A 72,089-nucleotide genomic window follows, 5' to 3' on the forward strand; every position below is an offset into this window, starting at 1 on the left:
CACACCACACGGTCGTGTGTCATTTTAATTTTAGGTGCAGATTGGTTCACATAGTCACAGAGAGTTACACGACCTGGCAACACAGCTGTGTGACCTCATTAAGATGTTTGTATGAACATATTCACACCAAAATTAAGCTATGTTTCTAAGCCCATTTCTTTTACCCAAAAAAAAAGATTAATATGTTAAGTCATAATTGATCATCCACTTATGTATAACATATTAGTAAATAATAATTTTTTATCAAAATTAATGATATAAACACAAAAATAGTAATAAATAAATTACAATGCAAGTGAACAATATTTGCATAAAATAATAAATGATGCATAACATGAAAAATTGATACCAAAAGATAATTGTAAATTTTATAATTACAATTGTAATATCTATATAACTTATTAGCTAACAAAGATTATACATTTATAAAACTAATTAGAAAAAAATATTTATACCAAACATTAAAATTTAAAAATTAACTTATAATTAAACAAAGTTTCATTATAAAATATTATAATATTTAGATTTTAAATGATTTACTTGTAAATGAATATAAAAATTAAAATATAGAAAGATTACATATTTATTTTAGGGTAAACTACACCCAACATTACTAAATTATTAGTAAATTTATGTTTTAATTTTAAAAAGTTGTAAAATGGTTATTGAACTATTCGAAAGTTTTTCATTTAAGTAATTAGATTGTTAAATTTGTTGTTGTGTGGCCTTCTTTGTTCGCATTACCTTCATCAATCGAAAACTCTCATTCCTCTTCTCTTCTACAGTTCAACAATTTTTTTTATGAAACAACTTTAAACTTCATGATTCTGCAAACCAAAATTCAAACAATTTTCTTTAAACTTCATGATTCTGCAAACCAAAATTCAAACAATTTTCTTCTTTGTTCTCTGACATTGACCATTAGATCGTCTTGGATTTAAGGTATGTTTTTCTAGTCGTCGATGGGTACTGATCCATTGTATCGATCATTGAATCGTTTCTTAGAGCTTGCTAGCCGGAGTTTTGCTTTTAAAAAGCTTAACAGACTAGTGACTTAAATAAAAAAACTTTCGAATAATTTAGTGATCATTTTGTAACTTTTTGAACTTGAGTGACCAAAATGTAAACATACTAATAGTTTAGTGATTTTGGGTGAATTTTACCCTTATTTTTATTGATGTTACGCTTTAAATTTTTATTATATTTATTAATGTTTTTAATTAAACTTAAAATTTATACTTACCTAATATAACTACGGCTACTGTTATTAAACGTATACTATGATTTGATAATATCAGTTGTGTAACTTAAAACAATGGTTAAATTACTTGAGAGCTCCCTATATTATAGGGACTAGATCAAATTAGTCCATCAATTATTAAATAGATTAATTTAGTTCCTATACTATTAAAAAACTAAATAAGTCTAAATTGTAACAAAGTTAACATTCGCTGCATAAAAATATTTGAAAAAATATTTTATTTTAATTACTTTTCAATTCCTAACAAAAGATTTTCATATACGAAACATAAAAACTTTAAAATATTTGCTTTATTAAAAATAATATTATTTTTAAATAAAATGTTGAATTTATTTTAATTTGGATTTTAATAAAATAACAACTATTTAATGAGAGTAGGATTAATTTAGTATATGTATTTACACAAAAAAAAAAAAACTAGTATATATATGTTGATGTAAGACGGTGAAGAGTTGTTAATTCTATCAGGTAAACCAACCAACTAAAACCCTTCTCGAGTTCTACTCAAAAACTCAAAGATCCCATGGAAAGTAAAACACTACCTTTTTTTTGTTTGACAACAGTGGAGAATTAACAGTCAAAAGTTAGAGCAGCAGGAAAAAAGATAGTTATGGAGTCTGCTATCAATGGAGCTCAAGAGCAAGAAACACATGAAATGAAACTGTTTGCACATGAAGCTGCTTTCGCCATCTTTAATTCCAGACGAAAGTCCCATTGCTTTCTTTTTTCCTCACTTGAATGAATTGATCAAGATGTCTGCAAAAAATGAGTTGCACTGGATTTGATGACCAGCAGAGATATGCATATAAAAAGACCTGAAAATGTCAAGAACAAATACACCTTACCTTCCATATTGGATTGGGCCATCAATGTCAAAGCCTTTGACCTTAAATCGCTTTCAAGATTCGTATCATTTCGTAGGTTGTTTGAATTCAAGTTCATTACTGCATTTATCCTTCTTGTGCTTACTCCCCTGCCTCTTGCCCTTGGGACCAAAAGCACCCCAACTTGTTTAAGATAAACTAACACTAGTGATTCCATAACTGAAGTAGCCAAAATTCGGGTTCTTCACTGTCATTTCAGCAACAAAACTCATGCTGAATGAAGGGTTGTGAGAGGTGCTATAGTTGAGAGCGCAACCGCAATGGACCGCACTTGAAACTTGGGATGTTTGGTGGTAAATACCAGTACTGAAAATACTATAATCAGTACGATAAAGACCAATGAGGCAGCAAGTATAGCCAGATTCTTTGGTTGAGCTCGAATGATGGTTTGGTGGTAGAGTCTTCCGATTCTTGAGGTTGCTCCTCCAGGTCTGACTCTTTGGACTGCACCAAGGCTGACTCCTCATTTTCCTTAGCTTGTGTGGAATTGATTTGAGCCATGGGAAACTGGAAAATTAGGCTAATTGATTGACTGATTCTATCTGACTAAAATTAGCAAATTAGCTTTTCAAGAGCAGAAAAGATAAGAATGGGAATGGTGAGAAGCTAGCATCCTAATTGGGGTGTGTATAAATCATGGTCGTCGTGGTGACAAATGAACAATTTGTGGTTGTGACATGCTCTTTCTTTCATCTTTTTTTATCGAACACCACCGTTGAAAGGATTTAAATTAGGGTTCTTTAATTTAATCTGCAGCCTATTCTGCAAAGACTTTATTTTGTTGGAACTTGGAAGACTTGTTCCTTACCATGCATGGCTGCTGCACCTCTTCTTTACCGCGGTGCTATTTTAGGCAACTTTCTCCGTTCTGTATTGTTTTTTTATAAGAATCCATTTTCGAGAAATAATTGTATAAAATTGTGATTTCACGTTATCTCTATCCATTTTCAATAAAAAGATGACAAATCAAATTTTTCCTATTGATTTTTAATTTTTTTCTCACATGAAATTATAGTTTCATACAATCCCTTCTTCTTTTATAGCAGGTAGAAAACCATAAGATTCATTTTTTAAGCAATTTCGTAATAATAATAATATTTTAAAAAACTTTCAGTTTTATATCACTTTTTCTAAAAAGAAAATTTTCTAACGTTATTTATAATTTTATATGTGTTAATAAATTTTCACTTAATTCAAAATTTTGAAAAAAACATGAATTTAATGTTAAAAAGATTAAGTTGATTTAATTTTAAAAACTATGTTAAATATAAATTATCTATTCATTTTGTTTAAAAATGAACATTCAAATTATAATATTTATTATTAAAATAATATAAAATATTATATAAATAAGATAAAATTATAAAAAAATTAATTTTCAAAAAAATATTATTAAACAATATAATTATATTTCATACTTAATTTTTAAATTTTATAATGTAAATTCAACACTTATAAAATTTTATATTAAAATTTCAATTCTTAATTTTTCAGTTTACAAAACACCACCATTAAAAATGTTATTTAAGCTTAGTTATAAATTATTTTATATTATTGTGAATAGTGGCAAATAAAAAGAACAATAATAATACCACCTATTTGTAGTTTGCTCAAGCCAAGCCCAATCTCAGTTTAAATGAATGAGCTAAGAGGATGGTACAAAGATGGCAACAGCCAAGTCCAAATGGTTCTAAACAACCAGGTCCCTACCCTTCTTCTTTTTGAATAAAAGACCATAAGATCAACCTCAATTAATTGTATTGAACATTACAAGATCATGGATATCCGACGGATAATCCAAGTTAAAAATCCAATTACACAGCATAGTTACAAATGAAGTCGGCCACATTGTTACTGCTCCGATTTGTCCAAACAATTTTGACCGACTCAAAAATTTCCATTTGTTCGCGTACGACATTAATGCGGCTTCCTAATATGGTGGTATCTTTCTCCGACTTTATTTACTCCTGGTTCAAAAATATTCATCAAAATAATTTGAAATAGATAGTAAATTTGGGTTTTAAGAACCTAATGGCGGGCACCACCTTATATTTTGGTCCCATCATTACTTTATGATTGTGTCAGGCTTTAAAAAAATAATTTTTTTGAGTTTGGGAACCCAATGGCCGGCACCAGAGTTTTTTTTTTTAAATCGTATCATACTAGTACACAAAAATACCAGTATTTAAAAAAATTTTGGTTTTGGCTATGTAATAGCCGGCACCAGAGACATTTAAAAAAAAATTTGGTACTGGCCAGTAGATAGCCAACACCATGTACATTTTTCAGATCCCAAGGCATTTTTTTATTTTGGGACACTAATGGATAGCACCAGTGTCATTTAAAAAAAATTGGTGCTGGCCAATAGATGGTCGGCACCAAGTATATTTTTCGACTCCTAAGGCATTTTTTTTTACTTTGGGACACTGATGGCCGGCACCAATGTCATTTAAAAAATTTTTTGTGCTGGCAAGTAGATGGCTGGCACCAAGTACATTTTTCGGCTCCCAATGCGTTTTTTTTTTTACTTTGGGACACTGATGGTTGGCACCACCTTTTTCGGGTCTTGAATTTTATTTTTTTTTGCTTTGGGACACCGATGACCGGCACCAACTTTATCACATTAAAAAAATTATTCTTTCTTATTTTGGAAAACTGATGGCCGGCACCAAGTATTAAAAATTAGTTTTCTTAATTTTGGGAATCAAATGGCCAACACCTAATTTATCAGATATATATATATAGGTGTTTTGTCTTCCATTTAAGTTTTTGTTTGCTTTTTTGTTTGCTTTATTAGTTGAAAATCGAGATTAAAAATATTAGTTTTTTTTTCTTTATTGAGAAGGAAGCAAAAAAATTTTAAGATGAGTTCTCAAATTTTGTTTGTTTATGTTCATTTCAATGGAGAAATGATAAATATAACTGAAGAAGGTTGTGTATTTCCAAGTAGGATAAAAATAGGAATGGGATTCAACAAGCGTGTTTCGCTAGCAGATTTAAAACGAAAAATCAATACAAAGATAGCAACCCGTTCCAAAAAGCAAATGTTGAGACTGTTTTACAAATTTCTGGTTTCAACAAATCTGTTCAAGTTCTCAGAAATGGAGTTAGAAGATGATGATGATCTAGTGACAATGATAGCAATTTATTGCCCCCTAAGATAGAAAATCTCAACTTGGTTGAGTTGTTCACAGAGATAGCTGAATCGGATCCCATTCAAGTTGTAATTCCAGCAAGCCAGCGCTCTGAAATTGATTTTGACCTTAACGTCTCCTGGGAAGATCAGTCGGGTTGTGGACAGTCAATGCCAAATCCCGAAATTCCAAACACCGGTGGATGTTCGTATAACATCCTAAACTCGTGTACTCGTCTAGAGATCCATCTAGAGGTGTTGGCCACCATAGAAGATGGTGATGAAGGGTCTGATAATAATGATCAGTCCCACCGTGATCCCAATGATGATTTCAGTGACCCCGATTTGGATGACATCCCTGAAGACATAGCCGATTTCTACTGTTTTCTCAGCAACATTCTATAGATTGGCCACATTGATGCCTAGGATGGGGTTGAGACAAGCTAAGCAGATCGAGGCCGGGCACGTGTACGCTGAGGCCGTCCGAAAGGCCATGGTGGTAAATAGTCGAAGGGCACAAACAATGAACGTAGAATTGTATTCGCGTGACTTGGAGACTTTTCGAGTTCAAGAGTACATTGGCCATCGTTCGGGTCTTCCACCTAAGTCGTACGCAGTTGATCTGCGAAACAGGCGTTGCGAGTGCAGGATATTTCATGCAGCGTGTGCGAGATCAAACTTAAATGTTGAACAATTCATAGACGAGATCTACACGTTGCAACGCACATTGCGTATATGGGGGAACAAAATTCCTGTAATCCTCGATGTCTCAAACTAGGAAGTTCCACCACCTGCTTTCGAGATAGTGCCTGGCCGTAGTCTCCGTAGACATCCTAAAGGTCGACTACAATCGATGAGAATTCGAAATGACATGGACGTCAGGGAGAAAGACGAACCCAAACTATGCACTGTGTGTCGAACATCTGGATACAACCGATCAACTTGCCCACATCGTGTCTATGTTTCCGGTCAATTGTCTCGTAATGGCAGACTCGAAGATGACAAATGAGATATTATTGAGCGTATGTTCTTGTAAAAACATTGTAAAAATATGAAAATTTATACAAATGATATACTTTATTCGAATTATGCAATTGATTAAATATAATTATTAATGCATATTTTTTCTTATTCCTAATTTAAAACACCTTAAATTATAATACAATATACATGCATATTTAATTTAAAGCACATTAAATTATAATACAATATACATACATATTTAATTTAAAACACATTAAATGAAATAAATTACAATAAGAGAAAAATTAATATGAAAGAAACGTAAATTAAAATGGAAAGAAAGATAATTTAAATGAAACGAGGAAAAAATTAAATTTAAATGAAAAAAAGATAATTTAAATGAAATGGAAATGGAAATGAAAATGAAATGAAATGGAAATAGAAATGAAATGAAAAAAAAGTTGAAAGGATAGGTCAGGCCTGTGTCTGGCCAGCGGCAAGCCCCTGGCAAATGGGCTTTCAGTGGCCGACACCAGTAGACGGCCTGCAGGCACTAGGCCTACTATGATGTGACCCAACAGGTCAGGCCTAAAAAACCCCCCAAAAAATGAATGAGAAAATTTTTGAATTTAAATGAAATTTAAAATTTTGAAATGGAATGATATTTAAATTGAGAAAAATTTTAAATAAAATATGAAAAATTTTAAATAAAATGTAATTGAGACTACTTCTAATTAATATGAAAAAAATATGAAATGAATTGAAAAGAAAAATTTGAATTGAAAAAAGATAAATTGAAATGAGACTATTTGTGATTAATATGAATTTTTTTTTGTATATTAGGAAAAAATAAATTTAAATAGAAATTAAATAAATTTAAATGGAAATCAAATGAAATGGAAATGGAAATGAAAATGAAATGAAATGAGAAAAAAAAGTTGAAAGGACAGGGCCTGTGTCAGGCCTGCATCAGCGTCAGAGGGCCCATTTGGCCTTTTATTGGCCGGCACCAGCAGCTCTGGTGCGACGCGACCTAACGGGTCAGTACCTGAAACAATTTTTTTTCCAATTTTACCCCTGCTCAGCCACTATGGCCCCCCACTATATATGGGGTACTTCAACCTAAAACCCGATCACCATCGCCGATAACTGCCGCTCATCATCGACTGCCACCGTTAACTGCTGACCACCATTATCCTCCGTCGATCGACGACCACCGATCACCTCCAAACACCTCCGACAACCGTCGTTCACCGTCGACCACCGCCGATCACTCGATGGATTCTAATCCTAATATTATTTTAAATGACAACCACCATATTGTTAAAAATGTGAATAAGGTAAACGAGAAGAAAGATGTCCCACTTAATTTTAAATATTCATTTAAATTTTTTTTAAACGAGAAATATAACATTCTATATTTACTATAAATGCAGGATCAATATCAAATTGTGAGACTCTAGTTGCAAGATCCCGATTATTTTCCCGATCGAAGAGTTTTACTATATTTGAACATCGCAGGTTTTGAAGTAGCCGTGTACATTCAGATATCTGAGCTACAGGTGGATTTAATATTGACCTTATTTGAAAGATGGTGCAGGGAGACACATATGTTCCACCTCTCGTGTGGGCAGGTAACTATTACACTGCAAGATGTAGTAGTCCAACTGGGGATGTATATAAACGGCGAAGCAGTGATCGAGCTTAGAAAAGTGCTCAATCTGTTAGGCACTTACGAGTGGTTAGTTGGAAGAGTGCCTCCCAACGATGAGGAAGGACGATTAACCTATATTAAATTTACTTGGTTAAGAGAAAACTTTCAACATCTTCCGAGCAGTCCAACGCAGATGAACTTTATCTACGCTACAAGAGCGTTCATTCTGCAACTTATAGGTGGGATACTATTGCCGGACGTCAATCAAAATAAAGTCCACATCAGGTATCTAGTTAGGGCCATGCAATATTGGCATGCTTATACTACGAGTTTTGTCAAGCAACAAAGCCGTCTACGAAAACAATGGGAGGTTTCTGCCTTCTACTGCAGTCTTGGGCGTTATACCGAATGTCATTTCTGGCATCAGTGAGCCACCAACCGTATGTGTGGCCACTCGTGAACAGGTAAATATATAGTTCAAATTTGTCATCTGTTTTTTAATTGTATAGTTTAGTATTGTCATTTTTGCATGAAAAAATAATCTAATAATTTATTCATTTTTTTAGATGGGCAACTGTACCGAGAATCCAGAGATCGTTCACCGTACCTATGTACGGTATGATGATAGATATTCATTCTAAGGATGGCGTAAAATACGCTTCTGAATCTTTCTTTTTTAAATATAATAATTGCACAAAAAAATTAACTAATAATGTGTTGTCTATATTATGTAGTTTCTATGGATACCATATGTCGAGGAAGGGATCGCAGCGCTCATGCCATCATGGGTTATCGAGTAGCAACAACTTTTCGTGGCAAATATTCCATTGATTCATTTCCATATGGTGGAGTGGGACGATGAAGGTTAAGTATTGAGGCAGTTTGGTTGCGCACAACCTATCCCGAACCCTCCCGTTAACATCAAAGAAGTGCACGGAATGGACAAAATGGGTTTGGGTTGGGACGTTTTAAATTGGACTGAAAAATATGAACCGTATATCTTTCTGTGGAATGATCGACATTCGAGGCGTCTTCCCTTGTATTCTTAGAGGGAGGGTTATCTCCTACGTGTGAGTATGCAAAATGGTATATGGCACACGGGAAGCCCTTTATATTCCAAGGTCGTTATATGCTTATCCCGGAAGACGCGTAACTGAAATCTTCCCAATGGAAATAGAGGAACGCACGACTGTGTCGTAACCGAGTTCCGTAATTTGAGAACATCGAAACTAATTCTGCCTCGAACCCTGATCTTGAGCCCCAATATGAAGCATTCGACTCGTCATCATACCACTTGGAGCTCGATCGAGAAGCACGTACACCTACTACTGAGGATATTTTTCCATCGACACCTCCAGTCACGCAATACCCCTCAACTCCCAATTATGGTGTATATGATTATGCTACTTTTCTAAGTACACCGAACGGGACACTGGAGGCTGGACCGAGCAACTATCAAACACCTCAGTAAGGAGCACATCATTGCCGACGGAGGCAGTCGGACCGTTACACGCTAGCGCCGAGAACGTGCCGAGATCACGACAATTTTAATTTTTATCTGTAAATATTTACTTTATTTTGTAATTATTATGTTTTTAGTACTAATTTAATTTCTCTAAAATAATTATTTGTTTGAATAAATGACTTCGAAATATTTAATAAAAATATATAATTCGAATAAGTAATAGTACACAACAAATTAAATTTGAGATACAATAAAATACAAACATTCTAGAATATTAATACACAAAATATAAAATTCAAACAAAAATAATACGCACTAAATTAAATTTAAACACCAACAAAATACAAACAGATGGGTAAAATTAATACACGAAAATTCTAAATTCAAATTACATATAATACGGACTAAATTAAATTTAAACACCCAATAAACTACAAACAGATGGATAAAATTAGTGCACAAAATTTTTAAATTCAAACTATATATAACACACACTAAATTAAATTTAAACACCCAACAAACTACAAACAGATAGGTAAAATTAATACTCGAAAATTTTAAATTCACACTACATATAATACGGACTAAATTAAATTTCTGAGATATAAAAATACAAACATTCTAAGAAATTAATACATGAAAATATAAAATGAAACCTTAAATCTTAAACAACTACATTAAATTTACAGATATAAAAAAATACAAACATTCTAAAGAAATAATACAATTATTTTGAATGGTAATTTCTTCACAATTAGTCGTCTTCTGCTTGAATCAAGTCTACGTTGCATCAGTACCCCACTTATAAGTTGCAGAATAAACGCTCTTGCACCATAGATAATGTCCATCTGCGTTGGAAATCTCGGTTAGCCATCTATGGCGCGGAAAGTCATCCTACCCTTAAAGGCATAACCTTTAAGGTTGACATGACAGTATATAATTCAACTCCGTTAAAACATGATAGTATATAATTCAACCCCGAAATTCGGTTGTACACTACAAAAAACTCTTATCTACAATCTACTACAAAAAACTCATTTGAGGATACACTACAAAATACTCTCATTTTGATGGCTTTCTCAAAAAAAAATTTCTCATCCATTTATACTATCAAAACCCAAACCACCCACTATATATAGAGTGAGGGTTTGGTGTTGGTCATCTGATTCCCAAAATTAAGAAAACTAATTTTTTTAATACTTGGTGGCGGCCATCAGTGTTCCAAAGTAAGAAAAAATATTTTTTTTAATGTGATAAAGTTGGTGCTAGCCATCGATGTCTCAAAAAAAAAAAATTCGAGACCCGAAAAAGGTGGTGTCAGCCATCAGTGTCTTAAAGTAAAAAAAATGCATTGAGAGCCGAAAAATGTACTTGTGCCGGCCATCTACTTGTCAGCACCCAAGTTTTTTTTTAAATGACATTGGTGTCGGCCATCAGTGTCCCAAAGTAAAAAAAAAACACCTTGGGAGCCGAAAAATGTACTTGGTGCCGACCATCTATTGTCCAGCACCCAAAATTTTTTTTAAATGACACTGGTGCCTACCATCAGTGTCCCAAAGTAAAAAAAAAGTGTCTGGGGACCCAAAAAATATACCTGGTGCCGGCCATCTACTGGCCACCACGCAAAAATTTTTTTTTGAATGTATTTGGTGCCGGCCATTACATGGCTAGAACCAATTTTTTTTTCAAATACTGGTATTTTTGTATATCAGTATGATACGATTTAAAAAAAATAGCCTGGTGCCGGCCATTGGGTTCCCAAACTTAAAAAATTCATTTTTTAAAGCCTGACACAATCATCAGGTAATGATGGGGCCAAAACACAATGTGGTGCCAACCATTGGGTTCCTAAAACCCAAATTTATTGTTTATTTCAGGTCATTTGGGTGAATATTTTTGAACTAGGGTCATTTTTGTAAATATTAAATTTTTTTGGGTTAGATGGGTAAAATAGCCCTTTATTTACCAAACTAGTACAATCAGATTCGAAAATTACATTCGACACTTTTAATCTGGTAGCCATCTTCAATCTTTCATCAAACGTTTCCATTTCAGTCCATTCTGCATACATTATTTTTTCTTTAGAGCCACCGCTACTACCGACAATGAAATCGTCCGAATCTCTTACGATAACACTAAAGCTCACCTTACCATTGGAGACTGAGGCATCAAAATTGATTTTAATGTAATCATTCAGGGGCTTAGTCCAAGTTTTACAAATAGGGGTAGTTGGAATCGCTGGTAGCTCAACTAGGTTATGGATTCTAAAATCTTGACTGAGATTCTTAGCCCTTTCCCACACCACACATGCATCATCTTCTCTACCTTTAAAGATAAAATTATTCCTGTTGTTCCTACTATTCTAGAGTAACGTGAAGAAATCAACAGCAACCTTCAACTCCATCACACACAACACGTCTTTCAGCTAGTCAATGCAACGAGAGCAGTTCCCCTAAATCAATTGATTGTCAAGGCCTCTGAAAGTCAGAATGGCACGAGCCGAGGGGCAGTCCTTTAGTGCGTGTATGAGAGTTTCCTACTTGGCCTCACACCTTGGACACTTCTTCACAAAATTTTGCCGAATGAGCGATATTTTATCATAGGTTGAAAGGATATCATGGCCCACCCTCCAGTTGAACACCTGAATCTACGGGAGCATCTTCAACTTCCATATGATTCGCCAATAAGCTCTATGTGGACCGAAGCGAATCTTCTTAAGGAGAAGCTAGGAGTAAGCCGATTTAAAAGTATAAAACCCATGAGGGTTATGAATCCAAACCCTTCTGTCATTTATGCCATTATCTGAAATGGGTAAATTACAAATCTGGTCTCCCACCATCCTTCTAAAAAGCTCGATAACCCTCTTCTTATTCCAATCTGATCGGTTGTGGTTCCACAAGTCTTTAACCACTCTTTCATTATCGGATAGTAGTGAGTGGTGAAGGGAATCCCCATTTAGTCCCTCGAACCCCCAATTATCATTCTGAATATCAATAATTTTGCCATCCCCTACAAGCCAAACAAAACCATTCTCAAGAGCTTTTGCTGCCTTAGAAATACTTGACCATGTGTACGAGGGCTTGTCAACCTATTTGGGCCGAAAGATGTTCCCATTTAGAAAATATTTAGAGTTAAGAACCCTGTAACATAAAGTGTCTTTGAATTGAGTAAGTCTCCACACTTGCCGACCGAGAAGAGCCATGATGAAAAGGTGCAAGTCGCAGAAGCCAAGCCCTCCCACACTATAATACCATATGTGTGCATCAAACAAACAAATCATAAGTTATATATTGACATAAACACATCACATTTTGCTATAAACTCATTATTAATCACATCTCACAACACACAAGCACTATTTGCAAGGTAAAACAAGATCGAGTAAGAAGGCTTACACTCAGAACTTAGGACAGGATTTTAGGCTAACCTAAGCTCTTGATTAACTCTATGAATCATGTTTACATGCAACACTCCAGATCACTCACCGATTTAGCTTTCGCTCGATTGCCGAAAGCTTAAACGAGCTTCTCCTTACCTTTCGCATACAAATTAAAAACAAGGTAAACTAATTATTAGCATATGTTACTTAAACACGATTCTAAACATCTCATATATCATATTATAATATATAAAAATATATTTTAAACACCTACGAACTTATATTTCAATTTTCCGAAAAAATCGTCACATATGAGCATTCAAAAGGGAAAATCATCAATTTTCTAAAATCAGTTAATGATATGTTAAATTGAATTTAAAACCTTTTAATCACATCAAAATAAGATGAAAATCATTTAGAAAAAATATTTAACTTAGAAATCTAAATTTCACCATTTTCAAGCTCATTTTCGACTTAAAACTTTAAATCCATAGAAATCTTATTACAAATGATCAAATCTTGATTTGCAAAAGCAACATACATAAAAATATCATCAAGAATCAGAATCTAACCTTGATTGAAGAGGAAAAACGAATTGAAGCTTTAATTGCTTGAAAAACGCTTGGAGAAGAATGAGGAAATTAAGTAAGAATTTGAGCGTTTTCTTTAAAATTGAGAGAAAATCTAGTGTTTGGGAGGTGAGAAAATCATAATGATCTGTTTGTTTAGAGAGAAAATGCTTAGATTGGTGTTTGGAAAAAACGCAAATGAGAAAATGAATGAGGGAATAAAACGTGAATGGGTTTTATAGTTGCATAAAAAAATTGATTTTTAAAACTTGGATTAATTTCTTTTGGGCACCTCTCAAGTTTGAACCTTCTACAAATTAGTCTCTTTTAATTAAAACATCTTTTCTTAATTCTTTTTAAACCTAATTTTATTTTTAAAAAATCATGTTAAAGTAATCATTTTCCAGACGCTTAGTTCTAAATTGCTTAACCTAATTTTAGACCACTATTATTATATTTTTATTTTTATTTTTATTTTTATTCCACAAAATTAATTCTTGGACCCAAATCGGCTACTCATTCCACTAACCCGAACCTACTAGACGGAGTTTTTTGGATGTGACAAAATATTTGTGCATTACTACAATTTTTATAAGAAGAAATTGTAACGACCCGATAGTCAGGGATATCAAAAAGAGCATTCTCAAGACTCCTTTCTCGTAAATCGAATTAAAAATATTTATGAAACTAGTTGTATAGTTAATTAGGGTTTGGTTAAGTAAATTTGCATGAATTAAGAGTAATTAGGTATAAGGACTAGATTGCATATAGCGTGAAAGTTGAATTATAGATTAAAGAAAAATTAAAAGAATTAAAGAAGCAATTATGCCATTGTTTTTAGTAAGGTGGCATAAGATGTGAATTTATTATATATATTATAATAACTAAAGTTAAAATATATATTATAATATGTGTACTTAATATTTAAGTATATATATTATATAATAAAACAAATGAATAAGTAAAAGAAATAAAGAAAAAGAAAGAGAGAAAGTAAAATGAAACAGAAAGGAAGCAAAGAAAAAGAAAAAGAGAAAGAAGAAAGAAACAGACGCAAAGGCTTTGGGGTTTTAAAGTTTCAAGTTCAACTGGTTAGTCAATTTAATCCCCTTTTTCTTGTAATTTTTATGTTTTTGGAATTCTGGTGTTTAGTACTACCCGACCAATGTCGAAACTTTAGCAATTATTGAGTTTTTAATGTTGTTAATGTTGAATAATTTTAGTATTAGGGATTAAATTGATAGATTTAAAAGTTAGAAACGAAAAATCATTGAATTGTAAAATAAATTGTAAATTTTGAGTAATAGGGACTAAATTATGAAAATATCAAAATTTAAGGATTTAAATGAAAATAAGGAGTTAAATTTAGTTTAAAGTGGAATTTACACGAAAATAAAGAATTAAATGTGAAGAATAAAAATTAGTCTCGGTTTAGGGACTAAATTGAAAATTAGGCAAATATTGAGTAAAAATTGAAATATTTAATATGAAATTGAATTGTGTTGTATTGATAAATTTTAATTGTTTTAATTCCGTAGCTAACGTCGTACCGGAATCCTCGACTAAAAAAGGGAAAAAAAGTCGACGTGGAATAGCTCGGAATTCTTAGTTTGTATTTCTATAATCCGAAACTAGTTATTAATTGTTGTATTTTTAATTTAATACTTATGGTAAGTGGTTGAGGTAAGTATTTGGCATTTTGATATTGAATTGAATTCAAGTTCATGGAAATTGATTGAATTGGTATATATATTATGATTGTATTGATTATTTGAATTGAATTGAATTCATGTGTATATGTGATTATATGAAAAATTGATATTGGATATTGATTGTTTTTGAATTGTGAAATTAAACCCTATTAAATGTATCGGGCTGAGTCGGATATAAATGGCATGTCATAGGATTGGAAGAGTTCAGGGATTTCTTCGACTTCGAGTCGATGAGGCACTGGGCGCCAATTTACTTTGGTTTAACCGATGAGACACTGGGTGTCAATTTACTACTTCGAATTATCCGATAAGGCACTGGGTGCCAAACTGGTGTGTTGGTTGCATCTGTGTATCTGTCCGAATTCGAGTCGTGTTAATAGGGGTAATTAAATAAAACGGTACTATGATTGATATTGGATGATATTGTATGTGGATTGAAAATGGATAGTGAATTGAAACATGAAAAAGAGACACATGAATTATGTATTCATGAATTGAATATTGTTATTGTTTCAAATGATATGTGGTATAAAATGATGTATTTATGTTTTGAGTATTGAATGGTTAATGCTATTATATAAATAAATGTGGATTTTAAATATTCAATTGTGCTTAATATTTAATTGTGTCTATTATATTATCTTGTCTTTAAATATTCAGATTATAGAAATACCACTGAGTTTTAATCAGCGTACGGTTTGTTTTCCGTGCGCAGATTAGGTACAGTGATTTTGAAGAGTTGTATTTGAGGTTGTGAGCATCCATCTCATCACATCTCCAAGTGCTAAGAGGGTATGTTTCAAAATTTTGAATAGAATGGCATGTACTTAGGAAGATCAAGTGTGTTCCAAGTAGTAGGGACTAAAATATAAGTTATGACACTTTGTTTAAATGTTTAAATATATTAATGATTAGCCAAAATCACTTTGACGCCAAATATAATGTCTCTATATCAGGTTCCTTTGGTCGAACCAGGTATAAGGGTGTTACAGAAATAAAATCAAATTTTCCTTAAATCACATTGACCTTACTCACGACACAAATCTTACCATTACTTTTCGTCTCAAGTAATGCCACTTTATAACATTTCCTTCGACTAGGAAGTAGGGATAAATTATTATAGACATGAATGTTGACCACAATGTGCGTCCCACTAAAAACCCCTATATATACCTAGACCTATTCATGGGTTGGGCCACCCAATCCGACCCAAAGGCCAATTCGAAAAGTGGGATAGTTTGGGCAAAAATATTGGCCCGAAAAATAGGGTTGGGTAAAAAAATAAGGCCCATTTAAAAAATGGGCCAGGCTTCGGGTAAGGCATTTTTGGCCCAAGCCTAGCCCGGTCCGAATGCACAAAAGAAAAAATGCTATTTTTGTTGTTTTAATGTTATTTTCTTGTTGTTTTCTCCCTATTTTGCTACCATTTCACTATTATGTTACTAGTATTTTGTTGTTATTGTTTAGATATTGTATAACAATTATTTTATTGTTAGTTTTGTTATTATTTTAGAGGCATTTGCTTGTTAAGTTGCATCTATCTTAATGTTATTTGAGTATACATATATTTTTTAATGTTTTTAGTATTCTTGATGTTTTATATAAAAATAATATAAAAAATTAATACGAGCAGCCCGACCATGAGCACCCTTTTTGGGATCTGCCAAGGTAGACAAGACATGAATGTTGATCACAATGTAGGTCCCACCAAAACCCCCTATATATACCCCTTTTGGGATTTGCCAACACATTGTTAAAAGAGGTAGAATAAACTTCAATATTCTCATAAGGCATTGTACATTCTTGGATCATCGAGCTAGTAATTGCATCCTCCATCCCTTTGTTTCATTTGCAACAGCTACCACCTATAGGGTCAACCTGCAAGTGGTATACGATCACTTTATAACCTACCTCTTGACTAAGGGAGGAGACTATTGTTAAACCTCTACCTTGATGGGGACACGTGGCATCATGAGAACTCACCGAAAAGACCCGCAAGCAACCCTCCACCTTGTACTGTCTAAATGGATGTTTAATGATTAACTATCCCCCTCCCCCCATGGAAGGAACTATCTACTTTTGACCACCCAATTGAGTCCTTTGTTAAGCCATCAATTATTAATGAGTGCACTTTCCTTAAGAGGGGACCACCCGATAATCATCTCCTTTCCTTCTAACAAAGCCTAAGAGGCCAAGCCATTTTCTTCTCCCTTTCATTTCTAATCTTTCAGACCTCAGCCCCAATGTAAGTGAACTAGTCTTCCTCGTCACCATGCCTTCTCTTTCTTCAACTTCATTGATGTTGTGTATTAACAAATTAAAATTTGCAGGTGAACCACTTCAAAATAGTGACAAAAGTGTAAATCAAACCATATGTGCTTATTATTTACTTTTCTTCAAAAAAAAAAAATCACAACTCACACACCACTAGTAGAAATCTAGAAGCAAATCATTGACATACATGCATATATTACTAGCACGCAATTCATACAACTCAATCTCATGACGTGGGTATAAGGTGAACATTCTTGGTGACCAAACGCTAAGTTTTACTCGATTCTTTTTTTGGAAGGGTTCTACTCATTTGTTTTTATCAATTTTCTCAAAATTGAATCGATAGTCGAACCATTCAAACTATTAGTTTTTGGTTCGATTGGTTTAACTAGTTAGACCACAAATTCAACCGTTTAGAAAATTTTAAAAAAATCTAAAATAAAAAAAATCTTAAAATTATAAACACAAATAAATAAAATATTAATAAAAGCATCAATTAAAGATTTCAAATTTAATTAAAAATTTAAAAGTAAAATTATCTAAATTCCAATATTCATCCAACCAAAGTTAAGTAAAATATAAACACATTCCAATACAAAATTAACTAATTAAAAATATGTTAACAAAGTTAAGTAGTTAATAACTAATTACAAACACCATAATCAAAAGTCCAACAGTCCAACTTAAAAAATAAAATAGACTAAAAACATTTTAATGAACTTCATAATATTTCAAATGTCTTCATTATCATCTTGATCATTGATTCCACCACCACCACTAAAAGATGAAAGATCTAAACCCTCTTGAACTACAAAAACTTCGTCATCAAAAACAAAATCCTTATTATCAACATTTAAGTTTAACTCATCTAGCAGAAGGTTAAAAAGAAAAATAACAACTAAAAGCAATTGGTTATGTAATTTGATTTTCACCTATGTTTATAGGGCCTTGCCTAAAGAGATAACCCACTATTCATCATGTGGCAACCTCACACTTGTGTAAAAGATCTAGATCAGTTCCTAATAAAGTCTAAAAAACCATACCAAAATGCACTTCCTTTTGAACAAATTAAGTGCTAAAAAACTCTTTTGGTATAAGCACATAGACAAATCTCTGATATATGAACCTAATAAAGTCTAAAAATTATTCAAAAATATTCAAGATAAGTCTTGAAGTTAGTCGATCCAATCTCCTTAATCTAGGGCATTCGATTTTGCTTGATCCAACTTGCAATGATTTGTCACTCCAAATGATTGATCTTCAAAGATAGGCCAGCACATGTTCACAAGATCAACAAAGCCATGACCCAACTGTTTTGTTTTAAAAGATTATCAATTTCAAATACGGCAAGTTATGAAACCTGAACAATTTGTTCAACTTCTTTCATAACTGCCTCAATACAAACATTTACTAACCATTAAACATTTTCATTTTGTTCAATTTCAACGACCTTAGTTCTAACTCTTCAAAGTTTAAGTCTGGTTGTACTGAACTCTCATCTTCAATACATTCATAGTAGATAGGATCCAAAATGTTGTTGTTGAAAGTTCTACAAAATAGAACAATATGGTAAAGTTTCAATGTTTCATTTAATATATTTAAATAAAAAAGTAATAATATATTAGTACATACTTATTCTTCAAACAAAAATTTATCATGCACAAAGCCAAGGCCATTTAACCTTTAATGATCTAATTTATTTTTTTCGTTTAAATACACTGTAATTTTGTTCACAGTCGAATGATGAAGCTGTTTAACTTAAAAAGTACATAGCCAACTTTTGAAAATTAGGAGTACCATAATGAAAAAACCTCCACCACTAATCCAAGAAAAATATATTACAATCCTATAGATAGTGAAATAACATATTAGATCATATCAAAGCTACTATTATGCTCCTGATCAAGAGAACATCCTTTAACCACTCTTATACAACGTCAAATATGTTTGTTTGCAGAAATAGATGAAAATCCTTTCATGAAAATTGCGTCTTGAGGATACTTCTTAGGGTCCTTTTGACTAGGTTTAGCTTTCTTTTTGCCTCACATTGCAGTATTATCACTACAATATCTGATCTCACTTTCATTGCTATTTTTACATTCACCGCAAATAAACAAACACACCGACCATTCAAAAGCACCCTTAATCACATATTAAAATATTAGGTTTAACTAATATGCAACTGTATGGATATCTTGATACAATTAATTTATTTATCTTCCAAAATCTAAGTATTTTGATTTTAATTTTTATCAAGTTGCATGTCACAGATTTAAAATGTTTTGAGGCCTTTTAATTTCAAGGTTGGGTAAGAGTATTTTATTCAACATTTTGGTGGGCGTCCTTTTATTAGGCTTCATGCCCATTATATATATAAATATATATACCTATTTATATTATGGGAATAAATTATATCATCATACTTATAAAATATATAATTTTAGACATTACTAATAAAATAGCACATTACTAACTTTTAAAAATATAAAAATCTTATTATATATTTATCCATATTTAATAAATAAACATGTTTTCTTCTTTTATAATTTTTAAATCATTTTAAATTTTTGATCGGGTTTTATTTTTATGCAGTCAATTTTTAATTCTTTTAATTTCTAGGCAGGTAAATTTTTTATTTTTTATTTTATTTCAACTTTTAATCAAATTTAGGAATTTGATAAAAACCACAAATGGTGGTTATAACATTTTCAAGTTTTGAATTTTTTTACTAGTGTTTCTTTTTTTTCTAGATTGATTTTAGTTTTTTTTCAATTTGTGCTTATGATTTTTTTTAGTTATTGATTTAAATATTTTCAAATTTTATTTATTTTAGTTATGATTTTTTTCTGGCATTCAACGTTTTCTCTCTAAAATTTTAATTATTTTAATTAAATTTGAATTAAATAAAAATGATATCGTATGTGATTAAGTGTAGAATAATATTTATATGTTTTTAAAAATTGATGATGTGACATTATTTTATTAATACTTAAAAACTATATATTTTAATATCATCCTAATACAAGTAATTGTGTTATATTATTATAAAAACCAAAAAAAAAGATAAATTACAGCATGCAAAGAAAAAATCATATTGGTAATGCATGTTTAGCGCATCAATTGCGCTAGTCCATCTCCCTACACCCAACATCCGATTGCCAACCACCTCACTTTCTAACGCTGCCACCACCTTACCACTGCCATTACTAACCCGACAACAACTTCACCAGAACAACATTCCACTTCCCTTTTATAAGTAACAAACAAAAAAAAAATGTTAACAAATTGAAAATTACAGCAACAAAGAACATAGCAGCAAATTGAGCGAGCCTTTCTGTTAACACATCGCCATCACCCTCCTCGTTCACCATCTTCATCCTTAGAATCTGTGAAAGATTGAGAGCCTTTGTAATGATAACTTGGAATCTGTGATGAAGGATCCTTGTAGTTGAAAAAGTAACTCATAGGTTTGCTCATGCTAAATGCTTAAGACCCATTTCCTAGAAAGTACTGCTCCAGAGCTCAAAACTAAAGGCTTTGAAAATGAATGCCCCAATGCAAGTAACCCTCCCCTAGAAAGAGAAAACAATTAGTTTGACAAGCTGGCAAGAATCTATATTTCTAATTAAATTCTCATAGGATATTTAATGTGTTATGAAGTTCTTTACTTTAAATAATTAGACATTGTTTTCCCTACTACTAAATTTACATGAATTTATAGAGTAAAATCATTGAAATTGAAGTAGGGAGACTAAAACAATAAAATGTGTATAATAAATGGTCCAAATTAAGATTTTAACCACATGTTTGAACAACTCTTACTTCTATTAACCTAAGACTTACGGCCATATAGGCTGAGGTACAAGTAGGGGACCAACCTATGCATTGCGGTAGTCTCTAAATTAAGTTGACTGCATAATAAAGTTGTTAAAGTACACTGCATGAAATTATTTTTTATTATTAAATGGTACAAAATATTTCATCATTCTTTAAAAAATTGGTAATATATATATATATATATAATGTTTGCTGGAGAAGGAAGGATTTTAACCATTCATCAATGGGGAGTACTAAGAGAAGCAGAAGACCCACATGTGATACTCCCTCCGTACTGTACCCCAAATTTTACATGGAATGAAGTGGAAGGTAACAATAACTATTTAAATTACAATTGTATCAACCAATAACTTATGTTGGGTTAAGCCATTTAAAGCTTAAATTTAATCCAAATCTGAGTATTAGAGAAAGTCTTGAATACAAAAAAATTATCATAGATAAGAGCACAAGGAATGATATTATGGTCCTAAGTTAAAATAATTGAGAACACATTTTCATTGGCTCCACTGGAGATCTTCTGATCCAACATGGGGAAACGAGCAAATTTCTTTGGACGGATTAAACAATGTCTCTTTTCCACTCAAAAGAAACGAAGAAATTCAAAGAAAGGAAAAAAAGGGGTTTTTCTTTTTCTTTAAGTTTCTTTGAAAATTTTCTAAGATAAATCATAAAAGGTTGAAGCAGTTGCTGCCAAGATAGAAGACAGTAAAATCTTAGATATGAAGCCCCAAAGGCGAAAAGTTGGTGTGTTTGTGTGTGTGTTCAGTACTCGTGGTTCAGGCCATCCCTAGTCTCACCCAAAGGACACTGTGTATATTTTGGATTCAATGTGGGGAGTTTTGACTGGTCCTCTTTTGCAGGCACTGATTCATGAGAACCCACCACTTGTCAATACCCCATTTGGCTGAATTTTATTTTTTTTAGAATTATTAAATTTTGGGTCATGTGAATGACAACCATGTCCTTTTATGAGTAAAATTTCAAATCATATCTTTTAAAAAGTAGAGAAATTTTCTTTGTGTTTGTTCTTCTCCCCCCTCCCCATGTTACTCAGACCTACCATAGCTCAACATGATCTTTGAAACTATTTATGTTTTATCTGTCTTTTTCCCAAGTTTTTTAAAACAAGGGGAAATAAAACTTAAAAAAATGACCCTCAGACTCCATAATCCAAATGAATGTGTGCCCTTTCACAGACCCTACACCTAACCATATTGTTGATATTTAATTGGATACTCAAAATCCATGCGTTGCTGTTATGTTAGTGCCAATAGGTAAAGAAAATGAGGCCCCAAAAAGGTTGATTCACTTTAATCTAATCAATTCTTAGATTTATTTTTAAAGGTTACATTCAACGAATTTTAATATTCGAAATCAGAAAAAATGTTATACAACATCTGCACTTTTTCTATAAAAATGATTATCATCCCAGTTTAATATCAAAATATATCACTAATTTTTAAAATACTTTCCTTCAATCCTATTACTTATTAGACTGTTAATGAATATCTGACCCGATGTCATACACAATTGATGGTGAAATGTACTTTGCCTGTCCTATTAGTTAACATCTAAACTTGTATTTTGTCACCTAACACCATTAGTTTGTGCTGACGTGGCATTGATATCTAATCCTAAATTGACACATGGAAGCCTCTCAATATGATATGTGGCAAATATAAATTAACAATTTAAATTTTTTTTAAAAATATAAATCAAAATAAGTTTAAGTATAAACTAAGTATTTTTTTGGACAAATTTAAAAAAGTAAATTACAAATTAAAGCAATACGTATTGAAATACAAGTCGAAGTACTAAGTAAATATAAAAAAATTAAATACTTTGGATAAATTACATATTAACTCAATTTAAAAATATGTTGGAGTGAATTTCCGGAGTTGGCTGACAAAAGGTTGGAAAAGGTGAAAAGAAAAATAAATAAGGGGGAGAGTTGTCCTCTTAATTTTGTAGTACAAGACAAGGGCCTCTATGTTAGGAAGAGAAAGAGGTCTGCACGTGAGCTCTTACCACTATCATACACCGTGCTTACAACAACTACTACTACTAGTAGAGATTGTCAACCGGCCTTCCCTTTCTTACTACACAATTTTTTCAATAACCTTGGTTGTTTTTAAGAGAGTCGAAATCTTTGGTAAATTATTCAGAAGTGTTTATTTTTAATCATAATTATTGGATAAGATTGATTTTGAAACAAAATATGACAAATTTATATATTTGTATTTTTATCCTTGAGTCTCTCCTACTCACATTTATATTGAATTAAACAAATAACTTTTTTCTATCAATTAAGCTTTTCTTTGAAAAATATTAAATTAGAAATAAATTTTAAAAAATGAGGTTGGTATAAAAACGAATTAGGATTTGCTTCAAATTTAATTTTATTTGATTGAAATTTTTTATGTTATGGAATATATATATATAAATAAATTAATACTATATTAAAATATAAATGTAATAGGGCAATTCCATTTTGTATTGGTCAATATGTTCCATCCTTATCTCAAATCAAAACATATGTTTTGTCTTAATTGTTTTAAATTAATTTTAATTATTTTATCTTAATTGTTTTTGTCTTTTATAATTACATTAAAATAAAATACAATCAAGTTACTGAACGTAATTAATAACTTAAAATTTATATTTGCGTATAAATATATATAGTATAATTGAAATATATTTACATGTATATATAAATCTTTTTAAATGTATAGATAAATTTTAAATAGTATAGTAAAATACATCAATGCATACCAATATTAGAAAAAATTGTACATCAATTGATACAGTACAGCATGCTTGAAAATATTATCAATTTTTTAATAATTTTAACTGAAATTATAATTAATTTTAAAATTTGTACATTAGTTGTAGATGAAATAAAAATTAATAATAATAAAGAAGACTTGTATGGAAAAAAGGAGACGTGGTTAATTTAGAGTAGGGGCAGAGATGGGAGCAGAGAATAGGGCAGGGGAATTTTACTCTTTTTAAAAGAAAATTAACATAAGGATTAACGAAAAAAATGTATAATGTTATCAATACGTATAATGTATATCTTACAATCATATTCCCACCTCTTTTATACAAACAAAATAGAGTAGGCAAATGGGGTGACCCGTTCCTATCGATTTATTCCTAATGTGATTAGTGTAGGTACTGATGGTTTTGTTGCAAAGATTGATGCTCAAATTGATATCAATCGTATGCTATGAATATTTGTTCTCTTGGAACTTTTATTGCTGATTGTAAGTTGGACCAGGTTTGACTTCAGCATATTTACATGGAGGGGAATCCCGTTGCTGACATGTTGGGGAGTAGCGTTTTGAGTAGTCGATTTAGTAAAAATTGTGACAGCAATGATCTTTTGTGTTTTTGCTCTTTCCCACCGGACTTTTTGCAGGCTGATGCCTCTGGTATGGCTATGTACCGAACAGTGCTTTAACTTTAATGATTAGAGGGGGGGAAAAAAACACCTCTAAACCAGGATAAGAGTGGAGGAGGTAAATAAATCACAAAGGGAGAGGAAAAAGGCAAAAAAGCTAATCTTACATAACATGTACAAAATCTGAATAGAAGTTAAAAAAGGAATTTCATTTTATAGAAAAAAGAAAACCCTCAGATCACGTGGTCCTATTGATCAGTCGGTGTCGCCAGCTCATTCACTGCTATATTTTACTAACAAGTCGAAGCATGGTCAAGCTGAAACCAAATGCAACTCAATCCCCCATCCTTGAAAGTGCCGCTGCTTCTCTCTGGACCTCTCTGCATTTCTGAATCTCTTTATTTTACTTTAATAAAACCCTACAACTTTTAGCTAAAAACATTCAATGTCCTTTTTCTTTTTTACCTTATTCCATAAATAACACTGCTGTTGCTTTCTTTGCCAGCAATGGCAACTGTTTCCACCTCCCTAACTCTGCCTACAATAACAATGGAAAACAAAATTAGGTAATATTTTCACTGTCTTCATAATTAATAATCTGCATGCAATGAGCCACAAGTTTTAAAAAAAGTAAAATTACTTGTTTTGGCTAAAGTTTTGTAAACTGTCCATCCAGCTAGCATATGCTATTCTTGAATGTCAAATGCAATGCAAAGAAAGAAACCCAATACCAACTTTACTAGTATTAATTAACCACGATGCTTATCTTTGTGGTTCACAAATTTTTATATATATGCATGCATAGTGGGGGTGTGACTAATGAGTGTATGATAAAATTCTAGAAAGGAAAAAGTGAAAACGGATTTAAGACTAAAAAACTAAAGACTGTTCCTTGGAATCTTCATAGAAAGTTTTCCAAGTGTGTTTGAGAAACACGAAGCATAAGGGGATTGGTCATATAGAAGAGGGTAAAGAATGTCAAAACCTCTCATCTTTTACCCTTTTTTTATTTTTTATTTCTATGAGGTATCATCATTCATATTTTTTTTATATGTATATATACATGCAGATCAACCAGTACTGATGGATGGGATTATGATGATGAAGGTCAAGCAAGTACCGCTAAAAAATGAATTCCAATGTGGTGTTCCCACCTCCAATATTGCCATTTTTTCATCTTAATTTGGTGCTATCCTAAGTGAGCTTTGTTTTTTTTTTAAATTCTTAGAATATTTTTCTTTTCTTTTATTATATAAAAATATTTGAACAAAATACAAATGATAGTGGCACTGCGGAGGTGGGGAAGCAGAAAAGAAGGTAAAATTTGAAGATTAAATTGAATTTTTTTACAAATTTTGAGAGTTAATTTTTAAAATATAATTAATCTAAAACATATAAAATTTAAAATTAAATTTATTATTATACAAAATTTTTAACTTTCACCTCACTCACCAAAATTTTAACTATACTCAACAGAAATGGGAAAAAAAAACAATTTAGAATAGTTGATTCACCTTTTGTTTATCTTTTTCTACTATTTTATTATTTTATCGATTATGGTAGAGCTTTGGAGAAAAAGAAAGCTTCTTAGTAACTTCACCTTCGTGCAGTCTCCAAGAGAAAAGAAAAACAGTAAAAGATGTTTTTTTAAAATAACTAATACTTGGAGGATTTTGTATTCAAAGCTGGTCATCATTGAATGCCAATTCTGGCCAGAGAAAAACAAACATAAAAAGAAAGAGAGAGAGAGGCAATTAACATGTCAAGACAAAAAAAAAGATCACATCATGGGCATAACATGCATGAATTCAAAAAAACAACCATACATCAAGCTCCCCATGCTTCCTTATATATAAATACGAACTTCTACTCGGTAAGTTGTAATAGTATCAAGGGAGGGTCCCTATAGAATTTATTAGGTTTTATTAAATTTTTTCCTTGTTTTCCATGTTGTTTTGAAAGCTCATGGCATGCTTAGACATGTATAATTCGGAGCACAAAGGTCATCATCATCACTGCCCCCCAATGAGTCCAAGAATCTCATTCTCAAATGATTTTGTTGAGACTCAGCAGGTTATGAAGCAAGAGAGGAACTCAAGGGAGGCTCCAGTGTCGTCAGACTTTGAATTCTCAGTATCTAACTACTCCATGATGAGTGCTGATGAGCTTTTCTTTAAGGGTAAGCTTTTGCCATTTAAAGATAATTGTAACAATCAAATGCAAAGGACTTTGAGGGAAGAGCTTCTTGCTGGAGATGATGATGATAATAATGTGACACGAACGCCTCCTAAGGGTTCCACAAGGTGGAAGGGATTTCTGGGGCTCAAGAGAACCCACATTGGTTCCAAAAAAGCTGATAAGATTAATGAAGTGTCCATGGAGAGAATGGGTGACAATAAAAGGTTTGCTTTTGTTCATGAGGACACCCAAGTCGTCAAAACTTCACAGGTAAGAAAATAAAACAAACCCTTTTGTTTCATTTATGAAGCTAACTATTAGGTTTGTTTGATCTGATTTCATCAATGCTCCTTTATTGCAGGAACTTTTGACTGAAGGAGGGTCAGGTTGCAGGAATGTGGAGATTGGAATATAGTTACATTTCTTGAAGGGCATCATAACTTGTAGAAATGTGGAGTATTTTTTTTTAAAGGAAGATTGGAGGGTGGCTTTCTTTTCTTTTCTTTTTCTTTTTTTTGAAGATCTAAATTAATTTGTAATAGTGGGGTTGGTTTGATTTTTTTTTCTCTGCTTCATTTGGGATTTTACTGTTCTTATTTTTCTTTTGTTTTTTAATCTCTTAGGATTTGGTTGTTTAGCTGTTCCTTTGTACAAAATGTTTTAGTGTAATGTTCAGCAACTGATAGATCTGTATTAAGTCATGTTTTTCTGGCTCGGATCTACTAATGTAATTTCCTCTTTGATTTGGATCTGTTCATGTATTTTACTGTTATTATTATTATCATTGAAAGTTGGGATCTTGAACGGATAAGTGAACTTATAGCATTTAAGTATTGACATCGATTGATTAAAAATTATAAACATTGATTGAGAATATACTAAGAAAAATGGCTTGATATCCTTTCTCACCTAAATTTTTAAACTTGACACGTAAAAGTGTGTAATGTATTAAAAGTGAGATTAAGTTTTAATTTTTTACTAAAAAATAACAAATTCAAGAGTAAATTGATTCTATTATTAAAAAATTATCCATTTTACTATTAAAATTTGGTTTTATATGTCAACATGGGGTACACATGTATTTTTTAACATTACAAATGGATAAAATTTCTAACAGAAACAATTAATTTGTTCATTGATTTAACGCGGGCAAAATGCAATTCGACTCTTAATACAAGAGTTTCTATGATACTTTTATTACTATCAACAATTTGTTGCATTTAATTAAGTGGAATCAAGGACGGGCAAGTGATTAGTTATAAATAGGGATGGCAAAAAACCCCAAATCCAACGGATTCTAACCCAACCCGAATCGTTAGGGTCAATTTTTTTTTTGGAAAAATCGGGTTTGGGGTGGGTTTGGTTAGGTGAAATGTAACAACTTGATTTTCAGTGGTATCGGAAAATATGATTTTGAAATCTCATTTTCGTAAACCGAGTTCATAAATATAAAATATGAATATTTACGGAGTTAATATAAAAATATATTGAAGAATGGTTGAATACTTTTGTCAATTAAATAGTTAATTAAGGCTTAGAAAATAAAATGTAAAAATCCAATCACTATAGAGTTTTAATTGACAAAAGACTTGAGAACTTATATGGCAATTAATCAAAGGATCAAAATGGAAAATATTGATGATGACGACATATTCCACTAAAGCTAGATTATAATTAAGTTATGTTTAATTAACTAATTAAACAAGGCTAATTAAATTAATCTAAGACTATAGTAAAGATAGTGGAAGATTGTCATCTTCCATAATGTTCAACGTTCAAAACGCAGGAAAAACCTAAGAAGAAAAGCTTTGAGTTCATAAGCATTCGACCATTAATTTGGTAAGTACACCAAGGCTTTTTTCTTGTAATTTTTATGGATTTGTGATCACGGGAGCTTAATTTAGCTAGCCCATGTACCAATTTTATCAATTGTTAAAATTTTAGCAAGTTTCCATTGTTAATAATTTGATGTAGACTTGAAATTGATAGATGTTGAGGTTAGATTATGAAAATGTCTAGATTGTAAAATTAATCTAGCTTATTTGTTAACCTTCTAATATTAGGGACCAAACTGAATAAATGTAAAATCTATCATGAAATTAGGTTGGAAATAGAAAGTATAAGTCCCTAATGAAAATATCTGAAATTAGATTTTAATCCAAAGCTAGGAATTGAATGTTATGCATATCCGAATTTAGGGACTAAATTGAATAAAATGTAAAATATGTGGGAAATCAAAAAATAAATTTATTTAGGATCATGCATCTCATGATATTGTGTAATAATGTTTGGTATTGATTCGGTAAATAAAATATTTATATAGATCAAGTCTTGGATCAAAGGGGAGCTATCAAGGGAAAAACAAAAATTATGGATTACTCCCTCAAGGATCCACTCGTTTTGTATTTTGGAAAGCTAAATTCAAATGGAACTTACTACCCTTCTTTGTGTTATATTTGTGTGCTTGTGTTTTTTTTATCCACGCTTGGACATGGCTTTGAATATTGATTATGTTGGCATACATGGTTAGAAAATGAAATGGACTTGGAATGAATTGAAATGAATTAAGATTGTTGATTGATATGAAATGGTATAGGGTATGAATATGAAAATGTGAATGATCACAGGGTAGGATATGTAAATGTGGATAATTATAGGGTATAAACATGTGAAAATGATTGTTTACAAGGAATGGTAATGGATATATGTATAATTGATGTCCATGTGAACTTAGTAAAATATTAAGATACCATTGGCATGCCAATAGGGTCATATGCGCACTTGTATGGTAACGACCCGATTTTTAATGGTATTGAAAAATGTGGTTGCAAAATTTTATTTTCATAAACCAAATGTAAAATATGAATATTTACGGAGTTATTATAAAATATATTAAAGATTGGTCGAGAATTTTTTGTTGAATTAATAGTTAATTAAGGCTCAGGGACTAAATTGAAAAAGTCCAATCGCTATAGAGTTTTAATTAACAAATAACTTGGGACCCAAATAGCAATTAACCAAAGATCCAAAAATGTTAATTAAACCATTTTTAATCAAGTAATAGTGGATGATTATGGCATGTTCATTAGGCATTATTAATGACTAGTTAAGTTGATTAAACATGATTATTTAAGCTAATTAAGTTCTAATTAAACTATAAATAACAAGATTAGTGGAAAGAAAGAGAATGTTGCCATCTTCTTTACCCTTCCTTACCTGTTTCACCCTAGAAAGAAAAGAAGAAACCCATTTATGAGGTTAAACCATTCGACCTTCCATCTAGGTATGAAATCAAAGTCCTCTTCTTGCAGTTTTATAGATTTGTGATAATGGGAGCTTTATTTAGCTAGCCCATGTACCAATTTGATAAAATGTTGATTAATTTTTGATTAATTGATGAATTAGACTTGAAATTGATAGATTTAAAGCTTAGATTATGAAAAGGACTAGATTGTAAAGTTAATTTTGCTTGTTTGTTAACTTTGTTATATTAGCTACCAAATTGAATAAATGTAAAATAAGTCATGAAATTATGTTAGAAATAGAAAATATAAGGTCTCTAATGAGAATATGTGAAATCAAATTTTAATCTAAAGCTAAGAATTTAAAGTTATATCTATTCCGAGTTTAAGGACTAAATTGAAAAAATGAAAATACGTGAAAAAATTGAATAATGAATTTATTAGGATCATGCATCTCATGTGATTGTGTGAAAATGTTTGGTATTGATTTGACATAAAAATATTTATATAGATCAAGATTTGATCAAAATGGAGCTAATAAGAGAAAAGAAAAATTACTAATTAGTTCCTAAAGGATTCACTCATTTTGTATTTTGAAAGGTAAGTTCATATGGAACTTATTACTTATCTTTATGTTATATATGTGCTTGTGTTTAATTTCATTATACTTATGTTTGAACATGACTTGAATGCTAATTAAATTAGCATATATGGCTAGATGATGAATTGGATTTGAATGCAATTGAAATGAATAAAAAATTATTGATTTATATGAATTGGTACAGGGTATGTAACACCCCATGCTCGACCCAATTGTTGGATCAGGTATGAAGCGTCATGAGTCAAAACTATCAAAATAACTGCACCCTTAAAAAAAACCAACTTTCTAGTTTTGGCGGGTACCCACTTGCCAGAGCGGTGTCCCAATAATTTGAAAACATATAGTAGGTTGAAAGCAAATTAAAAATAGTATCAGACTACTTAAGAAGATAAAGGACATGAGTAACTAGCTTTTGGCTGAAGCTTCAAAAATATCCACAATCTCGAATAAAACTTTTCTATCGAGTTATCACTTGAGAAGTAATTTAAAAATTCATTTTTAAATACGTGTTTCCATAAACCAAGTTAACAAGGCTACAAATAAATATTCCTAATTAGAAAATATTGGTTTCCAAAATACAGTTTGATGATTTCGACTGGTGGCAATTAACAATCGTCTTAACACCCCGACAAATACATGTCATAATAAGATAAGAGAAGGTTCACAAATGGGTCGCTAATCTGGTTGATTCCCTTCTGCTACAACATCAACCCACAAACTTGAAAATATAAAGGAAGACAACTAGGTAAGTTCAAAAGAACTTAGTGAGTTCTCAGGAAATAAAATCCTACAATAAAGACTTCGGGCAGTAAGAGATTAAGACCTAGACTGACAAAATAATACGTTATAATTGGTAGATACGACTCTCTCTATAATATGAAGTATCTGCTGGCAGATACTTCCACGATCAAACTCAGCCTACTAGCGGACACTACCAGTATTTGGAAACTCACATATGACGGACACGAGGCACAACTGCTCTGCGCATACGCCACTTTTGTGGACTACCCTTTTATAACCGTTAGACATACTGTTTACATTCCATGCAACGTGCACTCTTTGTTTTACACAAATGTACCCATTTTTCCCATATACTCCCTTCCTTGTGCTAGCTTCTAATCCTAGTTCTGAAAAACCATATTGCCTATATCTTCATACCACTCATCAGAGTTATTTTCTAGTCATTACCTTCGTGCCCCTATCATCCTTCATTGTATTTGAACACATATGTGTTCCCCTGTAAGGCCGAGTTTTCACCAGCCAGGGTTTGCACCAGAGTGCCATACCAGAGGCAGAACATATTGTCATGTGTCTTCTTTTCATCATCATATGCAACATCCCTCCGTTTCCTCCTTACATCAGCCTGGATATGGAGCTTGTGCACCAAGGAATGAGTATTTGTACCTTGTACATACCAGACTTCTGTGTCTGTTTCACCATTTGTACCCTTGCATGCATCGACTCTTTAACACATTTCCTTAGATACGAGTATCAGACCTGAAGATTAAAACCACTAAAATGGCTGTAGTGAGAAAATTTTAACAAAATAACGCATATAAAAGACTTAAGGTACGAAGGAACTTACCAAAAATCTTTACTCAGAGCTTTATCTACTTTAAAAGTTCCTTCCCTTTGGCATTGGGACCTTCTCCCATATTTTTGGTTAAAAAAATAAAACTACTTTTTTAAACATAAAAAAACAACCAAAACTTTATAAAATAACATGAATCTGTATACATGCAAACATTTTCTATATAAAAATTTCCTTCCTATCCAGTATCAAAATGAAAACCCTACTGAATTACTTTTACAGCAATTTGTTTTTATTTGGTAAAACTTAAAGAGAGGTTTAAGAGTTTACCAGCAGACAACTTAAGACAAAAACTCTTATAAGCTTCACAGACAGTACCTTTGTTAACGACGAAGAACTCTTCTAGTTTTCTTCGATGATAACAAAGACTAGTAGAGAAGATGAAATATAAATCTTCTCTCCACTATCGGGTTATCCTATTTATAGTTAACTCACATCCAAATGCCGCTCAAGATTAACTTTAATCAGTAATCATTCTCACATTCTTCCACTAGTTAATCACATCTTATGAGGCTCCTTAAGTGTCCTAATACTAACACATTACCTCTACTAGGATGCTAGATGACTTAAACATCTCCTACTAAATACTACACTTAAATTAGCAGTGACACAAAAACAAGGCTAGCAGATTTATTAGCGGGAAAGTCCGCTTAGTAAGGTTCTTGCCATAACAAGGAACTTGCCAATCCATGAAGTGGAACTTCGTAGTATCGATAAATTTCAATGAAGTATTTCACCACAAAGTTACCAACCTTATCCTGTCTAAGTCTCACGACTTAGGCGGTCTATGCCAGCGAAGTTTCTCAACAGTATCAGCTCTCCAAATGAGGGTGTGACAGGGTATGAATGTGAATGATTACAAGATTGTGGCATGTATATATAAGGTCATATGTAAATGGTCATTTTTAATGGTGAATGCCAAGGTAATGTATGTATCATAATTAGGTGCATTTGATCATATATGAGGCTGTTTGAAATTCTAGTTTCCAATTTTCATAAGTATTATGAGTTGAGCATTAACTTGAATGTGATGTCTTGATATATATTAAGGTTGCAAAATGGTTAGAATATGCCTAGATATGATCATATGGTTGGAACTATATTTCTTAATTTAATTCAAATGATTGTATGATATATTTGACATAGATTGGTAGGAAGCTATGTTTTAAGCTTTTGGGAAGTGTATATGGTTGCACACACTGGTTTAACGGGGTGAAACCAAAGAATAATTTGATATTATAGTAGATTGTCGCTAGGGTCGTGACACTATCCCTTGGATGTCGCGACGCTAGTCCCAACATTGCGACCTTGAAACCCTTGATGTCGCGACATCGAATGGTAGAAAGGATGGGCCAAAGTACACTGTCTTTAGGGTCGTGACACCATTCATTGGATGTTGCGACGTCAACCTTTGATGTCACAACATTAAACCCCAAAGTTGCGATGTCCAATTGGTATAGCTTGGAAAATTTTGCAATTTTTGCTTCGAGGAATGATGCTTGATTACTGTCTTGAAGATTCAACAACAAATCTCTAAAGTTGCGACATCAACCTGAAATCTTTTGAAAAAGTTACATTTTGGCCCTCTAATGGTCTCAAGTTAATAAAAAAGGTTTCGTAAACTTGTATAAACCCCAATTAAGAATGTGTATTGATATAATGGTTAATAAACATGTTATTAGCATTTATTAGTTGTATTGATGGAAAATATGTTTTCTTTAAATGAAGTTACTTCAAAAACGAATGTAGCATCCTATAGCTTGGTCCCAAATATCAGGGCCCAAATATCTGATCCTCCAGCTTAGTTAATGTTCTTGTTGAGTTGGTGCGCTTAGAGTGCACTTGCTTGACATCTGTTCTCATTGACTACATTTCTCCTTTAATTCTATCTAGTCATTGACCACATGCAGTATGGTCACTAGGGTTGGCCCTATCTTGAGGTTTCTGAAAATAAGGAGATCGATTATTAGTATTTTTAACTTGATTTGAACTATTACCTCCTCCTTGGTTTCCTCCCCATCTCAGGTTTGGGTGATTCCTCCAACCAGGATTGTATGTATTCGAAGGAGGGTTTCCACCCCTATTCCCAATGTAGTTTATATCCTCAGTAGTATTATTGATATAATGGAAGAGTGGCTTGTCTCCTCCATGCATAAACAGTGTAGAAGCAGATTTTATACAGTTTTTGTTTATACTTATCATTCTCTTGGATAACTTTGATCGTAAAAGGTTTCTGGCCATATGTGAAGCGTTCAATCAGACACTGACAGGAGTTTAATGCTATATTTTCAATAATTTCGTACGCATCCTCGTACATCCTGTTCAAAAAGGCTTTTCCTATTACTCCGTCTAATCTAGATCGTGTATTTGCATCCAACCTGTTATAAAATACCTGTAGTCGCATCCACTCAGGAAATCTGTGGTACGGGTATTTTTGAATCATCATTTTGAAACATTCTCATGCCTCATACAAACCTTTCTCCCTACATCTGTCTACAGATAGCGATATCTCTTCTTAGTTGAACTACTTTGCTAATTGGGAAAAACTTCTGTAAGAACTTTTCGGTGAGTTTATCCCATGTCATGTTAGACCCTGGTGCATGTGAGTTTAACCAAGAAAAAATGTTATCAATCAAGGAGAAGGGGCACAACCGAGGACAAATAGCGTCATCAGTGGCCTCGTTATACTTAAAAGTACCACAGAGTTGGAGAAATTATTTTCAATGTTGATTAGGGTCCTCTGTCATAGTGCCCCTGAACTGCAAGTTGTTCTGGATCATTTGAATCATCGTCGATTTAATCTCAAGATTATTAGCTATAATTTATAGCCTTGTTATACTCTCCTAAACCATGTCCAAACTTGGTAAGGCATAATCTCTTATGCTTCTTTCGTTTCGAGCAATATGAATGTTTGTGGGTATTTGTGATGCTGGTGAGTTTCCTAGGGCATTATCGTCAGTGTCGCCAAATAGTGGATTTTCACAGGGTACATTACTTGCAGCTGGTAGTGGTGGCTCTTGCATCTATTGCTACTACTATTGTTGTTGGCGATTTTTTCGAATTATTCTCTCTGGATCGATGGTTGCTACAATACGTGTGCCCCTATTGCGAGTCATACACTAAACCTAAAAAAAGGAGATTAGTAACAATAAATAAAATAAAATCATATCTATAACCTACAAATTTCCTAATTATTTTTTTAAAAGTGAAAATTAAAATTAATCTAGAAACGTTACCTCCCGGTAACGACGTTAATAACTTGACCGCCTCTGGACGGACTAATATCCAGAGTGTGAATACTGCAATAAAATTTAGAACGATAAGGCGGCATCCTTCAAGTATATGAGTCGAGTTGTAATATAGTTTTACAACAAAGTAGGCAGATACTCCGAGGATAGCAACCAAGGGAGGCGAACACTAAATCAATTCTAACCTAATCACTAACAGATCTAATTAGTACTTTGAATAAATTATAGTATGAGAACATTAAAGAAAGGTTTTTAAAGTTTTTAGAATAATAAAATAACATAAAATAAATAAAATTCAGGAGATAGAAGAGAAGAGTAAATCAAATCTCGATTATGGGTGATTAGCTCGCTTCTGTAGCCCCCATCAACTGTTTCTTCGACTTTCTCGTCAATCAACTAGTCGCTATCCTAGCAAAATCTTTTGATCTTCCACTAACATTACAAGTTAGAAAAAGCTATTTATCTTCCGACCTCACAGTCAAGACTGTCTTGGGGTGAAGGTGTTCATGAATAGGCAATGTCAATTTTGGGTTAATTCTCACCTTGATGACTTCCTGGGGTTGTCAAGCCTAGGATTTGTTTCACGTTCTTCCTTTCCCAAATAGCTAATCCATTAAATAACCCTATAAAACAATTAATAGATCATACCTCTACTCACTAATCCCCCATAGAGGGATTAGTTCCTCATGGATTTCATAGACAATATGAAATCGATATAAAGAGAAAGCATGCTAATTAAATCAACAAGATAAAATAAATGAAAGAGCCTGATTGTATTGAAATTAAGCACGAATCCACAGAGTTTCAATGCTTCCACAATTTAGATCTCTTGAAATCAACAAGAACAAATAAAAAAAATCTAAAACCTAAGAATGAAAGAAAACTAAACTAAATTTTACAGAGAGAATCTAGGTTAAAGGAATAATGTCATTAACATGTGCCAAAAGATCCTATTTATAGCCTTTAGGTGGCTGTCGTCCTTAACCCTAGTTTAGTTGACGTCCTTGAGCTTAAAGTTTGATTGTGCAGACCAAAATACCTCTGTTTCGTATTTAATTTCTGTCACAGAGTTGTTATCATGACACACTAGGACCTATGTTACAACATAGCAATTAGTATACTTCTATTCAGCTATCTTCAGGGGTATGTCGCGACACCATCAGTTTGTGTCGCAACATCGAAGGCAAACTTGAGTTTTCTCTATTCTGTTCCCTATGTTGCGACATCAGCCATCCCGTTTTGTGACATAGCGACCAATATCAATTTAATATGCCTTCTAAAAGTCTCCTGCACACTCACAAAATGTGTTAGCTCACCTTAGGCCTCATTCGGCCCCTAAGGTCAATAAAAGGCTCAATTTGCACATTTTATTGAATATAATAAAACTAAGAAAACTTAACTAAAACATAACGAAAATACATGTATTCAAGCTCCCTAAATGTGAAAACTAGTTTAATCTGCTACACTGAATTACGACAGATCACCAAGCCATGGATCATAACCATATGTTCTTTCATTTCTTTTCATATTGTGACTTACCAATCTAGTTAGCAAAATTGTTGTCATACCAGAGACATCACAAAGGGACGTTCACATAACATTCACTTACCCAGATAGGTTCACACGTTTGACCATCTTATACTATTCTTACATCAAAACTTACTTGCATACTTACTAGTCATCACTCTTTGCCACAGAATTTCTAAACATATCAACATAGCACATAACTCATCCTTACTATACTCATACTCTTACCATTTATTGCAAATATCTTAATGCCATACATATATTCATATATATCTACTTGAATCGTACACATAGTAGAGTCTAAGTCAAGACTCACCTCCACTCACCCACAGTAACTTAAAGCTCTAGACCTAATCATCCATTATGAAACAGCAACAACCACTGCTTACAGAACATAAAAACACCATTAAAAACTTAACCGTAAACAACTTACCATCATCTCAAGCACTTATAAACCCCATGCAAAGGCTTATACTTACATCTTACTGTTCATTCACTCGTTACAGACTTACTCTTTCAGAATTTAACATGCAGAGTTGTAATACTAACCCAAAGGTGAAATAACCACTAGTTAAACTAAGAATCTATGTTTCCAGCACAAGGAAGAAGAAATGAAATCAGTTCCAGAAAAGAATCAGAGAGTAAAATTTAGAATCCAAAAGAAACTCCTCTCAGAACCCTTATTTCATATATATAATTTAATCTCCTTTACAGACATTCAACAAGTGTCACTTAAATTCAAAGCTTGTCTTTCTTATTAGCCTATAGACTCCAAAAGAGACATAAATAAAAATATTCCATAATAAATATTAAGACAGTCAATTTAGTTGGTTCCTAACCAAGCACTTCACAACCCAACGAGAGCAGTACTAAGACAAACTGGGTGTATTATACTTTTAGCGATAAATCATATTGTAATTTATCTTTTTGTCCAGCTAAAACCTTTACTCTTTGGCTAATCAGAAAAATAAAATTTTCACTTAATTACTCGGTGTATACTATACACCCTCAAGTATACGCCAAAAGAAACAAATGGGTGAATTACAACCCGCCAAACATAGGTTCTTTCACTACCATACGCCTTCTCCTTAAACCCGCCTAAACTGGGGTGTGACAACAATGTTTATGGGTTGTGCTAATTATGTAGATCATATTTAGTTCATTAATGAAGATCATATTACTTGGGAATCAAATTTAGAATATTGGATCGGATCCGATCACCCCTATCTAGTCCCTTGAATCGTGAATATTGGATTGAATTAGAACACTGTACTCTTAGTTGCCAAGAATTCATGTTTGCGTTGCTTGTTATTATTAAATCATATTAAACTTATCTTTTTTTTTAGTGAGATTGTGATAGATCTTCTTATGTTAGCAAGTTTGAAAATATTCCATATAATTGAGAGATTTGTATAGGTTATTGTATTGGGAGATTAAACACTTAATCTATTCTTGTGAAGAATTTTATTTTATGAGTGCATATTGATAGTAAAATATTTTGTGTTATGATTTTATTTGTTGAATTCAAATGGGTGAATGTATTGGGGAGAATATCATTCTTTAAGGTACGAAGGTGAGAAAATTGTCACAGGTGTGTGATAGATTAGGATCACTTGTTATAAGTGTTGAAGATAGTGAATATTTCTCACTGAGCTAGACTTCGCAGACGTAGGGAAATCGAAATGTGTAAACAAACCTTGTGTCCCCTATTTGTTTACTATTTCAGGTAGTGCTTGAAGGAGTGTCGACTCCCTTACTATTCCTTACAAAGGTTATATCTCAGCTACTATTTTAAAGCTTCAATTTTCATTTTCATTCTTAGTCCATTTCCCTTTTTGATGGGTTACTTTTAAAGATTTTTTGGGTAGAAAAGCTTTAGGGTAGTGGTATTATCTTACCAAGTTTAAAGATAGAGATTGTGTAAAAGTGATACTTAGTTGAGAAAAGTTAAGGTAATGAAAGTAGACAATTAAGGCCAAACTACTAAAATTCTTGTGTTATTGTTTTGTGTTTTCATTTTCTTCAATTTTTAAACACCAAGTCATCCTCTCTTGATGTAATTTGAGTTCAATGCATTATGTCATTGGTATTTAAAACTAACTTTTAAATTAACCTAATATAAGTTATTCACTTATTTTATATCCTAACTTTTTAATTATAAAATATTTATATTTATTATGCATTTTATATATAAACATAAACATAAAATCTCAAAAATTACATGTTTGGTTAACTAATATTAAGTTATTTATTGAATTTGGTATCACGAGTAAAGTGACACCAACTCAGTTAAATTACTCTTTAACCCTTTTGTATTTAAAATAAATTGTTATTATAAGGATAGTTTTGTATTTTTATATTTTAAGAAAACCAATAAAAATTGTATATTTTAAAATAAGCTTTGTTTTGAAATTTTAATACATTTTAATACTATTACTCAAATTGTTTCACCCATGTAGCCATCTCAAAATTGATGAGAATTTTTTTTTTTTTTTTGTAACTCTATCTATGATTCAATTGTTAATTAAATCTTTTAAAATTGAATTTTGAATTTTCTTTAATCAACATGATAATATTTTAACTTTTTATAACATGTTAAATAATACTTTCTACCATGATAAACAATATTAATTAGAAAGCAATTAGAGTGCAATTAATATGGTTAATCATTTACCTATTTAAAATGATTTTCTTTCACAATTTAAACTAAATTGATTTGTTTTAATTTCTTAAATATTGTATATTACCATTATTATTATCTTCAAACCATATATTTCATTGTTTATTTTTAAAAGCGCGATTTAGAAATTCTGTATGCCAACCTCGAGCACCATCTCAGAATAATTTGCTTTACCTGATTATCATAATTCTCCCATTAACAATGAAACAAAATGAAGGCATAAGCAATTAGTCCTCAAGCAAATGAGAGGAAAAGAGCAGAAATAGGCTTCCTCCAATGTCACAGAATCATCCAAGAAAAGTACAAATAATAATGAAACTGCCTAGTAATACAAACTGGGGTTGTCATCTTGCTACCGTCGGAGATTATGAATACATAAAGGGCAAAGAAAATAACTGGGATATGAACCCTTGGTATCTTTAAGGAAATTTCACCATGGAGCCTTAACTTCTTTCTCAAACCTGAATTCATTTGTTTCCGCTTTCGATTGCAAACTCTCCATTTCAAATCCAAAGGTTTTACTTGCATCCTTCAGCTCCGTGAGTTTTGCTTCAAGGTTTCTTATCTCATTCTCTGTCTGATCTCGTTCTGCTTTAGCTTCAAAATACCTCCTTGTCTCAGCAGCACCTTCTGATTCAAATGCAAGGTTTACAAGCCGGTGAAGACGAGTTCGTAAGAAACCAACATTCATGCCCAACAACTCAAAGGCTTTCAAGGTCCTGTCCCAACTATCAAATTCATCTCGAGAAGTTGTGAGCTTGCAAGTTCTTATAGCATCAGCAATATTGACAGTTTCGGAAATAATTCCAACTTTAAATTTAAAACTTATACCCTGGATAATATTTTCATGAAGAAAAGCATTTTGACTACAGCATAGCTGGTAGTATTTACTGCGAATGTCTTCCGAGAGCTCAGGATCTATAACCAAGCCATCAACCAATATGTTCTCGAAACTTGTTATGTCTTTGAATTGAATTGCATACTCGGTTCGCTTGAAACCTTCCAAAACTTCTGAACCAACTTCTTCACTATCATTTTCAGATTGCTCTGCTGGCTGCCCAACGTTACAAGACAATATTTGTAGGCCAGACCTCTTGTTCTTCTTCCTAACAGAAGCTAGTGGAAGAGGTTTTGGACGTTTCCTCTTTGTACTTTTAGAGACCGTTGGACCAGTTTCTGCATCATCTATTATTTTTTCCCCAGAAATTCAGTTATAATGCAAAACTTCTGACATGCAAGCATGATAATTAAGAGACCTAACAAAGACACCAAACAACTTGCCTGCATCACTTTGTTTTGTATAAGCATCCAAATTTAGGAGGCCAAGAGCCCCATCCAATTCATTTAAATCATTTGCCCTTATTATGTATATCTACAAAAATAAGATGATACATGTTAGATAGAGAGTAATTACTAATGTAAATAACTGTACTTTCACAAAAATATATGCATTTAAAACAAATAAAAGATAAGATCCCTTCAAATAGAGGAAGAAACCTAATTCCTTGCATCCTCTTATATTAATGCAGTCTTAGGTTCTACGATATACTGATGGGGCCAGGTTAGAAACATTGCTAAGCAGTCATTTTGTTTTGCTGATATAATGATTTGGAATAAACATAATATGAACTCTGCACTAGTTCTCTATTACCCATGTAGTTCTTATGGAAACTTTTAGGCTTTACTTGAAAGAGAGAAAAATATTGGAGGGATAGAAAATTGTAAGAGTAGAAAAATAAAAAGATGAAAAATATAATTTTTCTTTCCACTGATGTGCTTGGTAGGAAGGAATAGGATGGAAAAATTGAGAGAAAAAGAAATTTTCTTTCCATTCATCGCTTGGTAGAGTATAAAAATAAGAGAAAGAAAATGAAACCTCAGAAAAATGCATAAATTTTAACTAGCATAAATTCACCTCTCATTTTCTCTCCTCTTATCATTCCAATTTGGAATGATTTGTTTTGATGCATTAAGGTGGAAAATAGTCATCTTTTTTGTTTTCTTTCCTCTCACTTTTCTTTCCCACCAAACACATTCAAAATTTATTTTCTTTCCACCTTGACATTCCCTCCTTCCACTTTTCCACTCAACCAAGTGCACCCTTAAAGCTCTGGCGTAGTTAGCTGGAACTAAGTATATTGTCTCTCTCCATTCCTCCTACAAATCAAGCAAACTTAAAAAACAACATATGCAAGTCTTGGGAGAGTGATATATCGGCTTGCTCAAGTACTACAAGCCAATCTTAATAAAACAGTATATCCCGTATAGTTAGATATCTAAAACCCCTGACATTGTTTTTCACCTACTTAGCCCTTCAATGTGTGACCTCATAATATGGCAAATACATTTTCAGAATCTTTAACATTCAGGTTTCATACATTCGCCCCAACTACATCTCAAAGAATAAGGTTTCATAATAAAAATTAAGGTTCTTAACATCTCTGCTAACAAACCTCACCATGCATTTGAAAAGTTATATGGTTGTCAGTTAAACATAAGCCCACCGTGTTTCAGACAACATTTTACCAAACACTAACTATGTTAACTTGGATTTAAAATATATAAAATCTTCAGTTGGTGCAACAATCAGTGAGCTTTTGTTCTGCATCTGATGGTTTATCAGCTCTTACAAACTGGTTAGGGGCAAAATCCCACCTGATCAGAACCAGTATTCTTTAGCAAGTTTAGCTATGGAAATACCAGAAATAATTAGAACTATTAAGAAGATCCTTTCTTATCTAAATGTTGTCCCAGAATTCAATACCTTCCGGGCTAGGTAAATCACTAAAAGAGATCTTAGTGAGAAAGGGAGGGAAAGCGACCTCATCACTTCAAGACCATCAACGATAAAAGTTAAAAATCACAACAGTAAAGGTAGTCTTTAGGAGTAAAATTACTCAACCAACTTCTTGGAGTCCAAAACTATTTTGCTGAACAAGATTTTCACTAGCATTGTTTCTAATTGCAGGTGGATTTGGGGGCAGCAAAAATTCGTGAATCATCTATTTTTACAATACAAATGCAATAGGTATGTAATATACTTGGTTATATATAGTGTAACAAGACTAAAGCGGCCACTACCTTGAGAAATTAACAACATTTCATAACATCACAGTGACCTTAAGGTGAACAATCCTTGAGTTGTATGGACAAATTAATTTTTAAAAGGTTGAAAGGTAAAAGAAACCCTTAATAAAAAAAAGAAAAAGAAAATCAATTAAGCCCTTATAAAAAAATGCACCCAATTATTCCTCAATGACGAAAACCAATTGGCCGCTTCCGTTAACGAAAACCGTTGTTGACCAGTAACAGTCAATGTGGCAGACCGAAGCATTGAGAAGATGATATGCAGCATGCAATGTCAATAAAAACTTCAAAGAAATATAAAAATATTCTAACTCATTAATAAAAATACACATCTATAATGAATTTAACAAATGTACATCATTGTTCATCTGAATATGGACACATTTGTCCAAGTTCGTTCTGGACAAACATAAAACTATAAATAATATAAATAATTAATATATAATTCAAAAGTTATATATATACACATATGTAGGTGATGAATATGGCTTCAATAGCTGTAGAGTAAACCAATAAGTGATAATATAGATATTTGCTAAAACATGGTAGAAAATTAGCCTAATATTTATTATATCACAATCATGATAAAAGAAATATATTAAGTAAATTAGAGTTCAAATAGGGAAAATGTTTTACCATCATATTTCTGTCTGTATATATAGGGTAAGTTTCTTCACCATATTTCGGCAGATATACATGATCACCTATTGTTTTATCTACGACTGGTGCAATTCATCACCTATTGTTTTATCATTTTTTACAGTCTTGTGTTCAGCCAAAATGAACCTAAACAAATATGTGTCTAAACTCAAATAAACAAGGACGTCCATATCTCTAAATTCATTATGGATGTGTATTTTTAATTAATTTTTAAATATATTTTAGAAATTTTTAATTAATTTTTTTTAATTTTTGCTGATATGGAAAGCCACATGTCAAATTCTCATGGCTTTCATCTACCACATCAATGACCGTGATCAAATCGATCATCGAAGGTTTCTATTAATGGAAGGGGCTAATTAATTTTCTTGAGTCACCGAGGACTCAATTAAGCATTACTTTTTTCATAAGGACTTAATCATTTTCTGATTTTCTTTATTAAGGATTTTTTTTTTTACCCTTTAACCTTTTTTGAAACAAAAATATAGTTATACAAGACAGCAGCATAAAAGTAGAACCTATCTTTCCTCAACTTTAACAACATAGGGCATTTGCACTTGAGCTTCATAGGCTTAATACATGCATGATCATGTTAAACCTTTATTAATTATCAAGAGATGGAGATCAAACAAAATTCAGTAGACATTGATCCATGCTATTAAGGGCTGTATATATATGACCTATGAAGCTCCTATGCTAAACTTTCTACAAAAGCCAACATGAAACGTACAGGGCAAGGAGTACAATCATGAACTAGATAGCATCTGCACCCTTGTTTCTCTATCCATATTTTTCTTCCATTGCGTTTTCCAATTTGTCCTTCCAAAAACCATCCAAACATGTATTTTACCAGCTTTTTTTTTAATCACTAATAATGTTATAACAAATACTGTTATAGAAGATCATATATTAGGTTGGACGATCAGATCCCAGATCAGACCCCTCACTCATAGTGGATGCCCATCCAATGTTGGGACATGGGGAAATATGGCACACCTGGAACTGTCCTCTTAATATTAAATTCTAATGACAAGCCAGAACTATCAACAGATATATAATCACATATTGCACGTAAGCAATATAAACCTCAAACTCTAGAAGTTGAAAGCCAAGAAGAATAGCTATTGAACATCACCTTAAACTTGGTTGGCTCAACTAACTGGAAGACCAAAACATCCCCCTCAAGCAAATTATGGGCACTACAAAACTGTCTCCAACCTGCACTCAATCCCGTTTTATCAGCGTAGTATTTTACATGAAATTGGTTCCCACTCTCGTCTTCCAAAGTGATTGTAGTATCTTTCCTAGGTAAATGTATTTTACAGAACATCCCCGGAAGCCCCTGTCAAAAGAAAAAAGAAATTATCACAAATACACCTCAAAAAGTTCATTATTTACAAGTTAATCAAGGGCTAAACTTCAAAAAAACAGAGCTACATTTGTGCGGTGGGGTTAAGTGTGACACAAACAGGTACTGTGATTTGCCTTGATCTTAGTTGCAACTGTTATGTTGGCCCTATGCCCACTAACAGCACCCTCTTCCTCCTCCACCATCTCCATAAGCTTAACCTTGCTTACAATTATTCGAATTGGTACCCAATAGCATCTTAGTTTGGTCAGTTTACCATGTTGACCCATATAAATATCTCTCAATCAAAACTTTCAGGTAAAATTCCATTAACAATCTATCAACTTTCTAAACTATCAACCCTTGGTCTATCCTATAATGACTTATATCTGAAGGGCATCTCTTTGGAAAATGTCATGAGAAACTTGACACAACTAAGACACCTATCAAATGAGAGCAGAAGGTGTCTTAGTTGTGTCAACTTTCCCACAACATTTTTACTGACATCCCCTTCAAAGATCAAACCATCATCATAGGATAGATCAAGGGATAATAGTTTAGAAAGGTGAGAGACTACTAATGGAATTGAACCTGAAATTTTTTAATGAAAGATGTTTAGATGGGTCAACACAGTAAACTGACAAAACTGGTATCCTATTGGAGACCAATTGAAATCACTGTAAGCAAGGTTAAGCTCGTGGAGATGGTAGAGCAGGAAGAGGGTGCCGCTGGAGGGGATGGGGCCAACAAGGCAGCTGCGACTAAGATTAAGGCCCACCACATTCCCTGTTTCGTTATCAGGCTTAGCCCCATCCCACAAACCTAAAAAAAAAAAAGCAAATATAATTATACAAGGTGAATTATAGCATTTAACGGAGCTAACCATCCAAAAACAGCTTCCGACATGTGATCTAACCAAAGATTTTGCAAAACTGGGAAATTCAGGTTCTAGGTTTGATTGAATTTCCTCTGCACAAATCATAGCTGGAGACTTAATTTCAGCTATGCATCTTCCATCACCTACGTCCTTATTTTTCATAGAGCTTCATTAAAAAAAAGGTAAACATCATCAGACAATTAATCCAAAAGCAGTAAAACAGCATACGCAGATTCCATTCTTTTGGATAGTTCACTGACCTTATTTTCTTCTCCCCACAATCTGACACTGCCTGTCCGGAAATTTATTTGTTAGTGCTAATTAATCTGAGATAAAAGACAAACAATTCTTGCTGGAAGTTTGAAATTAGAAATTCTCTGTTCTAATCCATTCCATACGGCAACCAGTTTGACCATGGAAAATAAGTTTACCTCTGTCTCCTTGCTCATAAGTTGCCAATTTTGTTTAATTTATTAGCATTATTCTACTATGTGTTTTCTTTTGACTCTTTCAAAACAATCTTTGGAATCGAGAAAGGAAAAAAAAAAAAAAGCAATCATTCAAATATTGGTTCTCTGCAATGATTTTGGAACTTTGAGACTACAGTTGAGTCATTAGGTCATAAATATTTCTATAATAGCCGTAGAAAAATATTTAACAAATTTAAACAAAAAAAAAAACAAGAGGAAGAAAAAAGGTTTTACAGGTTTAATTATGGTCTCGGATTGGCACTTCTTTCGCTTCTGCTTTCTCTCAGTTAACGCATTAGCCTTCTTACTAATTTCCTTCTTTTCCTGCAAAAATAAAATATAATGCATTGAATATAACTATCAATCAAGCAAAGACAGTACGAACCTTCTAAAGATCTTTTTTGAAGAAAATAAAAACTACAGCAACAAGTACGAGATCTAACATATTTTCTTTCAGAATCTTTAGTTTCTATAGTTTTGTTTCAAAATCCAGCTAAACAAACTGAAAGCAAGAAGTAAAGAAAGAAGAAGAAAGAGAGAGAGAGAGAGAGACCGAAGAAGAAGGGTTGAGCTTAGGAGTGTGAGTTGAGAGAGCGAGGATGAAGTCTTCTTCACCAGCAGATTTAAGTCTCCGACCAGCAAATGACATCGTTCTTTGCGGTATCTCTTCAGCTTCCTTCTTCACCCTTCGATCCATAACCGGCAATTCGGTTATAAGCAAGCAGGGACTCCGAAGAAGAAGCAGATGCCCACTGTTTCCCTCCCTCGCGAGTGCAAGGGCTTTTCTGTTTTGTTCTTCTTCTTTTTTTGTTTTTTTTTTCCTTACTTTCTAAAATGATAGTTTCGAAAATTTTAACTTGAAGCACTGATTAGAGGGGTAAAAATGAAAAAAAAAAATTCAAATTTCGTTTTCTTCGAGTAGATTTAATTAAATAATTCGACTTTTCGGAGTTAATCTCAATTTTACCATTCCAATGGTTGAAATAATAGAGGAGTGTAAATATGTTCTCTATCAAATAAATTAGTCATTTTCTCAATAAAATTATAAAAAATTAAAATTCCAAAGTATATAAATAAAATTAAAATAATAATTTTGGACCTAAATTACTTATCACATTAAAGTTTTTTTTCTCTTGAAAGAGTTTTAAAATATATATGGTTTTAAATTTATATCTTCAAATATGGAATTAGTTATCTTGTAATAAGATTTTAATTTGACATATTTTTTAATTTAACTTAGGGCCAGTTCTTTATTGCTTTTGAGAAGTACTTTTGAGAAATTTAAGTGTTTGGCATTACTGTCAAAAAGTGCTTTTGAAGAATAGAATGTCCATTTTAGACATGAGATTATAAAGTAACAAATATGTATTTAAATAATGTTCAAATTAGTTAATATTATGATATTTTAGCAAAATATAAAAAATAACTTATTATAACTTATTGTTAATATTTTAATATATAATATTAATTTTAAAAATTTCTAAGTAATTAATATTAATTATTTATAAAAATTAATTAGAATATATAAACTATATTTAAATATTTAAATATAAAATTAAATATTTGTAATTAGATATTGACATGATTATATTATTATAAAAAGTATTTTTATTTTTAATTAATGCTTTTAACACATTTTATTATTTTATTTTAAAATGTATTTGAATATATAACTCATATATTTACTAACATAACATAGAAAACATAAACCTAACAATTAAAATATTACATATATTTGGATAAAAGTTTTAAAAGGGATAATATTTATATAATATAAATACTAAAAATCAAGAAATCTATCATAGAATATAGCCAATACAATGTTCCAATTTCCAATGATAGGCTGATTCAAATTCAAAGACATTAAATATAGAAATAAGCTAATTTTAATAGTAAAAATATATATTCGAAAGGTCCTTAGAAGATATTATCCCAAATCCATGTCCAAATACACCTCAACATAGTTCAACCAGACATGGAGTAGTAAAAGTAACAATAGTAAGGAAAACTGCAATTGAACCAGCTTTAACCATAAAGACCATCTGTATTACTATGAAACTGTGGCTTTTGGATATCAGTAGTTGAAGAATCTTTCTGCGTGGTTTGCGAGCATCAGAATTGGAACTTAAGTTACTATTATTTCCAGTCTTTGAATTGGAGGATTCCCCTGCTTTAAAGGAAGAACTACTGCTTTTTGAAGTGTTGCTAGATGTGGACATTTCCGTTCTTCGTATTGATGAATTTCGGCTAGATGAAGATCCAAACCTTGATTTTGCATGTACTGAGTTTGAAAAAGAATTACTTGATGGCCTCGGAGGATGCATTAAAGCTATCGCAGATACTGCTTCATTATAAGATCCAAAGATGCAAGAGAAAACGGAACACAAATATGTTAAAACAGTTAAAAATAATTTATTTTCTTAAAACCACAAAAATTTTATTCGATTCAAACTGATTCCTTTCATCGCTAGACATGCGGATGCCGCTATGCCGAAGCACGTTCCTCGCTGCGAAATAGCAAAATATGTTTAACGCACTTTTCCTTGCAACAAAATAGGTGGAATAAAGATTCCCAACTCTAACCAACTACAAAACTTACTCCAACTCTTTAATTTGCAAAATTTTTGAAGTACTCATGTCTAACACACTTTGGATCTGAGTCCATTTAACCTCCAAGAACCCTCCAAATACACAAAAAAACTTGGAAAATACACAATATACCTCAGTAGCATGCATAACCATATCGAGACACACCGAGTCTAAGTAACATAGTGCAAAAAACTTGCAAGTGAAAGATGAAGTTAAATACAAGCAGAACCTCGCTTTTGCTAACCGAGTCTAGGTCCATAGTGACCATGAGTCAATGTTCATGTAAAACGAAGTTCTCATGGCGATTATATCATCATATCGATTACTAATAATACGAAGGAACAAAAATACCATTAACTAAGACTTTTCATCTATGAAGCATAAACACCTTGTCAAGGCGTGCCCAAGTCCGTGCTTCCCTTCCCATCAAGAGAAAAGCAAAGTTCAATGGGCAGTTCAACTCATAGATACAATACGTACCTTGTACTTTCGTCCATTCATCATCTCGCATCGACTTCCTCACTCGAGCTTCCGGTCAAAAAGAAATCATTATCGCTCAAATCCAACGACCCATCATCCTCACTCCTGCTCTCGTTAAGGGAAGTCCAAATGAAAGACATCATTCTTTTGAGTATGACAATAGAAGTTAATAAGAACAAAATAAACAGGTAAAACAACACCCGATACAAAAACAGATGATACATCCATGACCATTCTCTTTGGTTATTGATTATTGGGGAAGTTTAACAAACAGAAGGAGAGCAAAATAAGACAATGAGAGAAAGGAAGATTGAAACAAGAAAATAAGCCATAGTTGAAATCATTTGTCTCAAGAAATACCAGGAAATCAACAGCTTCAAACTCTTAATCAACAGCAAATCAACAGTAAATCAACAACTTCAAAATATTAAACTGAAGAGGAACTAATAAAACAGAAGAAGAAATATAAAAGAAACTCTCACCTGCTGCGGAAGAGGAACAAAGAACAGAAAATAGAGCTTTGAAAGCCGAAAATGGGGAAAAGAAATCGGGTATAAAGCTCCAATTTCACCAGCAGAGGGGAAAGAACATTTAGGGAACCAGCAGAGGGGAAAAACGTTTGGGGGAGAAGACAGGGGTATTTGGTCAATTTTCATCCAAAAGCAGTTACGGCAGAAGAAAAGGAGAATTTTTTAGCTTCTCCATCTAGAGAGAAGCACTTTTTTGATGGAGAAATTTTAAGAGAAAAGGAGGCTGTTCTTGGCTCCTTTTAAGAGAAAAGCACTTTTGGGTGAAAAAGTCATTCTCAAACGGGATAAAGAACGGGGCCTTAAACAATTTCATTCAATTTAACTTGAATCGAATTTCATTTTCCTCTACTTGATTCGAAAAAATTTCAAATCAAGTTAAAGATGATAAAATGAGATTTGCCAACTCAATTAATTCGAAATTTTTTCATTCAATTCGATCGAACGCTCACCATTACTCTTAGGATAAATTGAGTTTGTAACGGAAATTCCAAATTAAATAAAATGATTTTGTTATGAATATCTTATAAAGTGAATGTCCATCAAGATCGAGATAAGTTTTGATATACTTTAAATTCTAATAGTCATTGGAAGTAGATCTCTACTTCATTTATATTTCGTATGCCTATAAATAGAGATTTTGAGGAAGCTTTATAGATATTCCCATTGATCAATCAAATACGCTCTCTCTTTTGCTCTTCTAGTCTCTTTATTCTTTATTTTTTGTATTTTTATTTTATAACACGTTATCTGCACGATTCTCTTTTAATTGTTTTTCTCTATAAGTCACAAAAATATCCCAAAATTTACTATTGTTGATTGTCTTCTAGAGCTATTGCAATTTCAGTCTTCAATTGAGGTCTGCGCATTATGGGTAATCATTATCCAAAGAAATTTATATAATCCTCACGTGGGTGATGACGATGATGTTAAAGATCTTCAAGTATATTTTACTATGATTTATTTATTATATTATATTTATTATAATTTGAGACTAATCATGACAACATGAATAGATATATTTTGATTTGAAATCCACGCATGTTTGCGATGGTGATTATGAAATAAAAAATCTATTGGGACGTTTATAAGTTCGTCCTAGTAAATTTATTGCATTCCTCGAAGTGAACGCAAGCACAAAAATAAATAAAAACCAATGTTATTTCAATATTTTGTAGTACAAAATTAGTCGAAAACTCTAAAAGAGCTAATATATTAATATCTTGTGATGGTTAATCCATTGGTCTTAAAGGATATTCATAATGGATCTCATATTGAGATTATGAATGAGGAAAATATTATATTTCATATGAATCAAAAAAGAATTGGGTTATTGATTTATATTTATTACTCTTGTTATAAATTGAATTGATTATGACTATCTTTGTGATCTTCTTTTATCATCATTCCCATTAAGGGGTTGAAAACAAAATATTTGACTATGAAAGATCTTCTTTTATCATCATGCACACGGGCGTGTGGTTTGGCCGTGTGCCCCATGCATATTAAAAATTGAGAAATAGAATGCTTAGAATGGTTCACACGGGCGTGTGTCTCAGCCGTGTGTGACACACGGTCTAGCACATGGGCGTGTGTCTTGGCCGTGTGACCCCTGTACCAAATTAATGCAAATTAAATTGTTCACACGGCTTAGCACACGATCGTGTGGCTTGGTCGTGTGACCCAAGTCAGTAAGCAACCTAAATTGGACACGAGCTGGGACACGGACGTGTCTCTTGGCCGTGTGAGTCACACAGACGTGTGTCTCCTATAAACCTGTCCATGGGCCAGGCCGGGCCGACGGCCCGCCCGAAATATGGGAGGGTTCGGGTAAAAATATAGGCCAAAAATATAGGTTTGGGCAAAAAATTAGGCCGATTTAGAAGCAGTAGGGCCTCAGGCACAACTTTTTGGCGGGCAATTTGCCGAATATAATAAATATATATTTTTTGTTTTTATTTTTTAATTTTAAAATATTTTTAAAATACTTTTATTTTTATTTTTTTTGTTTTTAAAATAATTTTTTGGTGTTTATTAAAAAAATAGGCCGGGCCGGGCCTGGCTCGGGCTTAAGATTTTTTTCTCGAGCCGGGCCTGGACAAAATTTCAGGCCAATATTTCAGGCAGAGCCGGGCTCGGGCCTAAGAGTCGGGCTAAAATTTTTTTTGGGCCCAACCCGACTCGGCCCATGGACTGGTCCAGTCCCCTACACTTAGGAAAAATTTTGAAATTTTGCGAAAAATTCTCTAAGTTCTCGATTTAGTCCCGACTTGCTTCTAATACATAATTTGGGCCTCGAAGGCCCATACAAGAGACAATATGATTGAATATAATTTTATTCTGATATGAATAGTAAATGATATAAATTAACTGTGTTTGACCTGAAAACTTTGGTAATGCTCTATAACCTTGTTCCGGTGACGAATATGGATTAGGGGTATTATACAACATGCTCATTTTCATCTCAGGAATATACCAGAATATCATCAATAAATACCACCACAAACCTATCCAGATATGGTCTGAAAATTCTATTCATTAAATCCATAAATACTGCAGGTGTATTAGTCAAGCCAAACGGCATCACAAGGAATTCATAATGCCCGTACCTAGTTCTGAAGGTTGTTTCCGGCACATCCGAGTCTTTCACTCGTAACTGATAATAGCCAAAACGAAGATCAATATTTAAAAATACTGTTGCACCTTTTAACTGGTCAAACAAGTCATCAATGCAGGGAAGTGGATATTTATTCTTGATTGTAACCTTATTGAGTTGTTGGTAATCAATACATAGTCTCAGGGATCCATCCTTTTTCTTGACAAAAAAAACTGGTGCACCCCAAGGTGAGAAACTAGGTCGAGCAAAGCCTCTATCAGTCAGTTCTTGCAACTGCACTTTTAACTCTTTTAATTCAGTAAGAGCCATTCTGTAGGGTTCTATAGATATTGGTGTTGCCCCTAGAACAAGATCTATAGAAAATTATACTTCTCTGACCGGTAGTAATTCGGGTAACTCTTCTGGAAATACATTCGGATACTCTGGCATTGACTTAATCTTTGACTCAGATACTTTAGTGTCCAACACAGAGGCAAGATAAACATCATAACCCTTTCTGACATATTTCTGTGCTAGCATGGCTGATATCACATTAGACAACCCATTCAAATTATTAGATTCAATACAGATCATTTCACCATTCAGGTATTTCAACACAATATACTTTTGTTTGCAATTTACTACAACCTCATGCTGAGTTAACCAATCCATACCCAAAATCACATCAAATTCATAAAATGGAAATAACATTAAATCAGCCTGAAAGTAAAAACCCGTATCATTAACAAACAATTCTTACAAATTTTATCCACCATCACATACTAGCCTCGGGGGTTCGATACTTTAACCATGAATCCAATGGACTCGACAGGTAAATTTTTATTATACACTAAATTCGTGCAAATGTATGAATGTGTCAAACCAGGACCAATTGAAGCAATTATATCAGTATCAAAAAGAGAAAAAGTACCAATAACAACATCGGGTGTAGAGGCATCCTCATGTGCATGAATAGCATATGTCCTTGCCAGTGCTCGTGCTTCAAATTTGACAGTTGAATCTATTATCGTACCTCGACTACCACTGACATTACTGGGGTTACGAGGTGGTCTACCTTTTGTAGCGAAGTTACTTGGCTTTGAAGTCTATACAGTATCTTTCTCAGGCTTTTTCGAGCAGTCTCTAAGATAGTGGTCAAAATAACCGCATCTAAAACATGCTCCGTTTCTCATGCAGCACTCACCAAAATGGAATTTATTACAATGTTTGCACCTGGGTTTGGTGTTTCTGACACTGCCTGTAATCGCTACCAATGTAGCCTGAGATATCAGATTAGAACGTTGAATACTTCTGTCTCTCTTAGAATACCCCGTAGAAGTGGTAAAATGGTCTTGGTATTTCTTTGATTTCTTTGAAATTGATTGTTGTGATTTCCCTATAAATCTTTTACTTGTAGTTTTGGCTTCCATCTCAGCCTGTCTCTTTTGTTTACTTAGTTCTTCAGCTTTATGGGCTCGGTCGACCAATACCACAAATTCTTTTAATTCCAGAATCTCAACTAACAACTTTATGTCTTTATTTAAACCCTCTTCAAATCGCTTGCACATTGCGATTTTAGTCGGGACACATTCTCTGGCATATTTACTCAGTCTGATAAACTCTCTTTCATATTCAGATATTGTCATATACCCTTGTTTAAGCTCTAAAAATTCTTTCCGCTTCTGATCAAGGAATTTCTGACTAATATATTTCTTTTTGAATTCAGTTTAGAAAAATTCTCATGTGACCCTTTCCTTCGGTACGACAGAAATTAAAGTGTTCCACCACTGGTAGGCTGAGTCTTTTAACAAGGATACAGCATATTTTAAACATTTAGCTGGTGTACAAGACAATTCATCCAAAACCCTGATAGTTATGAATTCTTCTGTTGCTCTGAATTTTTCTGCCCCATATTTATGAATTTTATCTATAGGAGGCTTATCAGTTCTAACAAGTTCTGTACCTTGTAGCATATCGAGAATCGGTTGAGAGACAGGAGGGGGTGGAGGTTGTTGTACAGCCGAATTTGTTCTTACGAATTCTGTAAACCATTCGTTCATCATTTGGAATAAGGCTTCTTTAGCTTCTCCTCCTAGGCCCTCAGATACGGGCCTTCTACTACTTGAGTTGCTCTTTAAACTGAAGCTTGAGCATTGCTCTCAGTTTTATGATTTCTTTTAACAGGATCATTTTCGGCTGTTGCTCTGAATTCTTCTGTCCCATATTTATGAATTTTATCTATAGGAGGCTTATCAGTTCTAACAAGTTCTGTACCTTGTGGCATATCGAGAATCAGTTGAGAGACAGGAGGGGGTGGAGGTTGTTGTATAGCCAAATTTGTTCTTATGAATTCTGTAAACCATTCGTTCATCATTTGGAATAAGGCTTCTTTAGCCACTCCTCCTAGGCCCTCAGGTACGGGCTTTCTACTACTTGAGTTGCTCTTTAAACTGAAGCTTGAGCATTGCTCTCAGTTTTTTCAGATTCAGCTTGGTTGGATGACATTACTATATGAAAACATGTTTAAAATGGTCAGGAGATATCACACTATCACGTGTTATATAATGGCATGTATAGCTAGACTCGTATATGCTACGTTAGTCTGAGAATCGGCTAAACTATCGCTCTGATACCAATAAATGCAACACCCCTAACCCATATATGTCGTTAGAATAGGGTTACGAAACATTACCGGAATATACAAAACAAATACAGAAAATTTATATTATTTAACATTCATGTCAGAAATTATTCATAAAGTCCCTTATATGAGCCCTCGAGGCCTAAAACATACATTAGAAACAAGTTGGGTCTAAAGCGAGTACTCAGAGAATTTTTCGTAAAATCTCAAAATTTTTCTAAGGTACAGGGGACACACACTCGTGTGGTCAGGCCGTGTGGGCATTCAAAATAGGGCACACAGCCATGTCCCAGCCCATGTCCATACCCGCGTAACTCTCTGACTTGGGTCACACGGCCAAGTCACACGCCTGTGTGCTAGGCCGTGTGTATGTGTAAGGGTCACACGGCCAAGCCACATGACCGTGTGCCAGGCCGTATGAAAAATCATGAGCATTCTATTTTAAAATTTAAAGATATAGGGGACACACGGCCAAAACACACACTCGTTTGGTAGGCCGTATCTCACACACGGTTGAGACAGACGCCCGTGTCTTTGCCCGTATGCACGAAATAGGGTCATTTCCAAGCCATATTTCTCACCCATTTGGTCTTTCACCTACACTTACATTTTAACACATTCAAAAGCCAATCCAAGACATTTAAATCAAGCTAAAGTCAAGTCTTATGCATGACATATCACTCCATAAATCCATATATCGAAACTTACCGATTTGACCAAAAGTACTTATAGACATACTTATAAAGTTTACTATCAATTAACCATACTATACACTCATATCAAACATGACATTATCTCATATATATCCATCAAAACACATTCATCACAAGCCATTCCAATGGCTAATTACAACCAAAACATTTATATGCCAACATTGGATATTTAAACCTATACATGCCATTATAACAAAAATTAATTTACTATTTATACCGAAATAAGCCAATGGATAGTGTGAGTGATCTTTGCCAAGCTTTCAACCCAACGAGCTTTCGAATTACTATAAAACAGGAAAAATAATACAGTGTAAGCATATTATGCTTAGTAAGTTCGTATAATGGGAAATTAACTTACCATTCATTTACATTTAAGGTAAGCATACAAATACATCCAAAGTAATTTGACAATTTGCCTAAACACATATAACCTCAAGAAACATGTTAGTAATGTACTTCATGTGAATATTAAGAAACAAAGATAAGCTCATCATGTAATTAATTTCCATGTGTTTTCAGGTGTATACAGGTAGTATCTTACTCAGAATTCATCTTAACTTATATCAAAATTTTGTCCATTGAACCATTTGAAATAACGATGGACACACGGTAATTGTAACAGCCCGATTTTTTACCCTAATCAAAATAGTAGTTTTGGGAACACAAATCCGAGTCTAAAAAATATTTTAATATTATTTTCTATGTTTATTATGTGTGAATTTACATGTTTGAAAGTTTCGTGAATTAATTTTATTGTTTGTGTGCTTAATTTAATAAAAGGACTTAATCGCTAAAAATAAAAAAGTGGCTAAATAATGTGTAACTGCTAATTTGCTAATGTCTTTATAATGTAAAGTCCTTAATTGGTAATTAGCCATTATTAAAATGAGTGGACGACAATGGTCAAGAATGACCTTAAATTATATGCTTTATATATTTAGTAATAAAGGTTAAATTATTAAATGAATAAATAATATATGTTATAATAAAACAAAACATTAAAAGCCACCATTTTATGTTCATCTTTCTTCACCGAATTTAGAAAATAAAAAAAAAGGTTTGCAAGCTTGAAACATTCGACCATTTTGAAGCTTAATTCAAGGTTAGTTTTTGTTCGGTTTTTGATAATTTTTACGTTTTTGAGATCGTTGCTTCCAGAGCTACAAGACCCATGCTTGAATTTTTGAAATTTATAATGATTTTGGGTTTTGCTATTGATGATAGCTTGTGTTTTTTGTTGTTTGATGATGAAATATTAAAGATATGTGAAAGATTAACATGTTTTGTCTTTGGATTTTTGATGAATTTGAGCAATTAGGGCTAAATTGTGAAAATAATATTTTAAAGGACTAAAATGTGAAAAAAAGAAATATATGGACTTGTATGGAGCTTATGAATATTCAACCCTAGCATGGTATATGAAAATTTTGTGTATGTTGAGTTTTATGCAATAGGGACTAAATTGAAAAAGTGTAAAATATCAGGGGCAAAATAGTAATTTTTCCATTTATGTGTTTTTGGATCTAATTGAATGAATGTGTGGTTAAATTAGTTAAATTTAAATTTAATTAGATCAAGAACAGAGGAAAACGGAATTAGATCGGGGGAAGTCGAAAGTAGTCGAATAGTCGATTTCATCCGTCGATATCCGAGGTAAGTCTATAAGCATTTAAATGTTGTTAAATTTGATAATATATAAATGTTATGTGATAAATTCAATTTTTTGAATAAATATAAGCCTTGGCAGAATGTAATTTTGAGATAGGGACTATGTTTCGAGTTCGATTTGATCAAGGTTCAATGTCCGAAAGCGTTGTACGAACCCTAGGAATAGTTAGGATACATATGTCATGACATAGGATTTTCGATATGTGTTTTCGTGTAAGACCTCGTCTTGGACGTTGGCATTGGTTGGTGTTTACGTGTGAGACCATGTCTAGGACATTAGCATCATATTTGATTCGTGTAAGACCCTGTCTGGGACAGTGGCATCAATATGTGATTACATGTAAGACCACATCTGGGACGTTGACATTGTACGAGCCTTCCGACTATCCGCGTATCTTTTTTAATTCTAAACGATTCAACGGGCAATATGAAATAAAGACCAAATGTGAAATCGAATTACAGGTTCAAGTATGTGTTAGTTATTTGTTTAAATGAAAACAAATGTAAGTTGATTATTTAAAATGATATAAAGTTTTGTGAATATGAAATATGTGTTAGCATATTTGATCATATAAGTGATTCAGCCTATTGATGTATTTGTGATAATAAAAGTGAAAATATATATGTGTAAATGATTGATTATTTTCGGCTATATGGTATAAATATATGTGATTAAAGTGTGACCTTTGTAGTAAATGATATACTTGTATTGGAAAAACATGTGTAATCGGTCTTATTAACCTAATGTTAATATGCAAATGTATGTATAAATGTTTTTGCTTATAACTTACTAAACTTAAATAGCTTACTGCTTGTGTGTTCTTGCTTACCTCTGTTTTATAGATTTTGGAGTCAAGTTACAAGCTCAGGAATCGTCAGCAAAGTCTATCACACTATCGACTGTTTTGATTTAATTTTCTTGTTTGTGTTCGGTTTTGATTTAATTATGGCTTAAGTTTATTTTGCTCATGGTTTTATCTTATATGGTTAGTAATCACAAGGTAAGGTATATATATGTGATATGTGTGCTATGTTTGGTTTTGGTATTAAGTGAGTTTGGTTATGACTTATAAAATGTAATATATATATGAAGGTTGAAAGCTATTTATAATTCGCTTATTAAAGTAGTAAAAGAATGATCATATGTTTGAATGTGTATTCGTTATCTTGGTATTGTTAGTGAAAAAAAGTATGTTATATGACTGTTTTAGTTTATATGCTTGCTTGAAAGTCGGTAATTAAATATCAAAATGTTAGGTTTAATATTTGAGTTGAAAATATGCAACATTTATGATATTGGACATATGTGTACTAAATTAGGTGATGATAATTGGATTAAGATTTGTGGTTTTATTTTTGAGTTGAAGTGGCATATTTTAATTGAACAACTTGGTTTAGAACTGAAAAATTAAGTATAAAGGTATATTAAGCTAAGGAGATGTGCTAAGATGATAAGCATGATATTCGGTTTATAACATTATATAAATATACAATGGATTGGATGATTTATATACAATGATGGAATATGTAATGATTAACTTTGTAGTGATAATGCAACATGGATATTCGAAATGACTTAATTGTGTACACATATGCACAAGCTTGTAATAGGCAAATAAGTATGTTTTGGTCTTATATAATGATATGTAGTTGTCTTTTAAATGAGCTTAAGGTTAGTGAATAATGTACATGATAAAATTGGGTAATGTTAGTTAATTGAGAGATGCATGTTTTAGATCTAACTTTTATCGACTTTAATGGGTTAGCCGAATTGAGTACTTGGTAAATGGCAATGTACGAGTATATTTTGTTTAAATGATTTTTTTTTTTAAATTTGATCTGAATAAATATTCATAAAGATTTTTATTACTCAGTGATTTTCATTGAATTGATGTGATAGTACATAATTCATGCTTAATATTTTTAATGTATATTTTCTTTGGTTGGATTTGTGGCATGTTTGTTTAAGTATAATTATAATTATGTGTAAGCGAAATGTATGTCTGTTTATGATTAATAGTGTATGTTAAATTTTAATCAGCCATTAGTTTTATTTATACAAATATGACATATGTGCATTCGGAATTGTTTGAAAGTTGTGTCTTTCGGTAATGCCTCGTAACCCCAATTCGACGACGAATACGGGTTAGGGGTGTTACATTTGATTGGTATCAAAGCTAAGGTTTAGTCGGTTCTAGGACTACCATAACGTATGTGAGTCTAGCTATACATGTTATATTTTATATTGCGATAGTGTGATGACTTCTGACATGTGAAAATGTGTTTTCGTATAGTAATGGATCCCAATCGAGCCGTAGCTGATGATGTTTAGAGTATAGCACCTACTCTTGCGTAAGGGACAGCGCCGGCTGATTCTCGACCGACTTCGAGTAACCAGGAGGGAGAGGCTAGACAAGCATTTTACCAAATGATGAACGACTGGTTTACTCAATATATCCGGACTAATCCGGCTGCACAACAACCTCCACCCCCGACTAATCCATCTTCGATACCTGTTATACCTCAAGTAAGTGATCCGTTGAGATTGCTTAAGCCTCCTGTTGATAAAATTAAAAAACACGAGGATGAAGAGTTCAAAGTCATTGATGATGATGATGCTGAGCGAGCTAAATTTTGGCTCGATAATACTATTTGAGTGTTTGACGAGTTATCTTGTACCCCTGATGAGTGCTTAAAATATGTCATATCTTTGCTACGGGACACTGCATATCATTGGTGGAATACACTAGTATCGGTGGTTCCGAAACAGTGAGTGACCTGGGAATTCTTTCAGATTGAGTTCCTTAAAAAATACATCAGCCAGAGATTCATGGATCAGAAACGCAAGGAATTTCTTGAATTGAAACAGGGTCGGATGACAGTGACAGAGTATGAGCGAAAATTTGTGAGACTCAGTCGATATACCCGAGAGTGTGTTTCGACCGAAGCTATAATGTGTAAAAGATTTGAAGATGGGTTGAACGAAGACATTGAATTGTTAGTTGGCATACTTGAGATAAAAGAGTTTGTGGTACTTGTTGAGCGAGCTTGAAAAGCCGAAGAGCTTGGGAAAGAAAAAAGAAAACCTGACTCTGAAGCTAGAGATTCACGTAAGAGACCATTTAGTAAGTCTTTCAAGTCGACATCAAAGAATTTCTGAGATGATGCTAGCCGTTCAAAGGCTACTGCGGGGTATTCCAAACGAGATCGGGATAGACCACCTGTGAGTTCGAGAGCTACCTTTGTATCTAGTGTGGGTAATGTTAGATCAAACCATCCCGAGTGTAAACATTGTGGTAAACGACATCCCGACAGTTGCAGATTACATGATCGGCCTTGCTTTAAATGTGGATCAACAGATCATTATATTTGTGAGTGCCAAGAGTTGGCGGAGCAAAATTCGGTACAGAATACGAGATCGGGTAACACTGCAGCTTGAGGTAGACCACCCAGAAATACGGGGGATGCGAGTGGCAGTCAGAGAGGGACCAAAGATACAGCTGTTAGATCCGAGGCTTGTGCACCTATCAGAGCCTATGTGTGTGAGACTTTAGTATTTAGTAAGACTTTGCCTATAGAGTCTAATGAGTTTGTGATTAAAGTATCGAACCCCTTAGGCCGGTGTGTTTTGGTTGATAAAGTGTGCAAGAATTGTGTGCTGATGATTCGAGATTTATGTTTTTCGGCTGATTTGATGTTGTTACCATTCGACAAGTTTGATATAATTCTGGGTATAGATTGGTTAACTCTGCATGATGCTATTGTGAACTACAAACGGAAGACTATTGATTTACGATATCAGAATGATAAGATTATTCGGATTGAATCTAATGATCTGAATGGTTTACCAGCAATGATATCTTCGATGTTAGCTCGGAAATACATAATAAAAGGTTACGAAGCTTACTTTGCATATGTTCTTGATAGTAAAGTAACCAAAAGAAAGATTGAATCAGTACCTGTTGTGTACGAGTATCCGGATGTGTTTCCTGAAGATTTACCGAGTTTGCCACCTATTCGAGAAGTTAAATTTGGTATTGAATTAGTGTCGGGGATGACTCCGATATCGATAGCTCCGTACATAATGGCACCTACGGAATTAAAAAATTTGAAAGCTCAGTTGCAAGAGTTGATATATAGAGGTTTTGCGTGATCGAGTTTCTCTCCCTGGGGCGCACCAGTTTTGTTTGTGAAAAAGAAAGATGGAACTATGAGAATGTGTATCGACTACAGACAGCTCAATAAGGTGACTATAAATAATAAGTATCCGTTGTCACGGATTGATGATTTGTTCAATCAGTTGAAAGGGGGCTACTGTGTTTTCGAAGATAGATCTGAGATCAGACTAATATCAGTTGCGAGTTAAAGACTCTGATGTGCCAAAGACTGCTTTCCGAACGAGGTACGAACACTATCAGTTTCTGGTTATGCCTTTCGGACTTACTAATGCACCTGCTGTTTTATGGACTTAATGAATCAGATCTTCAGACAGTATTTGGATCGATTTGTCGTTGTGTTTATACATGACACTTTGATATACTCTCGTGATGAAACCGAGCATGCCGAACATCTGGGACTTGTGTTACATACTTCGCGAGATAAACAGTTGTATGCAAAGTTCAGTAAATGTGAGTTTTGGTTACGTGAAGTCAGTTTTCTAGGCCATATTGTATCAGCATCGGGTACTTAAGTTGATCCGAGTAATATTTTAGCTATACTAGATTGGAAACCTCTGAAAAATGTATCTGAGGTTCAAAGCTTTTTGGGGCTCGTTGGTTACTATAGACGGTTTATGAAAGGATTCTCTATGATTGTAACCCCGATGATGATGCTATTACAGAAAGATGTTAAGTTCGAGTGGTCAGAAAAGTGACAGAAAAGTTTTGATCAGCTGAAAGCCCTTTTAACCGAAGCTCCAGTGTTAGTTCAGCCAGAATCGGGTAAATAATTTGTCATTTATATTGATGCATCTTTGAGTGGTTTGGGTTGTGTTTTGATGCAGGAAGGCAAGGTCATAGCTTACGCCTTGAGACAGCTAAAGCAGCACAAAAAGAACTATCTGACACACGATCTAGAATTGGCAACTATTATGTTTGCATTGAAGATATGGCGCCACTACCTGTTCGGTGAGAAATGTCATGTTTATTCTGATCACAAAAGCCTAAAATATTTCATGACTCAGAAATATCTGAATTTGAGACAACGTCGATGGTTAGAGTTGTTAAAAGACTACGAGCTTGTAATTGACTATCATCCGGGAAACGCTAATGTTGTTGCTGATGTTTTAAGTCGAAAATAATTGTTTGCTTTGCGAGCAATGAATGCGCATATGACTATGTCTAATGATGGTTAAATAAAAGCTGAATTAAAAGCAGGACCGTTATTTGTTCAACAAATTTGTGGTGCTCAGAAAGTTGATAATGATTTGTTAGCAAAGCGAGCTCAATGTGAATCGAGTGTTGAAACAGAGTTTTGAGTTGATACCAATGATTGTTTGAGGTTCAGAAAACAAATATGTGTTCCGAGGAATTCAGAATTGATTCAGATGATTTTGAACGAAGCTCATAGTAGTCGGTTATGTGTTCACCCGGTTAGTACAAAAATGTATCATAATCTGAAACAACTTTACTGGTGGCATGGTATGAAACGAGACATTTCTGACTTTGTTTCGAAATGTTTAGTCTATCAACAAGTAAAAGTCGAGCATCAGGTGCCTTCTGGGTTACTTCAGCCGATTACGATACCCGAGTGGAAGTGGTATAGAGTTATAATTGATTTTGTATCTGGTTTACCGTTGACACCGAGCAAGAAATATGCAATCTGGGTTATTGTAGATAGATTGACTAAATTGACTCACTTTATTCTGGTTTGTACAGATTATTCGCTTGATAAGCTGGCTGAATTATATGTTTCTCAGATTGTGAGATTGCATAGTGTGTCTATTTCTATTATTTTGGACAGAGACCCGAGGTTTACATTGCGGTTTTGGAAGAAATTGCAAGATGCTTTAGGTACGAAACTACACTTTAGCACAACTTTCCATCTGCAAACAGGTGGTCAATCCGAACAAATCAATCAGATACTTGAGGATATGTTGAGATGTTGCATTCTCGAGTTTGAAGGTACGTCGGAACGATACTTGCCTTTGATTGAATTTGCATATAATAATAGCTTTCAATCTAGTATCAAAATGGCACCTTATGAGGCTTTGTTCAGTCGTAAATGTTGTACACCATTGTATTAGACTGAGCTCAGTGAAAATAAGATACACGGGGTCAATTTGATCAAAAAGACTGAGCAGAAAGTGAAAGTGATTCGTGATAGTCTGAAAACAGCATCAGATCGTTAGAAATCATATACAGACTTGAAAAGAAAGGATATAGAGTTTCAGATCAGAGACAAAGTCCTTTTGAAAGTCTCACCGTGGAAGAAAATACTCAAATTTGGTCGTAAAGGCAAATTGTGTTCGAGATTCATTAGACCGTATGAGATTATAGAGCGTATCGGGCCGGTTGCTTATAAACTGTTGTTGCCACCTGAACTAGAATAGATTCATAATGTATTCCATGTTTCACTGCTCCGTAGATACTGATCCGATCCTTCACATGTGATTAGTCTGACAAAGATTGAGATTAAGTCCGATATGACATATAAATAAGAACTAATTCGCATTCTGGCTCGTGAGGTTAAAGAATTACGAAATAAGAAAATTCTGTTAGTTAAAGTACTATGGCTTAAACATGGAGTTGAGGAAGTAACTTGGGAACCAGAGGATACAATGAAAGAGCGTTATCCGAACCTGTTCACTGGTGAGATTTTCGGGGACGAAAATCCCTAAGGGGGGAGAGTTGTAATAGCCCGATTTTTTACCCTAATCAGAATAGTCATTTTGGGACCATAAATTCAAGTCTAAAAAATATTTTAATATTATTTTATTTGTTTATTATGTGTGAATTTACATGTGTGAAAGTTTCGTGAATTAATTTTATTGTTTGTGTGCTTAATTTAATAAAAGGACTTAATCACTTAAAATGAAAAAGTGGCTAATTAATGTGTAAGTGCTAATTTGCCAATGTCTTTATAATGTGAAGTCCTTAATTGGTAATTAGCCACTATTAAAATGAGTGGACGGCAATGGTCAATAATGACCTTAAATTATATGTTTTTATATATTTAGTAATAAAGGTTAAATTAGTAAATGAATAAATAATATATGTTATAATAAAATAAAACATTAAAAGCCACCATTTTATGTTCATCTTTCTTCACCGAATTTAGAAAAGAAAAACAAGTTTTAAAAGCTTGAAACATTCGGCCATTTTGAAGCTTAATTCAAGGTTAGTTTTTGTTCGGTTTTTGATCACTTTTACGTTTTTGAGATAGTTGCTTCAAGTACTACAAGACCCGTGCTTGAATTTTTGAAATTGATGATGATTTTGGGTTTTGCCATTGATGATAGCTTGTGATTTTTGTTGTTTGATGATGAAGTATTAAAGATATGTGAAAGATTAACTTGTTTTGTCTTTGGATTTTTGATGAATTTGAGCAATTAGGGCTAAATTGTGAAAATAATATTTTGAGGGACTAAAATGTGAAAAAAGAAGAAGAAATATATGGACTTGTATGGAGCTTAAGAATATTTAGCCCTAGTTAGGTTTAAAATTTTGTATTTTGTGTTTTATGCAATAGGGACTAAATTGCAAAAAGTGTAAAATGTTAGGGGAAAAATAACAATTTGTCCATTTATGTGTTTTTGGATTTAATTGAATGAATGTTTGGTTAAATTAGTTAAATTTGAATTTAATTAGATCAAGAACAGAGGAAAACAGAATTAGATCGGGGGAAGTCGAAAGTAGTCGAATAGTCGATTTCGTCTGTCGATATCCGAGGTAAATCTATAAGCATTTAAATGTTGTTAAATTTGAAAATATATAAATGTTATGTGATAAATTGAATTGTTTGAATAAATATAAGCCTAGGCCAAATGTGATTTTAAGATAGGGACTATGTTTCGAGTTCATTTGATCGAGATTCAATGTCCAAAAGCCCCATACTAACCCTAGGAATAGTTAGGATACATATGTCATAGCATAGGATTTCCAATATGTGTTTTCGTGTAAGACCACATCTGGGATGTTGGCATCGATTTGTGTTTACGTGTAAGACCATGTTTGGGACATTGGCATCGTATTTGATTCATGTAAGACCCTGTTTGGGACAAAGGCATCGATATGTGATTACATGTAAGACCACGTCTAGGACGTTGACATTGTACGAGCCTTCTGACTATCCGCGTATCCTTTTTAATTCCGAACGGTTCAACGGGCAATATGAAGTAAAGACCAAATGTGAAATCGAATTCTAGGTTCAGGTATGTGTTAGTTATTTGTTTAAATGAAAACAAGGTAAGTTGATTATTTAAAATGATATAAAGTTTTGTGAATATGAATTATGTGTTAGCATATTTGATCATATAAGTGATTCGGCCTATTGATGTATTTCTGATAATAAAAGTGAAAATATATATGTGTAAATGATTGATTATTTTCGGCCGTATGATATAAGTATATGTGATTAAAGTGTGACCTTTGTAGTAAATGATATACTTGTATTGGAAAAATATGTGTAATCGGTCTTATTAACCTAATGTTAATATGCAAATGTATGTATAAATGTTTTTGCTTTATTACTAAGCTTAAATAGCTTACTATTTGTGTGTTCTTGTTTACCTTTGTTTTATAGATTTTGGAGTCAAGTTACGAGCTCGGGAATCGTCAGCAAAGTCTATCACACTATCGACTATTTTCGGTATTTTATAAGCTAAATTTATTTGAAACTATGACATGTATAGGCTAGCTTAGGAGTTAGTTTAATTCGAAAGTGAATGTATAAAAGCCATGCGAAAGTGGCTTAATTTCCTTGCTTGTGTTCTGTTTTGATTTAATTATGGCTTAAGTTTATTTTGCTCATGGTTTCATCTTATATGGTTAGTAATCACATGGTAAGGTATATATATGTGATATGTTTGCTATGTTTGGTTTTGGTATTAAGTGAGTTTGGTTATGGGTTATAAAATGTAATATGTATATGAAGGTTGGAAGCTATTTATAATTCGGCTTATTAAAGTAGTAAAAAGAATGATCATATGTTTGAATGTGTATTGGTTATCTTGATATGGTTAGTGAAAAAAAGTATGTTATATGACTGTTTTGGTTGATATACTTGCTTGAAAGTCGGTAATTAAATATCAAAATGTTAGGTTTAATATTTGAGTTGAAAATATGCCACATTTATGATATTGGACATATGTGTACTAAGTTAGGTGATGATAATTGAATTAAGATTTGTGGTTTTATTTTGAGTTGAAATGACATGTTTTAAATGAACAACTTGGTTTAGAACTGAAAAATTAAGTATAAAGGTATATTAAGCTAAGGAGATGTGCTAAGATGATAAGCATGATATTCGGTTTATAGCATTATATAAATATACTATGGATTGGATGATTTATATACAATGACCGAATATGTATTGATTAGCTTTGTAATGATAATGAAACATGGATATTCGGAAATGACTCAATTGTGTAAACATATGCGCAAGCTTGTAATAAGCAAATAAGTATGTTTTGGTCTTATATAATGATGTGTAGTTGTCTTTTAAATGAGCTTAAGGTTAGTGAATAATGTACATGATAAATTTGGGTAATGTTAGTTAATTGAGAGATGCATGTTTTAGATCTAACTTTTATAGACTTTAATGGGTTAGCCGAATTGAGTACTTGGTAAATGGCAATGTATGAATATATTTTGTTTGAATTATTTTTTAAAAAAAATTTTGATGTGAATAAATGTGCATAAGGATTTTTATTACTCAGTGATTTTCATTGAATTGATGTGATAGTACATAATTCATGCTTAATATTTTTAATGTATATTTTCTTTGTATGGCTTTGTGGTATGTTTGTTTAAGTATAACTATGATTATGTGTAAGTGAAATGTATGTGTGTTTATGATTAATAGTGGATGTTAAAATTTAATCAGCCATTAGTTTTACTTATGCGAATATGACATATGTGCATTCAGAATTATTTGAAAGTTGTGTCTTTCAGTAATGCCTCGTAACCCCAATCTGGTGACGAATACGGGTTAGGTGTGTTACAATAATACACATGAAATGTACGAATCTGTAATCCATCAATTCATATTCGGGAGTGCTAGCTAAAGCATATAATCAGGAAGTCCTCTCTTGAGCCTAATAACGGGAAGCTTATGTGAGCCATGTAACGGGAAGCTTATTCGGGCTGTATAACAGGAAGCTCATAAGAGCCATAATCAGGAAGTTCCTGCGAGCCAATAACGGGTAGCTCCTAAGAGCCATTAACGGGAAGCTCTGGATAGTCATATATTAGGAAGTTCAAGCAAGTCATATCAGGAAGCTTCGGAGAGCCATTAATCAGAAAGCTCACAAAGAGCCTTTAATTGGGACGCTCATAAGAGCTGTAGTGTGTCCACAACACATGCAGGATCACAATCGACCGAGATGATCTGAAGAGTTATTAATGGGAAGGTTGCAAGAACCATATAATGGGAAGCTCGAGAGGGCTAATAACAGGACGCTCTTTTGAGCTATGGTGTGTCTGCAACATATGCAGGACCACAACCAATATGGGAAATCCTGTATCCATTGAATTTCATATATTCAAACGAGACTTTATATTTATCAATCATTGTCGGATATGTGAATACATTCATATATATGACAACAATACAAACACATACATACAATTCAATTAGCACCTATAAATTCTCAATTTAGTTACACGAACTTACCTCGACAATGTTCGTGAACTTGTATACTACTAATCTGACACTTTCTCTTTTCCTTGATCTAATTCCGTATTTTGTCTATCCGGGTCCATATGAGTAAATTTAACTCAATTTAATACAATTCATGTTCAATTCAATTCAATTCAATTCACATCTTAGGCAAAATTACCATTTTGGCCCATACTTTTAATTAATGACGATTTCACCTTTAGGCTCGGAAAATGAAATTCATGAAATTTAATCCTTATTCCAAGCCTAACCGATTTTTACATGTAACATTAACAGCCCATGTATTTCATAAAATTCATAATTTTTCCATGAATTTTACATCTTTACAATTTAGTCCTTAAATCACAATTTCATAAAAATTCATTTTACAAAAGTTGTTTATCTATCAACAACCTTTCATTTTCTACCATAAATTTCATAATTCATGCATATTCATCCATGGCAAAACTTTTATACTTTGATAACTTTACAAATTAATCTCCGAGATAGCTAGATTAAGCTATTACGATCTCGAAAATATAAAAATTACTAAAAACGGGACAAGATTACTTACCCAATTAAGCCAAGTAAGCTTGCTTGAGTTCTTTTCTCTTAGCTAGGGTTTTCATGTATTTAATTTTGGGAAATATGATATAAATGATGATATTTTCTTTTATTTTATTATTTATCATTTTATTTATCATCTTTCCAATTTTGCCCTTTTCTTTATTTAATTTTCCATAGATGAATCATCATACGTATCTACTAACCTCTCTTAATGGTCTATTTTCCATATAAGAACCTCTAATTTCCATAGCAATTTGATCCTTTTAGCTACTAGAATTCAACTTTTGCATTTTATGTAATTTGGTCCTTTTATCAATTAAACACGTAATCGGTAAAATTTCCTAACGAAATTTTTATACGATATTCCTATCATATAGTAGACCATAAAATAATTTTAAAATAATTTTTCTTACAGACTCAGATTTGTGGTCCCGAAACCACTGTTTTGATTTCACTGAAAACGGACTGTTACACTCGAGACATGTTAACTTCAAAGCTAAAATTTTCCAGATATGAAGTCCCTTATCTCAAGACATAACCTTGGAACTTGGCAAATGGGTTTGAGTTAAAACTCTATGCTCATATTATATTCCACTTAATCCTTGAATGATTAGATCATGTGCTAAATGTAACTTATGTGATTCAATTATGTGAAATATATGTAAGTTTATTATGAGTTGTTTCAGCAACATAATGTGATATCACACATTCAGATTTAGTGATCGAGTCGGGTGCAGAGTGTCACATGTTAAATATTAAAAAGGGAATAACTTAACAAATATGCTTTAGAATAATTAGATAAAATTGCTTATGATGTTTAATTTTCTTGTTATTTTATTTAGTAATCGTATTATCAACTACCTTTTAGATTAACATAATACATATGATTATCGATTTTAATTTTTTACTTATTTAGAAATTATTTTATCATACTAATAAATTTTATAATAATTAGTATTTTTAAAAATAAGAATTATGTAATCACAGTAATTACAATTTGTATTACCAAATATGACATAGGAAATTATGATATAATTATACTCTGTCAGCCAAACACGTTTAGTGAATTACAATTCTTTGTAATTACAAGAGTGTAATTACTACCCTTGTAATAAATCTGGAAGCTGATTATATTACAAAGTTGGCCTTTGATAGAAATGAGGGTCTTCACTTAGTAGTTGAAATCCCTTTAGATTTGATTAGACCTTTGTAATAACTTTATTTGTTCTCACTAAAAAAAATATATGATGTATTTACGTGTTTAAATTTTGTTTTACTCTCAATTTAATTTAATCTTTTCATTTTAATACCGTACATATTTCATGTGTTACTTTTAATTAGTTCCAAACCATAATTTTCATTATTTATTGTATGTTATTTTAAACATACATTTGTATTCTAAATATGTGATTTCCACACACATACGCATGTGATAAGGTTTCTAATATATCTTTAATATTTAATATATTTATGTCTTTTATAAAAATAATATATTTTCCATTTTTAAAATTATAAATTTGTTGAGTTTTAGAATTTAGATTAAATTGAAAATATGTGCAAGCATTGAGGGTTAAATTTGTTGAATTTTTAGAATTATGACCAAATTAATAGAATATGAAATAATATTAAGGGCTAAAATTTATTATTATATTTATCAAAAAACTATCACGTCAACATTTCATATGGCAACCAAAAATATTTAACTGTAGAGTGACTAAAACTGACAAATTAACTAATAATAGTGACTAAAATTGAAGTGATTAAAAAAAAAGTTTACCCTTGAAAAAAGGGATTATGGAAGAGGAGGAGGCGCATAGGTTGGGTCTACCAAATGAAGCATTGGAGCATGGAAAAGTCTATAAATGCTCGCTAACTGAACCAATATCCTACAACTCGGTACACTTTTGTCGGGTGTGGCTAGGGAATGGGACTATCCAAACATTGTTACTGCTGAAACAAATTTAGCAATTGGAATATATGCTCTGTTAAGGCAGTGACATCAATATATATATATATATATATTTGTTGCCAAAAATAATATATGAAGGACCGCCAGCAACATTTGAGAACTTTCTTGCTGTACTTAATTAATATCATATGACAATATGGAGGGCAGTTCTCTTGCAATGCCAATACAGATCATAAAGCGTTTTTGTTTTAATTAGCAATGACCTTGTTATCATTTCAAGGCACCTCTCATTCTCGTTATAATTAATTTTATTTAGGAATTAAAATTTGGTAATGGATTAAAATGCACGTCATTGTGCTATAAAAAAATTAGTCTAGTAAGTAGTATTATTAGTCATGATCAGTGTAAAATTTGTCCAATGTTACTGACCCAAATGTCCGTACTCGAAGTCGTGATGTATAATGTGTATTGAAAGATAAGAATATTTTGAGCAGATGAGATAGGCACAAACATCACGTTAACATCATGCCAATACATAATTAATAGTATAAGCCGCCGGATCTAAAGCCAGAGATAATGACTTGTCAAATGGAGATTAATACTAATTGTTTATGATGTATGTGTTTTGTTGACCACGGAGTCGGAAAAACCCAAAAAGCTTGGCAGCCTTTTGCGCCCCACTCTCTCCTTCAAAACATCTGCTGTCATTCTGAATTTCATGAAATTATTTTGATTAATTAAAATTTAGTATCCTACTTTAAACAGATCAAATTAATGTGTTTACCAAACTAACTTAAAACAGTTATTTCCCTTGCATCATAAATATTTTAAAAAGCTGCAGCTTTAAATAAGAAAACATGGCATGGTTTGTCAAAATCTTCTGGATGTTTTGGAATTACACGACCTTAAAAGTAAACAGAAAGGAGTGGGTTCTCTCCATCATAGTAAGACTTTTTCTTTTTTTGAAACTTTTAACTTTGAACATTTCTTCACGGCCTATCATCTGGCGATTGATTATCATATTCCTTTTTAGCTATTTCGTGTCCTCCTGTCCCGTTTCAATTCCTTATTATTTTCTCAACCCTTCTTGCAGCGCACGCCCTTTGTGCCTCTCTATTGTCTTTTGTTTCTTTGCTTCACCTTATGTTTTTGTCTAGAAAATCTCATGGTTTTCAGGGATGGATGCGGGGAACAGTAATCAAGCAGGTTGGCTAAGGATTGTTTATGTGGTGTTTGCTTTTTGTTCCGCTCTCTTTCTCGGCGCTCTTAAAGGTTCTTTCTCTTCTTTCTTTGTGTTTTCTTTTACCTTCTCTTTATATTCTTTGCAAAAATTATGTTTGTGTTTCTATGGACCAAAAAAGGGTTATGTTTTTCCAGGTTTACTTGTTGGACCTATTGCAGCTTTGATACTGATAATAGGAAATTTGGGGGTCATCTTGGGATTGTTACCAGCACATATTGCCTGGACTATATACACAGTTGTAAAGTAAACCATCCAAACCAAACCAACAACTTTTCTATCTTTTTATCCATAGATT

At 32.7% G+C, this 72,089-nt stretch overlaps 3 protein-coding genes across 5 annotated transcripts in view; 2 read left to right on the forward strand and 1 right to left on the reverse strand.

The window, feature by feature from the left end:
* Positions 1-26,053: 26,053 nt before the first annotated feature.
* On the forward strand, positions 26,054-27,461 carry LOC105803907 (uncharacterized). The gene is made up of 2 exons (XM_052623444.1): positions 26,054-26,982; positions 27,074-27,461. Exons 1-2 carry the CDS (start codon positions 26,500-26,502, stop codon positions 27,125-27,127), a joined length of 537 nt encoding a protein of 178 aa, XP_052479404.1. The 5' UTR covers positions 26,054-26,499; the 3' UTR covers positions 27,128-27,461.
* A 12,367-nt stretch (positions 27,462-39,828) lies between these two features.
* LOC105803906 (B3 domain-containing protein Os01g0234100) lies at positions 39,829-46,880 on the reverse strand. Of its 3 annotated transcripts, none has more exons than XM_052624024.1 (7): positions 46,597-46,880; positions 46,278-46,367; positions 45,834-45,865; positions 45,580-45,739; positions 44,484-44,690; positions 40,892-40,973; positions 39,829-40,786 (listed from the first exon to the last, which is right to left on the reverse strand). In XM_052624024.1, the coding sequence occupies exons 1-7, from the start codon at positions 46,738-46,740 to the stop codon at positions 40,032-40,034; spliced, it is 1,470 nt and encodes a 489-aa protein (XP_052479984.1). In that variant the 5' UTR covers positions 46,741-46,880; the 3' UTR covers positions 39,829-40,031. The 3 variants fall into 3 exon arrangements, with proteins under 3 accessions (XP_052479984.1, XP_012491791.1, XP_012491793.1); XM_012636337.2 differs by having other exon boundaries at positions 40,883-40,973; XM_012636339.2 differs by having other exon boundaries at positions 40,883-40,973; positions 45,834-45,861; positions 46,597-46,632.
* Positions 46,881-71,341: 24,461 nt separating this feature from the next.
* The window catches only part of LOC105803903 (uncharacterized membrane protein At3g27390), a 4,151-nt gene continuing 3,403 nt past the window's right edge, over positions 71,342-72,089 (forward strand). Inside the window, exons 1-3 of the mRNA XM_012636331.2 lie at positions 71,342-71,495; positions 71,709-71,823; positions 71,929-72,037. Of these exons, the coding sequence (XP_012491785.1) occupies positions 71,409-71,495; positions 71,709-71,823; positions 71,929-72,037 (311 nt within the window). The 5' untranslated portion in view covers positions 71,342-71,408. The remainder of the gene's footprint in view (positions 71,496-71,708; positions 71,824-71,928; positions 72,038-72,089) is intronic.

Source organism: Gossypium raimondii, chromosome 11 (assembly GCF_025698545.1).
Source record: "Gossypium raimondii isolate GPD5lz chromosome 11, ASM2569854v1, whole genome shotgun sequence".
Taxonomy (NCBI): Eukaryota; Viridiplantae; Streptophyta; class Magnoliopsida; order Malvales; family Malvaceae; genus Gossypium; species Gossypium raimondii.

Bases quoted from the DNA above. Each gene is read 5' to 3' on its own strand.
- LOC105803907 (XM_052623444.1), top strand. From the start codon at position 26,500: ATGGCATGCTTAGACATGTATAATTCGGAGCACAAAGGTCATCATCAT. The intron at 26,983-27,073 runs GTAAGAAAATAA...CCTTTATTGCAG, and splicing joins AAGTCGTCAAAACTTCACAG to GAACTTTTGACTGAAGGAGG.
- LOC105803906 (XM_012636337.2), bottom strand. From the start codon at position 46,740: ATGGATCGAAGGGTGAAGAAGGAAGCTGAAGAGATACCGCAAAGAACG. The intron at 45,740-45,833 runs GTCAGTGAACTA...TTTTTAATGAAG, and splicing joins TGTGGGGAGAAGAAAATAAG to CTCTATGAAAAATAAGGACG. The intron at 44,691-45,579 runs GTTAGCTCCGTT...TTCTTTTGACAG, and splicing joins TCGGAAGCTGTTTTTGGATG to GGGCTTCCGGGGATGTTCTG.